This window comes from Haliotis asinina, chromosome 14, assembly GCF_037392515.1.
Source record: "Haliotis asinina isolate JCU_RB_2024 chromosome 14, JCU_Hal_asi_v2, whole genome shotgun sequence".
Taxonomy (NCBI): Eukaryota; Metazoa; Mollusca; class Gastropoda; order Lepetellida; family Haliotidae; genus Haliotis; species Haliotis asinina.
The window spans coordinates 16674245-16746333 of NC_090293.1; the positions used below are offsets into that span (position 1 = coordinate 16674245).

The 72089-nt window shown below is 39.5% G+C and overlaps 3 protein-coding genes across 3 annotated transcripts in view; 1 reads left to right on the plus strand and 2 right to left on the minus strand.

Annotated features, from left to right (window-relative positions):
• Window positions 1–3557: 3557 nt before the first annotated feature.
• Window positions 3558–36871, minus strand: LOC137261303 (peroxisomal membrane protein 4-like). The gene is made up of 4 exons (XM_067799027.1): window positions 36679–36871; window positions 33351–33413; window positions 32074–32272; window positions 3558–8101 (listed from the first exon to the last, which is right to left on the minus strand). Exons 1-4 carry the CDS (start codon window positions 36771–36773, stop codon window positions 7841–7843), a joined length of 618 nt encoding a protein of 205 aa, XP_067655128.1. The 5' UTR covers window positions 36774–36871; the 3' UTR covers window positions 3558–7840.
• A 1270-nt stretch (window positions 36872–38141) lies between these two features.
• On the plus strand, window positions 38142–55718 carry LOC137261444 (trans-1,2-dihydrobenzene-1,2-diol dehydrogenase-like). Its single transcript, XM_067799192.1, has 8 exons — window positions 38142–38283; window positions 40460–40573; window positions 42372–42483; window positions 46314–46477; window positions 47365–47614; window positions 48470–48597; window positions 53294–53444; window positions 54722–55718. The coding sequence occupies exons 2-8, from the start codon at window positions 40484–40486 to the stop codon at window positions 54820–54822; spliced, it is 996 nt and encodes a 331-aa protein (XP_067655293.1). The 5' UTR covers window positions 38142–38283; window positions 40460–40483; the 3' UTR covers window positions 54823–55718.
• Window positions 55719–60174: 4456 nt separating this feature from the next.
• The window catches only part of LOC137261607 (uncharacterized), a 15944-nt gene continuing 4029 nt past the window's right edge, over window positions 60175–72089 (minus strand). The window contains exons 4-7 of the mRNA XM_067799384.1: window positions 64706–64774; window positions 63525–63593; window positions 62344–62412; window positions 60175–60679 (exon numbers count right to left, since the gene is read on the minus strand). Of these exons, the coding sequence (XP_067655485.1) occupies window positions 60543–60679; window positions 62344–62412; window positions 63525–63593; window positions 64706–64774 (344 nt within the window). The 3' untranslated portion in view covers window positions 60175–60542. The remainder of the gene's footprint in view (window positions 60680–62343; window positions 62413–63524; window positions 63594–64705; window positions 64775–72089) is intronic.

The following is a 72089-nucleotide window of genomic DNA, read 5'->3' on the forward strand; positions in this document are numbered from 1 at the left end:
ACCAAACAGTAAGGTGATCGTAGGTCACTAAGGTAACGTTAGTGCAGTGCTAAGGTATGGGAGTTGCGGACACATCAGCCCTAGGATCGCTCTGTACAACGACGCCCTGGGCCTCCTTTCACCAAACACTAAGGTGGTCGTAGGTCACTAAGGTAACCTTAGTGCAGTGCTAAGGTATGGGAGTTAAGGTTAACCTTAGTAAAGGCTGCTTCGAGAAAGGAGTCCCTTGTTCACGATTGGTAGAAGAACTGACGCGAGTAGTTGTTCTGAAACAATCATCCTACATACCAAACAGGAACTTTGTAAATCATATCTAAAATATTGATACAGCAGCTGCCAAAATGTCATACCTAAGTCATGCGTAACCCATAAATCTTCTGGAAAATATGTAACACTCAATTGCTTCTTTCTGAAATCCACATTTAACTCGTTATCCAGCTGTTGAAAACACCTCAGTCGTTAGCATATATTGACAAAAGTACCTGTCAGTCAAAACTATACGTGCGACCAAAATGTCACGATTGCATCCAGGTCGCTCCCCTTTCAAATTAATCGCCAGCCCCGATCGAGTCTTCCTTTCCTGAAACTGGGATGGTGCTATAGCAGCGTGTAGGTCGACCTATTCACCTTTGCGTTGACACGTTGCCTTCGTGTCAAGCCCAGTGTAAATACTTGTAATAGGAGCTACACAATCTACGGCTTTCCCCCCATGTCCATTATTATCTAACGACTGTACACTAACAACCCCACCAGTTGAATACACACAGGCCTCTGTAACAATATTGCTATATATATTTGACTCATTATGTGGTGACAATTTGAATAATAATTGCTCAGAAGGATTACGGTTCTTTCAGTGGGTTCAGAGATGAATAGAAACATTAGACAGTAAAGATCGTTTTACTTTATTTACCAGCCTCGTTAAGCTTCACTCTATGTACATATCATGATTTCGTTTTAGAAACTGTTCTATAACATCTAAAGACAAACATTTCGAAGTGTTTAACAACTCCCGTGTGGGGTGTTCTTGAGACATTTCTTTCACTGATGGTCCATGCAAAGAAGCCTCTTGCCCATCTAGTGTAAAGTATAGCTAAACCACTTATATGCCCCTTTCAAACTAAATTCTATCACAATCTGGATCATTTCTGAACACCATTCTATTCAATGTGTACTTTTTAAGTATTTAAGTAGGCAGCATTTAAGTATTCACGGCGACCCAGACATAATTGTTTCCCACTTGTCTCCTCCAACTCGCACGCTACACAACCACTCATTGTTACAACTGTAAACGCATGTTTTTAATCTTAAGAAATTGGTGTTGACTGATATTTGGTGGGTTTCAAATGTGATATAATGACTGTTTAATGAAGGAAATGGACGTATATAAGCACATTTAGCTGCATCAACAGTCTTGCCAGGGATAAATTGTTACAGTGGGTTAGTCATGGGATAGTGAATTGCTTTGTTGCATGTGCGTCTCGATATGTCTTGCAATATATACGGGGTGAGCGCTTTTAATGAATTTTAACTATAAGTGAATTGAAGTCCTATCATCCACACTTATGCATTGTGAAATCATTTACAGTTACCCATTGTCCACTATTTACAGTTACCCATTGTCCACTATTTACAGTTACCCATTGTCCAATAATTCAGTTACCCATTGTCCACTATTTACAGTTACCCACTGTCCACTATTTACAGTTACCCATTGTCCAATAATTCAGTTACCCATTGTCCACTATTTACAGTTACCCATTGTCCACTATTTACAGTTACCCATTGTCCAATAATTCAGTTACCCATTGTCTATTATTTACAGTTACCCATTGTCCAATAATTCAGTTACCCATTGTCCACTATTTACAGTTACCCATTGTCCACTATTTACAGTTACCCATTGTCCACTATTTACAGTTACCAATTGTCCAATGATTCAGTTACCCATTGTCCACTATTTACAGTTACACATTGTCCAATAATTCAGTTACCCAGTTGGAAAATCATACACAATTTCCCACTAACCATTTATACATGGTGACCTGTTGTCCTATCATCCACAGTTACCCTTTGGGAAATCATACACAATTTCCCACTAACCATTTATACATGGTGACCTGTTGTCCTATCATCCACAGTTACCCTTTGGGAAATCATACACAATTTCCCACTAACCATTTATACATGGTGACCTGTTGTCCCATCATCCACAGTTACCCTTTGGGAAATCATACACAATTTCCCACTAACCATTTATACATGGTGACCTGTTGTCCTATCATCCACAGTTACCCTTTGGGAAATCATACACAATTTCCCACTAACCATTTATACATGGTGACCTGTTGTCCTATCATCCACAGTTACCCTTTGGGAAATCATACACAATTTCCCACTAACCATTTATACATGGTGACCTGTTGTCCTATCATCCACAGTTACCCTTTGGGAAATCATACACAATTTCCCACTAACCATTTATACATGGTGACCTGTTGTCCTATCATTCACAGTTTCCCACTGTTCAATTATCCACAGTTTCTCATTGTCCAGTCATCCAAAGTTACCCTTTGAGAAATCATACACAGTTCCCCATTGTCCAGTTATACATGGTGATCTGTTGTCCTATCATCCACAGTTACCCATTTTTCAATTATCCATAGTTTCTCATTGTCCCATCATCCACATTTATTCACTGCCAAATAATCCAGTTATCCACTGTACGATCATCCTCAGCTACACACTCTTTCATCATCCACAGTTACCCATTGTCCTATCATTCAGTTACCCACTGACCCACTATCAGTTACCCATTGTTCAACAATCCACAGCTGCCCATTGTTCACAGTTACCCATTGTCCAACAATCTAGTTACCCAATGTCCTACGATCCATATTTTCCAATTGTCTCCTCCACGGTTACTCATTGTCACTTCACAGTTCCCCATAGTCCCATCATTCACAGTAGCCATTGTCTAACACTTCAGAGCTGCCCATTGTCCTGTCATCCATATTTACCTACAGTCCAATCATCCAGATTTACACATTTTCCAATCATAAACAGGGTCCATCCATTCATTCACCTTCAACCATGGTCCAGTCAACCGGTTTCCTGGGTTATAAAGGTGATTGATTAGATCATTTGAAACCTCTAACTATACTATTGTGCCATGAAATTGTGCTGGACAAATCTTGGATTTGAACCCTCAAAACTGGATCTGGCTAGATGATATGATGTAGTGCTGCACTGGTTTCACCATTCCAAATTCCACCTGTCCTAGAAAATGGTGAGAAGGCTAATGTACAAAGTACTGCTTATTATATACTTTTCAGAACCTAACTGCTTGGTGTTCTATATTAAATGGCCAAAGAAACTCCGGTTTCGAAAAAATGAAATCTCATAAAAGTAAGCGCTCAATGTTTATATCTCCTATTTAAAAACTTGACCAAAAAAAAAAGAAAAAAAGTTGCATTTCTTTTGCTGTTCAGCATATTTTCTGCTTCAGGTTTCAGGTGCATCTTCTGCAAAAAACATAACACTATTCCCATACTTACTTGTACAAAAATATTTTAATCCAACATTCACATACAATGAATATATACACTGACCAAAAACCCTGGTGATATTGTAGATGTTGTTTGTGTTCCAGTACCAGTAATAATTCCTTGATCAATTATGAAGATAAACACACTTCAGAGAATAAATCTAACTACATGAAAATATTTTGATCATGTAAGTGACATGCAGTCTATCACACAAAAAGGAACTAATCAGGCTTTCCTTCAGTCTAGAATTGCAGACTTAATACCAGAAAGTATGTCAGTCCATTTCACTGGGAATCAAACCCAGATCCTTTATGCTGACAAGCAAATACATTAACCACTGTGCTGTATCACCTCCTCTTATAACGATTACAATGATTTTAATTTCTGAACAATGTGTTGTTAATCCCCTTCAGGATCCAACCTGGTGGGACCCATGAAGGTCCAGGTTTGAACTGGCCTAAAGTAACCCATGCTAGCCATAAGAAGCTACTAATGGGATCGGGTAGTCAGGCTTGCTAGTTTGGTTGACACGTCATCGGTTACCAATTGCGCAAATAGATTCTAAAGCTGTTGATCACAAAACAAGGTCCAGACTTGATTATTTACAGACCGCCGCCATATAGCTGGAATATTGCCTAGTATGGCATATAACTAAACTCATTCACCCCAAACTAGTGTGCATCAAGGGCCAACTTTCACAATACCATGTTAGCACAACCACTATCTTAAGCCTATGTTAGAGAATGGGAGTTGCAATGATTGTAGCGCTAAGATCACTTTGTGCAAGTGGGCCTTGGGTACAAAAAAGGTGCTTTTTACACATAACCACCTTTGATTTACAATAAGAATGGGCATGTTTACTGCCTAACTAGTGGCTGATGGCATGAGCACTGACCTAGTTGGTCATGTCAACACACAGACAGGTCACACATAATAACCACATATTGTGTGTCACCTTACGGTGTACCCATACACCCTGATGAATCAATATTTTGTCTGGGTACAACCTCAGTTCTTACAAGCTGTAACTCACTCTGGATCTGACCGAGAAATATTTTAAGGATTAAGAGTACAGTATCAATGCATCATGGAATACAAATTATCTGACATTTCATTCTCAATGATATAGTATCCAAGCTCCATATAACAAACCTCCCCACTCACTCATCCATTCATAGTGTTGTGTTTAAGTGAGGATTGCATGATGCAGAGCATCTTCAACAAATGATACATTTCCCCTGTCAAAGCATATTATTAGCAACCACATTTCCATGGCAACATTGTTGTGGAGATAATGGTCAGATCCAGTGTTGACCTGCTTGTCCTTTATTCTACATGGGCATCTGTCAGCAGCTGTGAAGGTTATTCCTATGCCATGTACAGGTTCAGACTGAGAGGGCAGGTTAAATGAACCTTTGTTTCAGACCACAGAATCTAGCCAAAATGTCGCTGAAAATGTCGTCTGCGAATAATCAAGTCCGGAAAAGACAATCTAGTGATCAACAGCATGAGCTTGATTTACACAATTTTGATACGATCACAGGTGTCTACAGCCCTGTTAGTTGTCTCGTGTGACAAGCATTGATTGCTGAAGACCAATGCTGTCGCGGAAAAAATCAGGATCAGAAAATAGGATATCACCTAAAATATATTTTTATTTGCTTGAGTGCTCCTTTCAAGATGTGTTAGGAGAATACAATAAAATTACAGAAATAAATTATTTTGGAAAGCAACTGATTCTCAGATGGCATTACATGTAGTAAAAGCATATAAACCATGTGATATGAACAAGTGGCCAGCTATTCATTTTCTTAACTACTTGTAATCTCTGATCCATAATTATGAAGGCAAAAAGTATATGTTAAACCTGAGGGTGAATTCTCAATGTGAGACATGGTTTCAATGGCAAAACTTGCACATCAGAGTGGATAATCTACATGTAGTCAACACAATATATCATATAGGCTGTGTGGTACCAACAGATTTAAGTGATTAGAATGGCTGAGTGGTACCAACAAAAATAACCAATCAGAATGTTTGTTTTTACCAACCTAAGTAACCAACCAGAAAGTTTGTGGTCCCAACAGAAATACCCAGTTAAAACAACTGAAATACATAGAAATACATTATCAGAACTGCTTGTGGTGCCAGGATAAAAAAACCTATCAGAATGTCTGTCAAGCCAACAGAAACAACCAATCAGGGTCCTGTTCCTCAAAGCAATCGTAGCACTACGACAGTCATAGCCCCATACTTTATCATAGACTTTTGACAGTCATAGTGCCATGATTCCCTTGAGGAGCGGGACCCAGACTGTCTGTTGTACCAACAAAAATACATTATCAAAACTGCTACATTGTGTCAAGATAAAATAACCAATTAGAATGCCAAGCCAACAGAAATAACCAATCAGAACATCAGCCTTGCCAATGACAGTACAGACCTATATAATTACTTTATCGCAAGAACGGCAAATGATGCAAGCTTTGATATAAAATTGTAAAACTGGTATATATACACAAAGAACTTAATTAAGCACCCCATGACTTTGACTGATCTTAACCATGATCTTTAACTTGATCTTGACCAATCTTAACCATTTGGAGATTATCTGGAACATGACCGGTCATCATGTGCAACAAAGGAGATCCTCCTGTACAGAACCTGGCCCCACTGGAAGCTGCTTTACATGAGGATCAGGAGGCTGACAGTTGGTATGAGGAGGAGAGTGTTGTCTATCATACAGTTACATGGTGGGTACACTTGGTACTGACCTTGTATTGCAAAATGACATTTTGAATGTTCATATTCACCAATAAATTCAACATTAAACACTCCAGGGCCAGATTTGGACAGAAATGGTTTTGTATGAAAATCAGTGTTTTCATAAAATGAGCAAGCGTCACCATAAAATCAACATGGATTCCAACCATTTTGTCATTTTTAATAGTCAAAGGATCATGGCGGTCAGAAAAACTGTTTTTCCATTGTGGACACAACAAGAACTTTAATGAACATGTTGCAAACCTATGATTGCAAAAATACAGGGGTTATTAAATAAGTTCTTTGTGCATATATAATATCTCTGAAACCATTTCTCTTTCAAGCTTTTATTAGTAAACATCTTTCATATATTAAAATGTAGTGGTAGCGGATATTTTAGAACACAACAGGCACTAAGGATACTGATTAGAATTTGCTCTCAGAAGTACTAAGTGAGGTTGAGAGTAAAATGCCAGTTTTAGTGGCATTTCAGTTGCATGTTGGCAGTTGTATATGGAGGAATGCCCTTGGGTCGCAAACATTCGTGTTACCATTCAGGCAAAATCTACAACTGACTTAGCTGATTTTGTTTGTAACACTGGGCAATATTCCAGTTGTATGATAACAGGATGTAAACCAAGAACTTTAGGACAGATTTTCTAAACGAGTGATTGTTTCTTTTGTTTGTATGTTGCTTAATAACACATTCAGCATTATGCAAGCTATATGGCAATAGTCTGTAAATCATTGAGTCTGGTCCAAACAATCCAGTGATGAACACTGACTTACGCAACTGGAATACAATGATATGTGTCAACCACCCGATCCACTTAGTCACCTCTCATTACAAGCATGGGTTACTGATAACCCATTCTGACCCGAATCTTCACAGGTACATCCAGTGATTGATAGTAGATTGACACTACCACAGAGGTAAGATGACATCAAACAAGTCACATTGGCTGTTGAACCAATTTTTTAAGTCACCTCTCACAGCAAGAATGGCTGCTGGGGGAACTAAATCAAACTGAACTGATAATCGGAGAGGCCAGCATCATCACTGGTATATGAAAATAGACAGAGAGGTAGTCTAGTGGTTGAGGCATCCTCTCATCACATTGAGGACCCAGGTTCAATTCCGCAGAATCCTGGTGTTCCCTGTGGTCGGTTATATTGCTGGAAGTGACATAAAATCATTTTCACTCACTCCAACATATAAATCAATCACAGATTTCAAAATAGGCCAGATCAATATTATTTCTTGTTTTACGGATCCACCTTTCAAGAGTAAGAAAAAATATTATCTATTCTTCCTTCCAAAAAATACTTTTAGTATTTAAAGGGACTATTACTCTTCACTTTATTGTTATTTTTTTTCCCCTCCTGCCTGTAGGTTTTCTGAGGACAAGAATAAAAAAAGACATGAAATAAAATCGGTCTGGCCTACACAATTTTAAAAAAGCACACAAATTTTTTCTAGCCAATATTCCTAGCATGTATAGTGCAGCATATTACCTTGTGACAAAACACTACCATGCTTTATCATTATTATATAGAAGGAAGTCTCTGAAGTCCCGCCACTTGTTGCTGTCATCATACAGATATGTCATTGACGACTTTAAAGAAGGCTGGAGAGTGTCTCTCTCATATTCAAACAACCAGAGTACTATTCCCCACACAACTGCCGCAAAAATGGGGAAGGGATCCTTCTTAGGCTTGGGGATATAGCCTCGCTTCACTGCTAGCTTCAACAGGCCATAAAGAATTCTCGACAATAGGTAGAGGTTGATCTGCAAGAAAAAATAACATTGCATGAGGCACATAGGGCATAAAAAAACCTTTGAGAAGGTATGGTTTGACAGAGCATGACATTTGTTTGCTGTTAAACTCTTCACTCAGCAATATTCCAGGTATGTGGCCATAGTTTGCAACCAATTGAGTCCGATTTAGTATCTTATGGATCGATCTATGGATCTTTGATTCGATGACATACATCAGCCTTTTCAGAGAGTCTGACAATCTGATCCAGCTAGTTGCTGAGGAACCCGGATTTTCATAGAGAACAGCTTAAAGAAACATTTTACAGGGACAATATACTGGGAGAAAACTGGATTTGGTTTCATTTAATCCACCTGGCAAACCAAACAAGGACATATGTTTGGTCATCGTACAATCCAAAACCCATATATCAGTAATATCACAGTGTGTCACTTCTGCGAGGAGAGCCCTAAATGACACCCAAGGTTACACCACTGGATCCTGGCACATGTAAAGGATGCAACTCTGCAAGGAAAATACAAGAGCCTTTGTACAGTGGGCCATACCTGCCTGCACAAGGAGAAAATTGATTGGTTTGTGGTTTAATGCTGCACTCAGCAATATTCCAGCAATATAGTGTTAGTCTGCAAATAATTGAGTCTGGACCAGACATACAACATATTTCATATTTGGGATTAAACTTTCTTAGAAAAGTATAGATTCTATTACTTTAGTTAGACTGAGTCCCATCCAGACTAGACAATCCATTGATCAACAGCAAGAGCATTGATCTATGCAGTTGGGATACCATAACGTGTCAACAAAGTCAGCAAGCTTGACCACCCGATCCCGTTAGTCACCTCCTATGACAACCATGGGTTGTAAGACCAATTCAAACTCAGATCTTCACTAGACACAAGAAGAAAACGTAGTGACAGTGTGACTGAGGGGTCATTATCAGCCTTATAATGTCCTGCTATGTCATGGTTTATTATCCTAATGTGAAGGAGAAAGGCCGTGATTTCACTCCTTTCACTCCTCATGCTAACAAACCTTTTTTAATTACAAGAAAAGATGTTGGCTTTAACCTATAAATACAGTTCTGGGTGGGCAATACACAGAACAGACAAATATTGTTTTGTTTGACAAACATTATTCTTTATTTACAAAGAAAATGTTTGTCTTTAATGGGAAAGAACATCGTACATAAACACTCCTGTTTCATAAGGCTAACGAACCCTTGCATATCCACTGACATACCATCTGTGACAAGTTACAGGAGTATACACTGCTAAAGGCTCTATTCATGCTCATCGGCCAAACCAGGAATTGATAACACGTCACTGAGGGGAAGCAAAGAAATCCATTACGTCAACAGTTTAGACACTGGAACAAACATCTACTGCTAAGACGGAAGTTCCAATAGAAATCAAGAAGGCATTCTGGCAAGCTTAGCAAGAGTGTAAATTTCAAGTGAAGCATTATCCCAAAGCAAGGTCTTCAAGTCTCAACAGCCTTGCCAGTTATGACGCAAACATGGTCCATTCAATTTTTCCATCTTTCATCTTCTGTAAACAGTTTATGTTTGAGCTGCAGGTTGGCTCTCAGTGTGCCCTGTAGCACCTTGTCTCTTGGGTAGTTTCATCTTTGTGTTATTGAGATAAATAGGCTGGTTTTGGATACATGATTGAAATTTGAATTACACTAAACTGGTGCGATACATTTAATTCAGTCACTTCAAAATAACTTGACAGCCACCCAAAAGAAAGGAAGTGCTTCCTGGTTGCAAGAAAATGCTCCATCAGTGCAGGAGGTTCAGTTTCAAAGTTGTAAAATGTCAGACTCGGTTGCTTCAATCGCAAGCATACCTCTTGAACTAATTAATTTACACCACCCTAAAGCAGCAAATGAAAAATTCAGCTTTTACCGGGGGAAGAGATGTTTTATGGTAGGGGAAATGTATTTTGAGAGAATTTAAGGACAGCTGATCCATATCCCTATCCATAGCTCATATTGACAAATTACACTCAAATCACTATATAAATATATATCCTCCTTATTCAAAACATTGACAGTTGGGATTCAAGTTGAGATTAAAGATCTGTTGCAAATGCCAGTCTCTGGAGATTGCATATCATTGTATCCCAATTGCTGGGATAAGTTTTTGTGATGTAAATCACATGATTGCCTAGTCAAGACTATCATTTGCAGAGTGTTATCACAATTTTACTGGAATATTGCTGAGTGCAGTGCTAAACAACCAAAAACAAAAAAAAAAAAATTGTTTCAAAAGGGATATTTCCTATATGTCATGTTTGAGTGTCTTCTACCTTCTGAAGGGGTGGTGGGGTTACTAAGCCTAGTGGTTAAAGCACTTGCTTGTCACACTAAAGAACCAGGTTTGATTCCCCACATGCGTAAAATGTGTGCAGCACATTTCTGGTGTCTCTGCCATGATATTACTGGAATGTTGGCAAAAGCGGCCTAAAACCATACTCACGCACTCTATCCTCTGTAGGATTTGAGATCAGTTCCTGAATGCATAAAACTGTTCCATAAGGCATTGGAAAAACAACACAAAAAGGCAAAATTAAATCCATGTTCTCTACCTGAAGTACTTATAAACTATCCCATCTTGCATCCATACTAAACATTTAGACAGCTTGCAAGGGACAAACAAATTACAAAGAAAGATAACAATTTTAATTACCATTTGAACAACTTCTTCTAACCAGATAGAAAATCACCTTACATCCAACTTGGCAAATAATAGCGCCTCTTGCCTTTGTTCTGTTGGTTCAGTTTAGTCTACTGTGCAAATTAAATTTAGACTTCGTCTCAATTGGCCCCTGTTTGTAGAAAGGGGCTAATGGTGGGTATTTCTGCAGCTAAACAAGTACCTCCAGGCATACCCCAACTGTTGGCATGAAGACACTTCTGTTATCTTTGAACTCAGCAACGTTTACATAAGGTGAAAGCGGAGAACAATAAAAAGTCGCCACTCATTGCAGTTGTGGGCTTCTTGGAGTGCATCTGTAATGACTTTCCAGTGGTTTCTCCAGCTTGCTAACAATCATTTCACACTTGTGGCTGACACACTGCTGCCAAAACCCATGCTTGTATTCCATAAACCTGGATACTGTGAAGTCAGGATTATATGACAAGTAGCTACACTGATGATTCATCCTAAAGGTCAATGGTTTTCAACCATTGTTCATCCTAAAGATGAACAGTTTTCATTCTTCGTTCATCCTAAAGTTCCTCATCATGATATTGCTGGAATATTGCTAGAAGTGGTGTAAAACCTTACTCACTCACACCTAAAGTCCTGTGGATTTCAATCATTGTTCATCCTAAAGATCATTGGTTTGTAATCATTGTTCATCCTAAAGATAAATGGTATGTAATCATTGTTCATCCTGAATGTCATTGTTTCCAAATCACTATTCATCTTGAAGGTCAGTGGGTATTATTTATTGTTCATCCTAAAGGACAATAGTTCTTGATAATTGTTCATCAATGAAGTTTTTGAAATGCATGCGTGGTCAATAAACTTTGCTTATCCTAAAAGTCAAAGTTTGTTAATTGTTGTTCATCAAGATCAATGCCCTTTCACTCATTGTTCATCCTAAAGGTCACTGCTTTTCATTCACTGTTCATCCTAAAGTTCCCCGCTCCTAATCATTGTTTATCTTGGTTATAAATCATTGTTCATCCTAAAAGTCAATGTTTCTAAATCACTATTCAGACTGAAGGGCAATGGGTATGCGACCCATTGCATTGTTGCGTTGAGCCTCAACAAGTCTAGGCATGACTTTAACACCAAATTTAAGATTGTCAACTATTGCACAAGCACTAAAACCACTACCACTAACCCCCAATCATATCTGAATGCTCATCTTATTCATACCTCTAAAAGATATTTGGTCGGCACCAAAATTTAAGGATTGGTTGGGTAAACGGAGCAACAATATTTTCTTTTTTTGATGTAATTATCTCTTCACATCAAGGGGGATGGTGGAGGGGGTGATAGTAGTGTTTCAGTCATGTCCACACTTCCTTGGAAACATACTTATCATGTTGATGCATAAAAAGCATCATCACCAATGACATGTTTCCACAAAAATAACACATAGCTGACTCATATCTATCTTACAAGTGTAAATCGTTTCCTGAAATATGTGCTAGCTTGTATGTATTGCACTCCCAAGTCCTTCATTTCCTGAGAAATGTAAGCATGCACTTCACCGAATTTCTCTTTAATACAGAATGCAAAGCCAAAATTCTCATTCATGTACTACTCTTATACTCAGTGCAAATGATACAAAAACACGCAGAACAAAATGTCAGCATACCAAGCACCAGTTTGGAAGTTTCTAAAAACATCCCGGCTCGCTCCAAGTTATCTAAGACAAGGCTCCATCCAACAGAGGATCCCAGTTCTGGATAACATCGGCACCACACAGACACATGTCGGTGTATGGTGATAAAATATGGATGGTAAAGACAAGGATTTATCCTTTTTTCTATTCCTAAGAGGGGTACCTTTCATCATGAAAAAATATCTTCTCACAATCAGGAATTCTAATCAGCTGGTAACACCCAATCAATCATTCTGCGACTCTGCTTTGGGAAAGCATTTTAAGGAGTATAACCAACTTATGGCATGGAGAAAATGGATTTTTAAATATTTTCAAGCCATGGAGAGAGTTAAAGGGGATTCATTTTCAATGATATAAGAGCGAAAAATATGGTTGGCTGTAAACTAATTGAATCAGGGCCAAACCAACATTCTTTGTACTACATCTTACAGAGCAGCCACCCGTGAAGGTCCCGGGGTGGAATAGGCCTTCAGCAACCCATGCTTCCCATAAAAGGCTGCTGTGCTTGTTGTAAGAGGCGACTAACGGGATCGGGTGGTCAGGCTTGCTGACTTAGATGACACATGTCATTGGTTCCCAATTGCGCAGATCAATGCTTTTGTTGTTGATCACTGGATTGTCTGGTCCAGACTCGATTATTTACAGACCGCCGCCATATAACTGGAATATTGCTGAGTGCGGTGTAAAACTAAACTCACTCACTCACTCACAGAGCAGCCACTGTGATGATCAACATTTGTTGTTACATGACAGACACCAACAACGTTACTAGGAAACAGTGAGTATAGCTTTATAATATTATAGCAACATTGCAGTGGAGCAAACCAGAAATGGACTTCAAAACAGTGTTAGAGGGCTGAGACACGGGTTTTACACTACTTCAACTTCAAGCAATATTCAAGCAATATGACTACAAGGGACACCAGCCACAGGATTCTCATACTGTACCTCAGTGAGGAATTGAACCTGGGTTTTTATGAATATGAGCTGATGCTTTCACCACTGGGCTCCCCATTGCCCTTCTTAAGAACCGGATGAAGCACCACTGTTAGGGGCAGTTAGGGACAATCTTGAGGTGATTGTGTGTGTCATGGATTCTTGTTTGGCCACAACAGCTTCTGAAGTCAAGACCACCTCTATGGTTTAGTAGTCAGAGTGTCCCCCGGAGAGCAGAAGGTTGTGGGTTTGATCCATGGTCATGTCATACCAGAGACGTTAAAATATGGTTCTTGCTGGTCCCTGCCTTGCGATCAGCATTAATGTGTCCAACAAGAACTGGTCAGCTTGGAGGCATTATAATGTGTCTGTGTGGGGTATTCATGCTTAACTGCGGCATGTTCTCAGTGTGCCAGCAACTTATGATAAAACCAACTTAAGTCGGGGTTAGTACAAGCAGTTACACATACATGTACATGCATGTCATCATATGAGCAAAATTTAAAAGTATAATGCTAAAGTTTAAACACCTCTTATCATAATTAAATTTACGTGTTATGAAAATTACGCATTTTCGCTCTTAGAAAAATATAATCCTAATGTTAAGATATAAGACTTTGACCATGCAAGGACATGAAAGAAATGTATCTCTTTTCAGCAACTTTAAACTGAATTATCTAACAATATTTGCTCCCAACACCTCTGCAAATGTGAACTTTGAAAAATGCATGTGGGTTTTGCTTTAACTGGTGATTTTTGTTATTTTATTTCTTATCCATTGCAATGCCTGTAGGTTTTCTGAAGGCAAAATTCCATAAAAACAAGACATAAAATTGACTTAATATTCAAAAACCAATGCTGCTCAAGACTCCTCTCCATCATAAGGTGCCCTTCTTCAAATACTTTAAAGAAAAGCATCCTAAAAATATTTTAAAACTCTGTAAACCATCTGTGACAAAATAGTGCCACTTTAAAAGACATGAAGGAAATTTGCATTAATATGACTTGACAAACCCTCTAAATCTGTTGGCAGAGGTGCTATCTTGGCATGTGATATGCACAAGTCTTTCAAGATGCTAAGCAGATATGTCTGAATCTGTGGACAGACAACACAAAGCTATGAACATCACACACCTCTGAAGACAGCATCCCCATTGAGAAGTGAGCTTTATCTAACAGTTTGGCAACGTTTTCAGGGTAAGTAGCAGAGTATATCCTGTACTGAGATAGTGTGTCATCTTGTCAGGACCAAACAGAATGCTTCACAATGAAGTAAAGCATTCATATCTTCCTGCTTGCAACTACTATCTCTTAGAATTGAGTTGTGTATTCTTGGCTGAGGCTTATTTCCTGAGATAAAGCTGTCACAATTATTGCCAAGTTAAGCACAGGGATAAAAGGGAGATAAGCGATGATATATCTTGTACACTGGGTATACTATCAATAAACTGGGCTGAACCAGCCAGAATTATATCATTTTATTATCAGAGTTAAGAAACAAACTGCCACCCACACAATGGCCACATGGTGATTATATTGCATCCATGAATGCAATATCTTTGTACAAATTCAGCAAAAAGAATGTCAAATTTGTGGTAATTTTGATACTGTAGCACCTTGAACGTGTAAGTTCAGCCATCTTTGAGTTGCAGCCAATTTGCCACTTTTGAGATATGTACAAAATGAGGTAACACTGAGGTGAAGGTGCAAAATGATATTTGCAAGTTGTTTACACCTCTATATGAAGATATGGGCAAAGAAATCATCAAACATTTCCTTCTGTTAGTAAGATCATCAGGTGTAGAATGAAAATGCCATGGCAACAAACCCTGGGCAGATTCATCAGATACCAAAAACACATGACATATGAATTTGTCACCAAAGTCTGTCTATTCTCTTTGCACAATAAATGAATAAACATTGTTCAAAACTTAGTATTGAACATAACATAGCCTTCATGACTGATTTAAAGGGATCTTTTCTTCAAAATTTAAGAATACCTTCTTCTTTCAGTCTTTGTATTTCAAGTTAAAAGACCTACATTCAGGATACAGGGGTTAGTCAACTTTAGGATTTAACAACACCTTCTTCTTTGAGATTTAAGGAGTCTTTTTATTTCAAGCTACAACACGTTCATTAGGATACAGGGGTTTGTCTACTTATGATTTAAGGTTTCCTTCCTCAAGGATTTTAGAGGTCATTACACTTTTGGGATTTAGGGATATGTTTCCTTCAGAATTTAGGAGATGCTTTTACAATGTAAATTAAAGGGTCCTTCTTCCTTGTCATTAAAAAGATCTTAAAGTTTAACAATTAAGGAGCCCTTCTCTTCTGGGACTGAAGGGTCCTATTAATTCAGAATTCTTGAAGTCTAAATTAACCATTCCTGGCAGGTGGACGTCTTGCCATGGCAGGTGTACGTCTTGCCACGACATCCGTGGGTATGTAACAAGAGGGAGAACAGTATTCCAGTGAAATCATGCCAAGGTTGCGTTTCACAATGTGATTGCTACGACTATCGTAACTCCTGTACTTTAAGTGTAGGAGAAACTACGACTACAAGGGTTTACAAAAGATTGTAAACCCTGTCAGGATGACTCTTAGAGTTCACTATCTCTTGAAAACCCAAGTAGGAGTGGTTTCTCCAACTTATCAACCGTTTTTGTGTAAAATAATTTTTAAAATAATATAAAACCATTGATATTAGTATGCTCTGGTGCTTCATAATAGATCTCCACGGGGTACACGGAACAGTGAGTGCGTTGACATCACATGGCCGTAACCCGTCCGATTTTCAAGACAAGCTTGTGCTTTCCATGTATTGCATGTGCGCTGCCCACAGTGCCTGTCTTCTTCACAGCGATCCAGGGCTAATACACATTCCAGGGACTTACAATACACACCTCTGATTATATAGTGTAACCATGTGTTATAACCATGAAAAGACTATCTGAGACGACAGTTGGATTCGAGCCAGGTTGATAACATAGAATTTCGACAGTCATTGCACTAAGATCACTTTGTGAAACAGGGTTCAGGCCAGCTTGATTTGGAGATTAAAGCTGAAAGGGATATCCCCACAAATTGGTCTTCAGTAACTCATGCTGATAGGGTGTTCAGGCTTGATGACTTTGGCACACGTCATCGGTTCCCAACTGCGAAGACTGATGCTCACACTTTTGATAACTGGGTTGTCTGGTCCAGACTTGATTATTTACTGACCACTGTCATATGGCTAGAATATTGCTGAGTGCAGCGTTAGTCAAGAAATCAACCAAAACTCAAGGGGATGCTGGAATTCCTTAGTGTTTTACCACTTTTGATAAACTTGTTGCCATGGAAACGTCGAAAATATTTTATTCAGAATTCCAAAATTATCAAACAACACCACTACACCACTAGACCAATCTGCTCCGGAAAAAATAAATGTGTGCATGGACGGACGGATGCATGGATGGACAAGGTGCGTTTTAATACCCCCTGCAAAATGCGTTGCCGGGAATAAGAATAGCTTTGATATATGTAGATATCATCTGATACTATATTAACATCAAGAGGAGAAAAAAATATTCATGGAACTAATTTCAGTATATACTATATCCGTCATAATACCTTGGAACAATACTGCTGGTAGAATTTGGAAATGAATACACTAAACGTGCATGTGTAATTTGGAGACCACATCATCGTCAAGAGTATGTTTCATTACTAAACAGATTCTGTGTGGTAGCCGAGTGGTTAAACTTAAAATGTTTGCTCCTAACTCAGATGACCTGGGTTCGATTCCCCAGTTGGGTACAATGTGTGAAGCCCATTTCTGGTATCCCCAGCAGTGACATTGCTGGACAATTTCTAAAAGTGGCATAAAACTAAACCACACCACTCCACTGTCCTTGTTTGTGCTATGAGCCTATGGGGATTGTGGCACATGACTGCAGGTATTGCCATTCTTTCCTTTCTGTTTAATGGCACAAGCAGCTACAAGACGACTGTCTGTAAACATCCTAGTCTGGACCAGACAGCCATGTGATTGACATAATGGTGTTTGAGTTACGCTTTCTGGATACAATGTCCAAGTCACATGATGACCACCCAGTCACACTGGTTGCCTCTTCAGACAAGCATGGGCTACTGAAGATGAATTCTAACCTTGATCTTCACAGGTAAATCAAGTGATTGATAGTGTGAAAGAAGATCCACACCACTGAGGTACGAGTCTGACTACCCAATCACATTGGTTGCCACTTAAGACAAGCATTACTGAAGAACAATTCTGACCTGGATCATCACAGGTAAATCCAGTGACTGATAGTGTGAATGAAGATCCATACCACTGTGGTAAGATAACAAGCCATCAAGTCACACAGGTTGTCCAACCATCTATTAAGTTGCACTTAAGGAATGATCTAATTAACAGCATGAAATTGCAAGACTAAAACACTTCCACAGAATATACTGCAAGAATATACTGTTGTCATGCTCAACATCATCTATGACATTTCCTTGTAAAGTTTCAGCATCACATCACAGTTCAGAGAAGACTTTGAAAGACACACAGTCAAAGCAAAGGTGAGAGACAGGTCAGGCCCAGTCCCTTTAAGAACAAACAAAATGCCTCAAGCAAGCAACATTTGGCTGCATCACTGTATCAATGTACCTTTAATACAAAACGAAACAGCTCTTCAATACTGGTGTTCCCCTGCCTTTGGAAAGGAAATGACACCAACTTACTACTAAGCCTAAAATCCAAGTGATTACTTTAAATAGTCTTGAAAATGGCATCATTAACTGTATCAGAGTATGACAAAATCCCCGTAATCCTGCAAGGCTGGAGCCAGTTCCTGGCCCCTCAGAGTCCCGTGGCTCCCCGTGGAGCAATTAGAAGCAACTGTGGAGCTCCAACTCACTTGGCTGTTGATGAGCATGAGTAATTCCATTTGCTAGGCTCTTGGTGATGTCAATGAGTTCAAGTTTTGTAATCAACCTAACCATTTACCAATCAAATATAGTTGAGCATCTGTAATGACAGGGTGCACAATATATTTTCCATTAACTTCACATCTAAATGTCAGAAGTGAGACTGAGCATGTGTAAGAGTGACTGAGTGATGGCTGAAATAGGTGATAGATGGCTGAAGTAGGTGATAAAATGAGGATAGATGGATGACGTGGGTGATAGAGTAAGTGATAGTTGGCTGAAGTGAGTGATAGAGTGAGTGATTGATGGCTGAAGTGGGTGATAGAGTGAGTGGTCGATGGCTGAAGTGAATGGTAGATGGCTGAAGTGGGTGATAGAGTGAGTGGTCGATGGCTGAAGTGAGTGATAGATGGCTGAAGTGAGTGATAGATGGCTAAAGTGGGTGATGAAATGAGGATAGATGGCTGAAGTGGGTGATAGAGTAAGTGATAGTTGGCTGAAGTGAATGATAGATAGCTGAAGTGGGTGATAGAGTGAGGATAGATGGCTGAAGTGAATGATGGAGTGAGTGATAGTTGGCTGAAGTGAGTGATAGATGGCTGAAGTGGGTGATAAAATGAGGATAGAGGGCTGAAGTGGGTGATAGAGTAAGTGATAGTTGGCTGAAGTGAGTGATAGAGTGAGTGATCGATGGCTAAAGTGAGTGATAGAGTGAGTGATCACTGGCTGAAGTGAATGATAGATGGCTGAAGTGGGTGATAGAGTGAGGATAGATGGCTGAAGTGGGTGATAAAATGAGGATAGATGGCTGAAGTGGGTGACAGAGTAAGTGATTGTTGGATGAAGTGAGTGATCGATGGCTGAAGTGAGTGATAGAGTGAGTGATAGATGGCTGAAGTGGGTGATAGAGTGATTGATGGCTGAAGTGAATGATAGATGGCTGAAATGGGTGATAAAATGAGGATAGATGGCTGAAGTCAGTGATAGATGGCTGAAGTGGGTGATAGATGGCTGAAGTGGGTGATAAAAAGAGGATAGATGGCTGAAGTGGGTGATAGTATAAGTGATAGTTGGCTGAAGTGATTGATAGATGGCTGAAGTGGATGATAGATGGCTGAAGTAGGTGATAGAGTGGATGATGGCTGAAGTGAATGATAGATGGCTGAAGTGGGTGATAGATGGCTAAAATGGGTGATAAAATGAGGATAGATGGCTGAAGTGGGTGATAGAGTGAGTGACAGATGGCTGAAGTGGGTGATAGAGCGAGTGAGTTGCTGGGTGAGTACCTGAGTGAGTGAGTGATAGAGTGAGTTGGTGGGTGAGTAACAGTGAGTGAGTGAGTGAGTGAGTGAGTTGGTTGAAGGGAGAGTTAGTGCTAAGGTGGACGTTGGATTGAAGAGAGTCATTGTGAGAGAGATATTTAGAAGTGACTACTAGAGAGTGTTAATGGTGGAAAGAGTGACTTATTGTCCAAGTGAATAAGTGACGTCTCCAGTTAGAGAATGGGTAAGGGAGTGAGTGATTTTTTTAGATGGATGATAATTTTCAGATGGATATATATGATACAAATTGATCTAGCAGACAAAGCCATTCCTCAATCTCTTTCATGTTCTATGCTAAATGAGTACTTTTAAGTAGTCCAATCACAATCACCATGATGGACAGCTTGCACCCCACTTATCAGTGTATCGTTGTTTTGTCAGTACGAGTAATTGCTACATGTGCATGATGAACACCTGAAAATCTGTAAGCCAAACTGTTTACTCAATATAGGTCAAAACTGCTTTCGTCTGTCAAGATTTTTATCAGAGACTAAAATATCCACGAAATAAAAATTGTAAGCAACACAAAAGGGTTCCAGCTTTAGAGTTTGTATAAAAGAAATAAATCTATAAATATAATGTTCTTGAAAGTGACACCCTTGAGCCAAATGACGTCAGATGCGAAATCGGCAACTTGTATCATGAAACAATAAAAGGAAAGCACTGACGGATACCGCCACGAACATGTCCGTAAACATAACACAACTATTCAGAAATGACATCATCAAATTACACCCCATGTTTTTCCCAGCCACAATGGTATAGAAATAGTCAGAAAGTTACACAAAAAAGCCAATAGTGTAGAATCTCCCAGCGGAGAAGACAACATGAGGTTTAAGCTGCAGCTGTTAGGAGAATTCTCTGCTGGTCTTTCTAACTTAGAGAATGTGAGGAGCTGATCTACCCACAAGCCGGAATGCTAATTATACTTTTCAGTTGTAATAGATAGTGTGGGAGACATTCCCTGTGGAATCGGTAACTGTACAGTCGGAATCCTGCAATTCAATTTCACAAGCGCTTCATGCTGAAGGGTTGTTCTAACTGCATTCCGAATACCACATTGTTCATCTAATTAGTATGAATTCCTCCAAGTTGAATGTCATAATTGTAATTCCAGCTTCTGTTGCACAAGTTGAAGGTTAATGAGGTATTTCGTTGTGAGTGATGAGGCAAATCTCGCATACACGCTACCATTACTCATGAAATCAAGAATTTAGATGGATGTGACAAGGCACATCATTTTACGGCCATGCTTTGAACTTTTTAGATTCATAAACTTATAACATCAGCAAAGTTGTTTTTCCAGAAATGAGTCACTTATTATTAGAAAGAATGGATTTTGGTAAAATCAGAGTTCGATAAATGTTTGATGCATTTTCAAAGATTGGAATTTACTTAAAATGGTAAGACAGAGATAAATGGATAACTAAGGCCTTCAGAACCTTCCAAGGTTGAATGAGTGAGTGAGTTTAGTTTTACGTCGCACTCAGCAATATTCCGGCTATATGGTGGTGGTCTGTAAATATTCAAGTCAGGAGCAGACAATCACGAGCAACTATCTGGGCAACTACCAACACAACTGGGAACCTATGACATTTTTCAAACAAGTCAGCAAGCCTGCCCACAGTCGATGGAACTCTATACAATATAACATACAGTCATAGCGATCTATTGGCCCATTTTCTCTAGTACTGTTTTTTATTTAAAATGACATTTTTCAGAGTTTAACCTGGAATGGTGGTCGCCAGTTTGAAACTAGTTCCCTAAACCTGTGGAAAACTGATTTCAGAATGGCTGATGAGCATGTTGCTTGAAATTACAAAAAAACATTTTGATGTGACAGGTCATGGACGTCCTGAGAGTGAAGTACTCCAGTAGGTTTTACAAATACATATTACACTTTGAGCATGTATGTTACGCTTGGGTGTGATTCCTTTCAGCATATATTACACACTTGGAAAGAGTGCAGTTTAAGTAATACTTGGGTCAGATTTTCTAAAATATATTTTAAACTAGATGAGATCTTCTATGGGTAGGTTAAACTTGGGTGAGATTTGTACAGGGTAGGTTACACTCAGGTGAGGTTCTCTACATTTGTAAAACTAGATGAGATCTTCTACAGGGCAGATTACACCTGGTGAGATTTTCTGCAGGGTAGGTTACACTGGGGTGAAATTGTCTCTACAGTTTCAAAACTACAAAGGTTCCCACAGTCTTGCTGCAAATGCGTAAATGAAAATGTACATATGAAAGTATTTTAATGAAAACAATCTATGTTAAACAAGGTGAGGTCTTCTATAGTTAAGGTCATACTTTGTGAGATTTCCTGCAGGGTATGTTACATTTGGATGAGATTTCCTGCAGGGTATGTTACATTTGGATGAGATTTCCTGCAGGGTATGTTACATTTGGATGAGATTTCCTGCAGGATATGTTACATTTGGATGAGATTTCCTGCAGGGTATGTTACATTTGGGTGAGATTTCCTGCAGGGTATATTACATTTGGATGAGATTTCCTGCAGGGTATATTACATTTGGATGAGATTTCCTGCAGGGTATAAATATGTTACATTTGGATGAGATTTCCTGCAGGGTATATTACATTTGGATGAGATTTCCTGCAGGGTATGTTACATTTGGATGAGATTTCCTGCAGGGTATGTTACATTTGGATGAGATTTCCTGCAGGGTATGTTACATTTGGATGAGATTTCCTGCAGGGTATGTTACATTTGGATGAGATTTCCTGCAGGGTATGTTACATTTGGATGAGATTTCCTGCAGGGTATGTTACATTTGGATGAGATTTCCTGCAGGGTATGTTACATTTGGGTGAGATTTCCTGCAGGGTATGTTACATTTGGATGAGATTTCCTGCAGGGTATATTACATTTGGATGAGATTTCCTGCAGGGTATATTACATTTGGATGAGATTTCCTGCAGGGTATATTACATTTGGATGAGATTTCCTGCAGGGTATGTTACATTTGGGTGAGATTTTCTGTGAAGTTTCAAAAGTAAAACGTTCCAGACACTCTTGCTGAAGATTCTGATGAAAATATTCATCTGAAATTACTTTAATGAAACCTGAATGATAGATAAGCTGATTTTTCTAAAGGCAACATGTTAAAAAATACCAAGGATGTCATACTGGAAAGAGGCCCTTATCAATCATGCTGTTCTTTTCAAATGGCACACAAATAATACCACATTCACAAAGTCATGTTAAAATTTGCATTTCACTATAACCAAAACCTTAGCTACAAAATCAGAATTTCAATTAATTAACTACTTTTGAACAATGCTAAAAAATACAGAGCAATCAGAAAAAGATCATTTCATCTGTCAGTCCTACTCATCTTAACATAGTAAAAATGTATCAGTTATAATAATAATGTCGTTTCACGCACACCAAATCCATTTTGCCCATTTCCTCCCTAGAATATTTGGCAAGATAATCAGCCAACATAGCCTGCAATGAAATATGTATTTATAACATGCTTCATTCACTGCTAGCGAGATAATGAAGAGCAATGGCAGCAGTATAGGGAGAACTCATCACATTCTCCATGCACTCACTAACTGGGTTCATGGTGTTACAAGGACAGATATGCTGAAAGCTAAAATCAATCCAATCTTATGTTGGATCAGTTCTCTAAAAAAGTAAGCAATAATCTCTTACTCTATCGAGTCATAAAATAAATACTTGCTTGAGGAGACTGGTAGTATTATTACTGAAACACTGCCAGTTCTACATAAAATTCTAATTTGCACATTCACGTGAAATAAACATTTGACATACAGAAGATTTCCATCTCCCACACAAAGAAATGCCATCTATCAGACATTTCAGGATTTCCTATTCTCCAAATTTTTAAATCATGAAAAGAGAATTTAGTTCCAAGCAATTTTTGAAGCTAGTGCCATTAAGTTTGCAGAATAGTGTTTTTTGATCAGCTAATGTCAACTTCCTGTTAGTCTATACACTGGTCAGCCAAAACCTTGATAGGTCATTCTGACCTGACATGAAAAAGCATGCACTCAGATATGTAGGCAGTGCTACAGGGCATTAACACTAAGAGTGAGTGAGTGAGTGAGTCTAGTTTTACGCCGCACTCGGCAATATTCCAGCTATATGGCGGCGGTCTGTAAATAATCGAGTCTGGACCAGACAATCCAGTGATCAACAACATGAGCATCGATCTGCGCAATTGGGAACCGAAGACATGTGCCAACCAAGTCAGCAAGCCTGACCACCCGATCCCGTTAGTCGCCTCTTACGACAAGCATAGTCACCTTTTATGGCCAGCATGGGTTGCTGAAGGCCTATTCTACCCCATGACCTTCACGGGTCACAGTTCTAAAGATATTGATCTGTTGCAGTACTTTAGCAATAAGGAATATCACTGTTTGAAAATCTTGAATTGTTTACCTATCTTACAGAAACTTGATTTGTATCAATTTAACAGTCTTTATGCTGTCAAATGAGTGAGTTTGGTATTGCACCATACTCAGCAATATTCCAGCTATATGGCGGCGGTCTGTAAACAATCAAATCTGGACCAGGGCCCCGTTTCACAAAACTCTCGTAAGCCTAAGGTATCGTAACTTTTCTCGTAGCATTTGTACCTGGCATACTGTAACATAGGAGGTGGAAATGCTACGAGAAAAGTTAAGAGACCTTAGGCTTACGAGAGTTTTGTGAAAGGGGGCCCAGACATATGTTATATTTGAAATTTTACTTTCTTAGTAAAGTATAGATTCTAGTACTCTTGGTGAGCTCCATCCAGTGATCAACATCATGAGCATTGACATGTCAACCAAGTCAGCGAGTCTGACCTGACAATCTCAGCAGTTGCTTTTTACCAGCATGAGTTACTGAAGATACATTCGAACCTGTACTTTTACAGGTCTCACGCTGTCAGTGTCAAATCTTTCACAACATATAAAGTGCATTATACAGCTGTCCATATAGAACAACTAACTCTACAGTTGTTTCAGATTGACCTTCACTGAATTATTTCCCGTTTCTCATGGTTGTAGACAAACAGCTATAAACTGTGCATTCAGAGTCTTTTTATAACTTTTTTATTTTCCAAATCCGCCTCTCTACCCAGTACTCCACCTCTCTTAACTACCATTCTGTTTTACATTGATTTATTGTCTGAAACTGCCCAAACAAATATGTATATGGATATATGTGTTCAATTCTCTCTTTAACTTAAAGAGATAAACATGGTGGCAGTGGGGTAGCCCAGTGGTTAAAACATCATGCTGATGACCCAAGGCATAATGGTGTCCTCTGACATGACATCGGTAGTCAAATGAAATGAATCAGATCCACATAGATATTTTGACAAGAAGATTAAAAAAAATGTTAGATGTTTATAAGAAATTAGAACAATCATTTCATTAGATATTGATACCTGTTTACTATATACTGCTCGATTATCAATAAAAAAAGTAACCTCCATCAACCTTGCAAAAAAGTATCTGAGCGAAATGAGTACCTTTCACGCCACAAGCGAGAGGAGACATATTTAAGCATTGATACACACCAAAACAGCACCTAGAATATAGTTTAGAAGCATCCTATGAACAAATACCAAACTTTATCGCAAAAGAGCAAATTAAAACCATTTTCTGTCACAAAAGTTGAAGTATCACATTATCTATAACACCATTTTGGATCAAGTCATGTGACTATAACCATCTAGTGCCTAACAGGCAGCTTGGGTTATCAGGAGTAATAATAATCAGTGTGTTATAGCTTTGAGCATGCTTTGGAGATAAGCAGATTATAGGACTTCTCAATATTATCATTACTAATTTACATGTTTCCCCTGTCGTTGATATTTCTGATTATCAATTATTCTAGTTAGCCATACATTTTATTGTATGACCCACTGTCCCTACCATCCAACATCCCTACATTGACATAAGGCTGAAGGAGTTGTCTCCCATACTCAATATGGTCTTGCTCATAGTGGATCGTTAATTTTCACATATGGTTAGTTCCTTTGAAAATAACATCAAACAGTCCAAGCAAATTATTTTCATTTTTCATGAACTTTTAGCATTTTACATTTTGGTGGTACAGCATGTGGTTAATTTCGACTGATTTGACAAACATTACACATCCATATCATGCTAGCCACTTGTGAAGTCACAGGTTAGAATTGGCCTTCAGAAACCATCCTTGTTAGGAGAGGTGACTGGCAGAATTGGGTGTTCAGGCTCAATGACTTAGTTAACACATGCCGTTCAGTTCCCATTTTTGCTGATCGATGGTCATGCTGTTGATCTGTGGACTGTCTGGTCCAGACTTGAATTGATTTACAGACCACTGCCATACGAGGGCTGGTCAAAAAGTTCTAGGCCTACATAACTTCTAGATTGGTGACACCAACTAATCTTAGGAGTGTTGTTGGACAGTGTTCTTCATCAGCATTTCCAGTTATTTTACTCAAATAAGATCAAAGAGTTCCAAAGCAACAGGTCCTTGAAGCATACAGGGGTATACATACCTTCACAATGGGAATTGGCTAAAATCTCACAATTGATGGTTCATTACAACTCACCAATCATAAAAAATAACCGGTTAGCATAATTTATCAAATTTTCCTGGTAATGTTTGTTAAGGCCAGACTAACTATATTTCCTGTTGTAAAAAATATATATTAATTTTCCCTGCTCAAAAACTAAAATTCTCATGTTTTTATTGGCTAAAAATGTAAACTCACAAGAATATACTTTTTAGGTTGTTTCTTTTTACCCGTATTCATTTCATAAACTGCAAAAAGTAAAATACTTTGAGCATAATAATTTGATTGGAAATTGTATTTTTTTTTTTTTTTTTTTCCAGCCTGAATTTAGGTTTTCAGAGGACAAAAGTCCGTAAAACAAGAAAAAAAACTGGTCTGACCTAATGTACAAACAAAAAAAAAGAAAAGAAAAAACCCATGTGGTTCCTTCCTGTATTTTGCAAATTGCACAAATACATTTGCAAATGTTACATCTTTAAAGGATGACTGGTAAGAGTGGCCCATAAATTTTGGAGACTGAGATTAATCCAAATCCAACAGACAATAGCAACCTTGTGATACATATTGCTGAAGCAAATGTGTGTTTCAAATTTTATTATTTTTTTTTTTTGTTCGATTATGAGAAAACATTATCAATTGCTTGGTCAATTTTTGATCACTTTAATTAATCTGACCACTACTAATAAGAACCAAATACTAAACTATATACCTTCACAACAGGACCCGTGAAGGTGCGGCGTAGAGTAGGCCTTCAGCAGCTCATGCTTAGCCATAAAAGGTGTAATAACAGTCGATAACATACACACTTAAAAAGATATGTGAAGTCAGGGAAAACTACATATTTTTCTTTTCACAGGTTATTCATAAACTGTTGCTTTTTTAAAAATATTTTTAGTTAACATGGCTTCATATGTTTTTTCAAATAATAAAACCAAAAATGTTTGACCTTTCTGGTCCAGACTTTCACTGAGATGGATTACACCTTTCCACCAAGAAAGCCAAGGAGTATTCTGTAAGTTCTGTATTCTATAACCCTTTCCAGCACATTCTACTACACTATGTTGGTTCCATTCACTTTTGTGCATGACACCATGGTGGCAACAAGCCACCTGTCACTGTCTTATGGCGTGCTACACACATGGAATCAAACCATCAAGATCAACCATTCACCCACACCTCAGTTTGATTCAACTTTTGATACTGGATCATCTATTCGATCATTTTAGATTTGATTCTTCATACAAGCAAAAACATCATCTTTCATTTAACTCTCAGAGTTTGCTTTTCTAGTATGATTGGATAATTAGCCTGGTGTCAGCCAAACATGTATTGCCTTATTTAAATGCTCAAAACTGCTCAAGTCAAAATTAGGTTTGGCTGTGTGGAAATAATTCACATAGGGATTCAAATATCGAATCAAAATTGTGACGATGGACCTATCATTATTGAAAATTGAAAGTAAGGTGACAGATTAGATTTTTGATGAGTTGAACTGAATCATTGTAGCCCTACTGAACATGTAGTAGGCCAAGGGTATGTTAAAAGGTTAAGGATGTGTGTGTCCCCATTGGGATCAAATGGTTATATTCGGTGATCCTCCATAGATTGTTCATAAGTGCAACTCTTAATTCACAACCAACAGAACAGAATATTCATTCATTTGAATTTGTTTATTATTTATGAATATATCAAAGCAAGATAATAGTAAACGCAAAAATATTTCCTTTCACAGTAACATGGCCAATGGTCATTCACGTGACAAAATAACACTGTCAGCAGGAGAAAAACATGACAGATTATTGTGTTAACGTTTGACTGAATATCACAAATAATGATATAGAGAACAGGCACAATCTGGGTGTCTTTTCTCAAAGGTGTCCTTGCTAGAAAGATGCTAACTTGATAGGGCAGGAGTTAGGACATGCTACTGTTTGGGTAAGAAGTACTCTTGAAACGATCATATCCCTGTCCTAACTTGAGCTACCGATCCTAGCTTGGATAGCAAGTTCTTTAGTAGGTGATGTAGAAAAAGACTTCATTAAGTTGGGGATTCATCTAAATATTACCCATAATTTATTGCATGAAAACCATACATATAAGATCAACTACAATCTCGTTTACACGATAAATGGACATACTAGAAATGATACTAAAAAGTTTTAAAGCGTTGAAATTCAGCTTTTCATGGACTTACTTGAGCAAGAAGAAATTATAATCAGTTATAGTAATAATCAAAATTCATATCTTGCATAAGAAAAATACAGTGAAACTCGTACTCAAATAGACTTAAAATATTTAACAAGATTTACATATTGTCATATGTTAATATGGCAGACAAAGAATAGGTAAGAACTGAATAAATCTTCTTTGTAGATCTAAAGACTATGAGTGTTGCATCAAGTATGTCTATTCATCACTGATGCGCAGTGGAATTGAAAAGTTGTGTGTACTATTTGGGGAACAAAACGTGATTCTCTTGGCTATAACTGTATGAAATACAGACAAACATGGGGAACTAAACGTGAATCTCTTATAATGGGGAAAGAAACTTAATATGAAACTTTAAATTCTATTATCTATACTATCTATCAGAATTCCAAGATTGCTGCACTGTTACAGCTACATATGGGCTACTTCTAATTTCATGAACTGTCTGTTCAAAATTCTATTTAACTATATAACTGCATCCTACCTGGACAAGCTAATACAATCGTGACGAACAGTCACCTTACTCAAACAATCCTGTACAACACACTGATCGATTCGTCAGTGTCCCACGTGGTCACGATCATGTGGTCTGCTCGCACGTGAAAAAGCATGCTTCTCTGTGACCAGCGAAACATGGTGCGTTTGTGCGATCCGTCCATATGTTTGGCCTCCAGACCAATCACAGATAAATTGACAATACATACCAGTACTCAAAAAACTCTTCTTAACTCATAAAAAACGTGTGATGGAGTAAATTCAAATGTAATTTAGACGGGTAATTTGTGAACCACACTATGTTGATTTCCACTAAGATGGACTTAGAACAAGTCAAAACCTATCCTAGCATTTGTCCTTAGGATATCCTAGTGCTAGGATACTTTTTGAGAATAAGGTAGGACACCTATCGTAGACCCAAGGATCAAGGTTAGGATATCCTCAGGCTAGTATTTTTCGAGAATAGGGGCCCAGGTTCTTGAACAATTTCTGTTATTATTCATATGATTTTACATCAATAAAACTTGTAACGTAATGAAGTGAAAGTACTGCAATACATGAGAGGTAAATCAGTGTATTGCACTGTGAGCCTTGCATCACTTTCAACTACAGTGTTATCATATTGCAACACAATCTGCCTCTTGGTATTACAGAAGTGGTGGGACAGCCTTATTCCAGCATCATCATGGCAAGGGACACCCAAAATGGGTCGTGTGGGGGAATGAACCCGGATCTGAATCATGACGGGCGAACGCTTTCCCACTGTCCCACTGCCACTAGACAGAGCACATGGGTAGTCTCTTAAAGGGTAAAAGATCAGTGCCAATGTAGTGGCCACAAAATTTCCACGTCCCATGCTGGGATTCGAACCATGGACCTGATGATCCGAAGCCGGACGCCTTGTCCACATGACCAAAAGAGGTTAACCCCGTCAGCAAGCCGACAACGTAAGGATGTCATCTGTGGGATGACTCCACACCCTGCTACAATCATGGCAAGGGACACCAAAAATGGGGTGTGTGGGGAACTGAAACCAGATCTGAGGCATGGCGAGCAAACGCTTTTCCCACTAGGCTGTCACACCGCCACTATACAGAGTAGATGGGCAGTCTCCTAAAGGTTAAAAAAAACAACTCCCATCTTCATTATATTCATGACAAAAAAATGTACAAGTGAGGACCGCTCACATACACCCGCTTTCTACTTTGGAACAAAGAAATGAAATTCTGATAAGCTTTAAAACAACAATAGGCACTTCTGTGGTTATTATCAACTTGTGTGCTACATTTGGTGAACCTAGCATGCATAGTTTCTGTGATATGCTCGAGACAATATAACCATCAAACACATTGCACTAAGTTGAGTTTCCATAGAAACAACAAAAAATATAATTCTGATATGATGTAGAATAGCAAAATGCACCTCTGATGGCCATGATTAACATGTGTGTTAAATTGGGTGAACCTAGCATATAAACTTTTAGAGATGTGCACTGGACAAAAACGGAAGTACAGAATGAATGCTGTATATACCCCAGCTGGGATATAAATATGCATGAATAACACTGAATGTTAATTGTTCATACCGAATACTACAAAACTATCATATTCTCATGTTTCAAGAGCAATGAATGTTTCATTAGTGAATAGGTTATAAACAGAAGGTCGCATGCTTTTCGTCCACATGGTCTTGTATATTACACCATTTGGAAACAAAGGACAACAGAACAGAGACACTGCCTGAAGTTAAGGGTGACTATAACATACTAGTAGCAGTTTGTAATATAGCATAGATAAGGTAGTGGTGGTTGGATCATCAAAAATAATCGAAAATCAATTGAAAGAAGGTTTAAGAATAATTCTTGATTGTTAAACACATATTTTCCATTAATCAGAATTTGGTTGTTTTAGTGTAACACACACCGAAGTAAACTAATCAATAAATTTGATGAACATTCACAAACACACGTATGCTCAACAGAGTAAAGTTATGCACACTGTAAAATTTAACCACCTTCTTTTTATTCCAATTCCAGTGCCTTTCTTACATGTGTGGATTTCACTACACAACAGTATCAGTAATAAAAAAAAATTGATTAGAAAAAAAAGGGAAAACCCTTAAAATTGGTGATTACATTAAAAATGTATATATTTCGATTATAATCAATGATCATTCACCATATGTCCTCTGGTAATAGATAAAGGATTTGGTTTCCGATTACCTACACTATTTAGAGGTAGAAATGGCAGAAACATCAGTTTGATATGATTGGCTAGAACAGTTGACAGACTGATGGACTGACTGACTGATTGCTCAGGTTTCAGGTTGACCACACAGTGCACTCTGTCTAAATTGGACCGGCTTGGGGCTGACTAAAAAGTCTCAATTAGACAGCAGTCCGAGTTACGCAGAATTTTCCTATATTGATGCCTGATCATCTCAATAATATGCCCATCTCAGTTACAGTTTGCAAATTATTGTTAATTGCATCAAAGATTAATGAGCATTCACCACCAGACAAAATACACAAACCAATCAACGGGGTGTTTATTCAAGGTTTATTGGCCAAGCGGACTTACTGCTCAGTTAAAATAGACAAAGTACCCAAACCATTCAAAGGATTGTTCATTCGAGGTTTATTGGTCAAGCAGACTTCCTGCTCAGTCCCGATTATAAGCAATAGTGAGTGAGTGAGTGAGTGAGTTTAGTTTTACGCCGCACTCAGCAATATTACAGCTATATGGTGGCGGTCTGTAAATAATCGAGTCTGGACCAGACTATCCAGTGATCAACAACATGAGCATCGATCTGCGCAATTGGGAACCGATGACATGTGTCCACCAAGTCAGCGAGCCTGACCACCCGATCCCGTTAGTCGCCTCTTACGACAAGCTGAGTCGCCTTTTATGGCAAGCATGGGTTGCTGAAGGCCTATTTTACCCTGGGACCTTCACGGGTTGATTATAAGCAATAGTTTTACATGCAACTACTTTATCAGGCCTACACTTTGGTCTGAAATCCGAAATAATGAGAGTCCGAGATATATAGCTTTTTCACTATGACAAGAAAGAAGGATTATGTTAGGACCGTAAGTTTAGTCCTGTTTATACACCAATACGAGAAAGAAGAGTCCGAGTTGGACAGAGTGAATTGTATATATCTGTCAGGGAATTATACAACTGTATCACCATCTTACTTGTTCGTTGACTTTGTTGTATCTGCCGAACACCAGGTATCCAATGATAAAAGCTGATATAAAGGAGTGGTGCTGTGACTTCTGTGTCTCCACCCACTTCATGCCTGTGGTCAGCGTCTTGTAGCCCAGCACAAATAGACCCAGGTTCCTTGAATGTGTGTACGTTGCCTCTAGTATAGACCGGAACTGATCATACAGCCTGTCAACATGATGGAGGGCTTGAAATTAATTATAAAACAATCATTGAGTCTGTCCGACTAGTATTCAATGTTTTGGTACCAATGGGCAATCAGTGAATGAATATTGTCTAAGGCTCTGTTCCAGCTACATCACACCTGGGGTGAGTGAGTGAGTGAGTGAGTTATAGGTACCTACAAACACAACTAATGTGAACTAGGCTTTGAACGCCAATGTCCCCTGAATCTGGACCAGACCAACCATTCACTAAGAGTTCAAGCAAATGACCCACACCAATGACTCAGTCTATCTCCAGTGATCCAAGTCACTGACTCCAATGATCAATATCATGGCAAAGGCCTTCCATATAGTACCATGGAGAATATAACTCAGGACTTCAGTGTGACAAGGGAAAATTAATTTTTAATAATATTTCCTTATTTGTGAAAAATTATGGCAGGCAAATCCAAAAAGCAAGAAAGAAAATTGGTTTGGCCTCATATATATTAACAGCAGCTGCTGCAGACATCAGCTTTTGAGCAAGCCTACATAAATCCCTGACTCAGTGTGTTCTAAAGTGTAAATTATAGAAGAGTTGATAACTTATTAACAATTATTAACCACAAGCCATACCGTTAACAAGATCATATGTTCAATTACTGTAATAGACATGAAATATTTAACCTTAGTCCAGGGGCCCAGGGGTAGCACAGTGGCTAAAGTGTTTTCTTGTCACACTGAACACATGGGTTCTATTCCCCATGTGAAGACAATGTGTGTGGCCCATTTCTGGTCATTCTCAATATCTCCTGAGTATATGTTCCGATAAATCTCCACTATACCCTGGATGCATCTACAGCTTCAGTTGTAACAGCAGCTTAGCTGATTGGCTACTGTAAGAATGTGGAGCCAGCAAAGGTAGGTAATAAAATTATCGTGCAGAGCCATAGATGCATCCAGGGTATAGAGGAGATTTATCAGAATGTATACCCTGTAGATACTGAGAGTGATTTCAGGTGTTCGCTGCTGTGATATTGCAGGAATGTTGCTAAAAGCAGCATAAAACCATACTCACTTACTAATCTTTATTCACATCTTACCTTCCTCCCTTGAAAAGAAACGTCATGACCAGGGCATGTGGAAATCTGACTTTGGCGCCATATCTGAAAATATAAAGTAGTATGAAATACATGCCTTCAGTCTGCATACAACAGCCTTGTATGGCCAGAAGAAATAACTTTTTTGTTTACCATTAAGGGTTTTTAGTTTGAATTGAAACTTTTTTGCTGAATCGTTATAAGTTAAAATTATTTATAAACAATACTGAGCATGATTGAGTGAATCTGATCTGTTTCATATTCTGTTGGTTTTGTTTATATATTGTTCAGCACAACATTTATCCAAATTTCAGCATTATCAAAAGGGTCTGTACATAATCAGGATGGGACCAGACAATCCAATGATAATATCATGAACAATGTGCCACATTACAAGGGTACAATGACATACTATTACTAGTATCAGGTTGGAAATAACTTTAAAATTGCTAGTGTATTCCTGTACAGTGGCACACGTAAATCCATTTGCTCTGATAATTTTTTTCACTAAACCAACTGATTTTCTTGTTCATTTTTTAATAAACAGCATAACTGACACTGGAAAGCTAACAGGGCACTGGTAGAACATTATGTACCAATTTGCTTACCTGACAGAAAAAACAACACAGGACTGGGACATTGGGCAATGGGTTATTTCCACCCATGACTATAAACCGAATTTACTGAACCTGACAGATTGACTCACTGATACACTGTACCATTCAATACAATGGACATATGCTCATGGAGACTCATTCTGACCTGGCATACCCACGTTTTGACACCCTTTATGATCAGGACATCTTGCAGGGGACCTGTTTTACCCCCAGAATCCCCACACTTTGTGGCCTTTCACAATCTGAATATCTTCGTGGGGGTTCATTCCAAAGCGGAATCCCAACATTTGGCCACCTCAGGCAACTAGGAAAACTTGCTGCTGACCTTTTTCATACAAAAATCCCCATATCCAGCTGCCCTTCATGACAACGTTTATGAATAACGTCTGACCCTCGGACAAATCTGGCAGATTCGGAGACAGTCCAGTGGAAGTGTACAATCCCCATACTTAGCGGCTCTTTACATTACAGCATTCAAGAATAATGTCTGACCCTTGGACAAATTTGGCAGATTTGCCAATGGTCCAGTAGAAGTGTACGATCTACCGGACACATATTTCACAATGATTTTAACTGAGGTTGTTGTATGCGACATGTGACACCTGTAAATTTCATGTGTATTTAGTCGACATCAATTCAGTAAAGCATGTCTCTGACTTTCGCACCGTAGGTTTATCTCCACTCTACCATGACCCATCAATATCCTGTTGTCATGCGTAAGTCCACAAACTTTCAGGGTGAAATTTAAACTTACCAGTATCTTAAACGTAGTATTTTTGTCATTTTAAATTTCGGCTACATTTTCCTACAATCACCAGCAGCTGAGGGGATGGTGTAAATCCAGCTAGGGGCCATGCAGGTTGCTAAAGTAACGCAAATCCCCTTGGTTCCTAGTATGGTGATCTACCTTCAGTTGTTGGTGATCTATAGCCTACTTTTATATTATGTATTGTCCAAATTGTGCTGTAGTTTTAACTTCATATGCTAGTTTTAGACTCGAATTGTGAGACTCTAGTTATTTTACCGTACTTTGATGACTGGTTTTATAATATCTACATGTTCTGTATAATCATGTTTATTCTCATCACAAAATATGGCTGAAATATTGCCGACATGACGTTAAATTATAACTCACTCACTCACCCTGTTGTCATGATCCACCATCATTGTAGTCAAACGGAAGTAGTTCTCATGATAAGATTTGTTAATGCATTGTGAAGTAGCCCTAAAGTCATATGAGCGTCAATCCAGAATTGTTGGCTGGTTCTTCTGAACAACCAACCTTAATCTAGTATTTCCTTGATTCATGAAATTGTACTTGTTATCAGAACAATGTCTAGGGCTGAACAGAGAATAATTATCTGTCATCAACACTGTCTTAATTTGTTGCACAATTACAAAAAAGACATGATAGAGATAAAGAAATTGACGAGTGTAACTGGCAACCATGCTGGAAAATGATTGTCACTGTCTAATCTGGCATGCTGTCCAAACTAGCATTTTACTCCAGTCCTGTGGGTGCCAGTTTAGACAAGTTTCCCTGTACAGTAGGGTAGTGGTTAGCACGCTGGCTTCTCATGCCAAAAGCAAGGTTTGAATCCTAGTGGGGACACCAAAAATGTAATTGTGACCTGGATCTCATACTGTATTGTGTCCCTGGGAAAGGCACTTTGTCCACATTGCACTCAGTCCAATCAACTCTTTAACCTGGGTACCTGAGAAGCGGACGTACCTTCACCTGCTTAGCTCATTTTAGGCTAATTTTAGTGACACAACCGTTTAAATATATGTTAGAACTGATCCCCAGCAAACTCATGTTAGGTGTATGAGGCAACAAACAGGATGTAGTCAGCTGACTTACTCACTTGGTTGATACATGCCATGTGATGTCTGTCTGGTCTAGATACCATTAATTCCAGCTTGTTGTCATTTTACCCCAATATTTGAGTTTGCACATTAAACCACAACTAAATAAAGTCCCCAGAGAAACACTGCTCCAGCAAATAATGAATTTATAACAATCTTATGGTTTCTTTATTTACATTAAGGGCTTGGTAAGATAAGGTTCAGATCAGAATGCACATGTATATCTTTGCTAACTTTTATGGTGAAGAGTCACCTTGATAGGTTTTTTGTCCCCAGCTCAGAGAGATATGTTGTACTGTGTTTATAATAAAGAGATTATGCTTGGGATATTACTTCCAATATGAAGCTATGATGGCAAATTATTCCTGGGTATCGTTTCAAAATAGAATGGCTCGAGATTGATGTATTGTATATCCTGTTGTAAGACTGAAACAATGTTCACAATTGTTCCGTATTGGAAATATTTTAATATCTCTATCGATAACAACAATGTCAACTTTATTACATAAAATGTAACTAACCACACCTTTGTCGTTCAAAAATTGATATGCATGTGATATATAATTTATGTCATATCTTCAAGGGACTTATATATATTGTTTATGAAGATATTGCAACAAGCCGGCAACTGAGCATAGTTGCATTGAAATGGTTTGGACTTTGGACTCAGTCGATTTTATCCAAACAAGCCGTTACCAGAACTGACAGTGACAAGATATACCATTATCAGCATCATCTGCTTACGTCTCAAATGGTCGCAACAAACCTTCGTCCAATGGCGTTCGAAATACAATTTCCTTGATAAATACTAAAAGCGTTTAAATACTAAAGGCGTGTAAATTACTCACACAACTCCATTTCTGAACCCTTTGAGTAAAGCCAACAAAGGTTTATACTGCCCTGACGCTAGCAGACGATTAATGCTTTCCATGGAGGCAGCCATTTTGAAATATCATTCGATGTAAACTCCAAACAGCTACCCTACCGACGTCAAGCTTCTTACAGCGACATGCTTTTAACGAGATCTCTCGTCTCTTCAATGCCAATGAAACTCCTACGCAGTGCCTAGCTATGAGTTCGCGTGACCGACTTATATCACAGAACTCTGCACAGTGTCGGTCACTTCCTGAATGTTGCGGTGCCCATAAAAACCGGTATCTCTTGAACGAAATACAAATATGAACGGAATGTGATATATATAAATTCATTTCGTTCAGTATAACTGTCAACATCTTTCCCATAATGCAAGTGCTGTGATTTCGAGGCACGTTTTTAATGACTAATGCCTACCTTCAGAATGTAAATAGTAGGAAACAAACCCATTTTAATTGAAAAGCAGCCCCAGGGAGACTAGACTGTTACATAGGGATTTAGACTATTACAACTAGAGGGAATCTAAACTTGCTTCATTTAAGGCTTTAGCATTGCAGAGAAGGCATGGCAGCAGAGACCATATAATATCTATTATATGGTCTCTGATGGCAGTAGGAAAAGTAACGTGACTGTGGGGCAGACTAGTTTTCAGCAAGAAAATGTCGGTACATGAATGCCCTACTGCTCAAAGAAATTCAAGAAACTCGCATTGTTACAATTTATGCTGAGCAAGTAGCTGAAATATTGTATCTTGTATTCCCTCGAAGTCTTATATATCCGTTTTAAACTGATGTTAACGCTGTATAATAAACTGTCTTAATTAGAAGTAACGTAATTATTTAAGAAAGTTGTGGATCATAGAATTATCTGAATAAAAACAATTTAAATTGCATGAGATTGGCATAATTGAATTGACCGCTTCATCATTAGTTCATATGAATAAACTCTTATTCTAGCCAAGGCCTACATCGAGTTAATACGGCGCACCTTGGTATAGTGCGAACTCGTCTAGTTATATGCAGGACTACGATATCATATCTGTCCACGAAAAAGATTGCCGTCTGCGGCAAACAAGCACTCATAAGTAACAAGCACTCATTCATGACCGCCCACGCATACTGCTGCTGTGAAGAAATAACATGGATTTTTTATGGTCTGTGACTCTGTGTGTTCTATTCATAGTAACAAATCTCATTAAGTTCCATAAACTTTTTGAGCGCTGCAAGAAAGTTTGACGGTATATTTTTTCACTCATGAAATTGATATTGACTTTGGGGGAGAGACTGAAGACAACAGTGATTAGCACATTGAATGGAAAAATAAATAAAGTGTTCATAATTTGAACGTGTGTCCAGAAAAAACTTAAATATTGCTATTTCGTTCAGTTGTCACTGCATGACTGCGAGTGATCATGCAGAAAGTTCATAGATGAAGGGAGGTAACTCCTACATAACAAACGTATCGAGTGACTGATGCCGCATTTCTGGACTCGACACGAAAGAGGTTTTCTGAAAGATAGACGACAGACTGCCAACGCAGTGCAACTGATATAACATCATCACCACTACAAACATTTATTGGTAACATACTGGTTAGAACTTTCACGCATCGTCTAGTAGATATACACCATTTTATAAGATGAAATCTGAAACACAGTGGATGCAACATCCGAATGGTGAATATCTACGAGATGACGACGGTCGTAAACGCACAGTGAATTGTACCTAAAAATTATGTACCTAGTGTGTGTCAACGATTTTGTGCAAATTAGATTTTATGTTTACAATTTTATGGAGTCACAGTGTGTAGGAAGACGATTTGTGTCACTAATTTTGTACATGACAGGGGGTGGGTGGGGAGTTTGTCACTTGCCTTGAACTTGAAATTTTTGGGGATGTAGTGGGGTCATTGAAGATGTTCAAAGAGGAAAAAAGAACGAAAAAAAAGAGCAAAAAATGATCGTCCTCCTTCTCCTCCTCCTTCTCATCATCATCATCATCATCATCATCATCATCATCATGATGGGCGGATCCTGCCATTTGAAAAAGGGGGGCATTGCACTTTTGTTCAGATCTTCAGTGGGGGTGGGTGGGTATTGATTGAGAATCAGAACTTGACCTTGGAAAAAAAGAGGGGATTACAAACCGCACAAATCGCACTGATCATCATTTCTGTAAATATGTTCATTTGAGAGACAAGCTGTTAACCTTCTCACCCCATTGATTGTCATTCATGGCTAAGGACAACAATTGCTTGTACTTGGTGGTGCATTAATTACTATTAACAGTACACTGATGTACGCTAAACTGCTACTTAGTCTGAATGTACATAATGTATATAGTAACCATGCAGGGTTGAAGGTTGCTGGGGGTGGGGTGGGGGGGCGCAGCTGATATTACACCCTTTCATCGTGGATAGTGCCTCGCTACGAAATTAACTTCGGCCCTGGTAACAAATCAACATATTTTAATTGAAAAGGATCCTCAGTCAGATTGGAAATCTGATGTAATCTAGACTGGCTTCATTTAGGGATTTTGCTCTGTAGGGAGGGCTAGGCAGTAGAGAAAATAATGTGGTTCAGGGATTGTGAGACAGACTGATGCCTGCATACATGAACTCTGAGATATATTAGGAATAGTTGCTTTCTTTGTGGTTGAATAATGTTTAATATTAGTACTATCACAGATCGGAACAACAGAAATTGACATGACACACTGTAACTATGCTGGGAATCGAACCTGGGTCTTCAGCACGATGATCAAATTGTCTAACCACTAGGATATCCCATCTTCCTCAGCAATGGTGAAATTTATTAGAGTGTCCTCAGGGACACAGAAAAGATCCAAATACTTTTCGTAAAAATTTCAGTCAAGTAACAATTGATTATCTACTAGCTTGGTTATGGCATTATTTGCAATTTAAATACTGTTTTAAATAATGTGATGATCATGATACACAATGCGATAATAGTAACTGAATGACAGCTATTTTACAGCATAGTATTAACAATGTTGCAGCCTGGGATTTACCCTCTACAATACTGGGAACAAAAGGCTGCTAGTGTGAGGTGAACTCGTTTATTCTCCAGTTGGTAGATATATGTTGATATCAGTGGACACTCCTGTGGGTGACACGGGAGTGTTGTAACAGGCAATCCACCTGTTGCATACCACTGGATTGTGATAACTTGTGTGTTCAGTATCTGGTTTTGCTGTGCATAACAGGGAGGGGTGACAAGTGATGAGCACTGGGGTGAGGGTGACAAGTGCTGTATAAGTGAAAATGGCTCATGACCTAATATTTGAAATGAGCCAGTCCCAATCAACCATGTGATCGTTACAAATCATGTAACTGACAGAAAGATAGAATAACCTGTTTGCCCTATGACCTTGTAATGGAATGATCCAAAACAATCAGAGACCTGCATTAAACACCTAAAATACTACTTGCTGACAACTACTCATTGTGAACACAATGAATGTTGACCCAAAACAATGCAGATGCATATACATTGTGACAAAAGTAACTCATGAATATAACTGCTTATTACAATAATGATGTTTAAGCTTCTGGGTCCCACATTCTGTAGTCTTGGAACCTAAAAATTACGAGTGTGAGTCCAGGGGACCCTCAAATACAGGACTCAAGGAAAATCCCTGCTTAAACTTAAATTAGTGGAATGTGGGGAATGTGGTTGAATGTAACTGAAATTAGCCAGGTAATATTATTTTTCTCATACTTCTTTTAAACTTGAAGTTTGCAGGTAAAAGACACATCACCATGGCAACCAGATGGGGAATCTTGAGTGCTGGGGTGATATCCCATGACTTCACTTCAGCTCTTGTCAGTCAAAGCCCAGAGGAGCATCAGGTATATAGTCAAGCATGTATACCTGAATACTGTACTGCTGAATTCATAACAGTATAGCCATATTAGGGGGATAAAGAAAGCATTTGATATGATGGAATTTTTTTTGGTTGGTTTGTTTGTTGTTTCACACTGCACTCAGCAATATTCCAGCTATATCACAGCGGTGTGTAAATAATCAAGTCTAGGCCAGACAGTTCAGTGATCAACAGCATGAGCATTGATCTGAGAAGTTGGGATATAATAGCATGTAACTAACCACATTAGCGAGCATCATCTGGTAAGTTGTGTTTTACAATGTTGTCAGTTACTGAACTAGGTCAAACATTTTTGTATTTTTTATTTGATGAAACATATTAAGCCATAATAAACAAAAATGTAAAAACAGCCTGTGAAAAGAAAAACATCTAGTTTTCCCTGACTTTAGTTTGTATGTTATCAGCTGTTATTTTCCTGACCAAAGGTAGCATTCTGTTGTTACACCATATCCACGTGATTACTAAGTGTGACATTAAACTCCATTTCACCTCACTGCATGATGTCATATGACAATGGAATTGCACATTTCTGCAACAAAGATAACAGTACATTCTACACTTTTTTTAAAAAAAATGTAAATGTTGGTCATGTTGTGATTCCCTGTTTATTCCAGACCAATTTTATTTCTTGTTTTACTGATGTTTGCCATCAAAAAACGTAAAGGCAGTACAGAAAATAAACTTTAAAAAATAAAATCACCTGTCAATGTAATATTCCTTCTGAGTAATAGAGTATTTTTACTTTGGGCAAATTATGAAGCATATAATAAGGGGCAAAAAGGAATCTGAATCATACTTTGGTGTAAATTCACATTTTTAGCCAGTAAAAACATTAGGGAGTAGGGAACACATTTTGAAGATGAAAAAAAATCAACAGTCAAAGTAACGTTTCTTTTACATAATAATGTATAATTGGTCTGGCCTTCAGGTAGGTGAAAATAACTTCCATTGCAGGGAAAGTACCTTTCAAAATTTCCCACTAGATCACAGGACTATGATAAATGGTCCTGTTGGTGCCTCAGTGTTCCAAATAAGATTTGTACGTTTACATCAATACAAAACTCACTGGCCACCAGGACCACTGCAAACATATCATTTAATGGTTCAGATGAATTTGTACTAGTCAGGGACCACAGGGCCAGTGTAAATTTCACATACTGCATCGGTTGTAGAGGCAACTGTATAGGTTAGATGGTGAGGTTTAATTTATGCCCAACAGTTGCCCTAGAAGGTGACTATGCTTGTCGTAAGAGGCGACTAACGGGATCGGGTGGTCAGGCTCGCTGACTTGGTTGACACATGTCATTGGTTCCCAATTGTGCAGACCGATGCTCATATTGTTGATCACTGGATTGTCTGGTCCAGACTCAATTATTTACAGACCGCTGCCACATAGCTGGAATATTGCTGAGTGAGGCGTAAAACTAAACCCACTCACTATGCCCAACAGGTTGAATTGATGCTCAGGATGTTGATCACTGGTTGTTCTGTAGCCATTCTTGTCTGCTTGTAGGGTTTTGGTGTGTTATAACCAAGAAAAGTAAACAGTCTCAGTTGATGGTTGTTTCAACTGAATTTGATAATTAATAGGTCACATCAAAATAGCTTGATAAATGCCAAGTGCATGTATCAGCAAACGATTCAACTGTGTGTCTGCTCACTTAAGCACAGCTTTGACAACAAACATACATGCAAATTATGTACGTGCCTAAGTGCATTGTTCGGCTACAAGCCTGAAACATCGTGAATGTGCTCTCTAACAGGTTGTAGCAGTAGCTGCCCGATCAGCTGACAGAGCCAAGGAATTTGCAGACAAGTTTGGGATAAAGTCATCATATGGAAGCTATGAAGACCTGGTGAAAGACCCTGATGTTGGTGAGTGAGTGAGTCGCTGAGTGAGTGAGTCAGTAAGACAGGCAGTCAGTTAGTAAGTCAGTTGGCAAATCTGTCAGTCAGTCAGTCAGTAAAACAGTCAGTCAGCAAGACAGTCAGTAGGCAAGTCAGACAGTCAGTCAGTCAGTCAGTAGGACAGTCGGCATGTCTGTCCATCAGTCAGTAAGACAGTCTGTCAGTAAGTCTGTTGGCAAGTCTGTCAGTCAGTCAGTCAGTCAGTAAGACAGTCTGTCAGTCAGTCAGTCAGTACGTCAGCTAGCAAGTCTGTCAGTCAGTTAGACAGTCAGTCAGCAAGACAGTTAGTTGGCAAGACAGCCAGTCGGACAGTCAGTCAGTCAGTCAGTTGGTAAGGCAGTCAGTTAGTAAGACAGGGAGTTGGCAAGTCATTCAGTCAGTCAGCAAGACAGTTGGCAAGTCAGTCAGTCAGTAAGACAGTCTGTCTGTCAGTGAGATAGTCAGTCAGCAAGACAGTTTGTTGGCAAGACAGACAGCATGACAGCCAGTCAGTCAGTCAGTCAGTTGGCAGGTCAGTCAGTCAGTCAGTGAGACAGTCAGTCAGTTCGTAAGACAGTCTGTCAGTAAGTCAATCAGTAAGGCAGTCAGTCAGCAAGACAGTCAGTTGGCAAGACAGTCAGTCAGTCATTCAGTCAGTCAGTAAGTAAGAGAAAGAATGATCACTGATCTGTCAAGACTCGATTATTCACAGACCACTGCCATATACATGTAGCTGGAATATTGCTGATTGCGGCATAAAACTAAACTAACTCACTGACTCAATCAGACCACAAGATGAAGTTCTGTCAGGTACCTCTCTTCTTGCAATTTGTTGTTTCAAAATGTATCCAAATTGCTTTGTTAACTCACTCACTCCTAATTCATTGTCTGTGTCATCACTGTCTACGTTCAAATCAATAAGGACAGGCTTGACTGTCGTTCACTGAAGGATGTTTTTCTGTCAGTACTATTGTCTTAACATGGTTGGTAAAAATCTGCCACAAATCATGGTGACAACTCCAACAATTTCCTCATCATTTGAACTTTAGATAGTTGTCAAGTTTTGAGATATCTTTTTGAGATAGTGTAAACAATGCTACAAAAATGGTCATTGCCTTGTATTTTCTCATCTCAACTCTCATCAAAAGGCTGATATAAAACATCAACTAAGGTAACAACTAGTTGAGATTTCAAGCTTTAAAGATATAACCGATCCAGTAGCATCATATACAGAGGGGAAAGTCGGAAAAACTACCGCTTTCTTATTTTGTCAAAGTCCAAACAACGCTAATAAGAAGCAGACTAATTATGCAATTGGCCTCACACCTAGATCAGAATTGAACAGTAGGATAGGTTATTATTTCAAATCATAACCTGAACTCAGTCTGCATTATTGAGGCCTCGGAAATGTGTAGTATGTCAGTTATTTTGTGCATGAGAATGTGCAGGCTCTATATAACACAATAATCCCATGCACCTGGTATACGGGTGTATGCACTTCGCAATCACATGCTGCAATCGCTGTATCTGCAACACGGAATGCAACACAGAGAAGTAGCTTTATAACATCATTAAATACTTTCGTCTTGAAAAAGACAGAGGGAGACCATTTGTTATCTATGATAGGTTGTACTATAGGGCCAGCTGTGCTATGGGCTTGTCATATAAGCAGGTATATGGGGTTGCAAAGAAATGTACAGTGGTGGTTGTCTCAAAACCAATAACCAATAATAAGCCAGGTAGGACACACAAACTGGACAGTTTTGATAAAAGTGTTATTCGACAAGCTGTCCTGAAGTTGTATAAACAGAAAATACCACCAACCTGTGCCAAAATACAAGAGGAAATATGAGACACCATAAACATGTTATGTCCAACATTAGCCGTTGCACTAGTCGAAATGGGGTATACAAAACACAGGGATGATAGACATGTCTTCAGAGAACAATATTCCATTGTGTCCATGCGGGCATTGTATCTAGGGTCCATCGAGGAATATCAAAACCAAAGTTTTCGTATGTGGCTACCATCAGATAACATTGCCGTAAGGAAAGGGCAAGCGTCTGGTCATCCTTCATGCAAGCACTTCTGACAAGGGATTGATAGAGGGGTGTGATCTTGTATTCGAGGCAAAGCGCACAGATGGGGATTATCACAATGAAATGTATGGTGAGGTATTCTTGGTTTTAACACCAACTGTTGCCCTGCCTACACAAACCCAGCCATCATTATTATGGAGTTACTATAATACACAGGTTCCTGGTACCATTACTCCCACCATGAGTAGCCTTAAAGCACAGGAATATCTTACTTCCTGTAATGTGCCTTACAAACAATCGGAAACCAAGGTGCAGTTGTTACAGAAGAAAGCAAAACAAAAAACCAGTCCAGTACGTCACCGATGACCTGGCTCTTTGACATGGTCACTTTGTCCTCCGTTCATCAGTCAGGCACTGTGAGCTCCTCTGGGCTAACTGCAAAGGGTTCATATCCAGAAACAACACGGCATTCAAACTATCTGATGTCAAGGATCTCATCTATGCCTCCTTTGTTAGAATTACCCCAGATGTGTGGCAAAAGGCTGAAGGTCATGTGCTGAAAATCGACGGGGACTATAGCTGATCAGACAGTGTTACAACAAAACTGCCCTCGTCATCATCCATCTGGATGATTCAAGTACCGATGATGACACCTAGCATTCCAAGTCGACACTACATCTGAAGTCGTCACCATAATGTAGTTTGACCAGCACACTATGATACGTGAACACATCAGTTCTTTTCCTGTCATTAATCTTTAAGTAAATGTAATATATACCAGCACAACAAAAAACAATGGAAATACATGTAATTCAAAACTAAACAAAGCATTACATTTTGACACTGCTACACTTATCTATAACATGTCAGCAGTATAACGCTGTTTTACAGTTCACCATGCACTCATACTGTCATCTCCTGAAATGTTTATGTGCCCATGGTGTTTGGTATTCTCGGACAATGATCAACTGCCTTATGAGATGACCCCTTCCCATGCAATGCATGAAAACCTCTGTGACTCGGCTCATGTTATGGTCTGTTTCATACAAGCATGTACATTGCTGATTTTTTTCTAAGTTTTCCAATTTTTTAAGGAAAAAAATGAAACACTTTCCTATATATATTATTTTAGAATGAGCTCCCCAGACCAGTTTTGTAGCATTGTTTACATTATTAAGACACTGGTATCTAGCATTGCATAATCTCCAGATCCTGCTGTTTCAAAGTGTCAAATCTGATATGTTTAACACTTTGACTGCTTCATGAATATACTCGTACTATCGTACTAACAACTACTTTCAGTAATGTCACCATATGGTACATAAACCTCTTCAACTGTAATACCTTTCATCCATTGATTCTTCTTGTCCATAATGTGTATATTTAACTTACTTGATTACGTTCTTACCATTTTACATCTAAATGTCACATTTACTGCACTAAACAAGTTGTCTTCGTCCTTAAGTCCAATGATGTTATGATATATTTTAATGGGGATGGGGAGTGAGTAAATGAGAGGGTCAGTCAACATTTTTTCACTCATTCACTTGAGGGGAGAGAAAGGGTGTGTCAGTGTTTGTGTGTAAGAAATATGCTTAAGATAATGGGAAGATGGGTAGGGATGATTTTGTACATGACATTCAAGGTGTATATACATTTTAGGAGGGTAGTCATTCACATTGTGCATGCTTCTCCACAAAAATCATCACCCCCCTAACCATTAATTATGTAGTGTCTTTAAGTTAAAGTGGTGAATTTCATATGTTCTGCTTCTTTCAGACATTGTTTACATTGGCTCCATCCATCCAGAGCACTATAAGATGTGTCTGCTGTGTCTTGGTGCTGGCAAAAATGTCTTGTGTGAGAAACCGTTGACCTTGACCTCTGTACAGACCCAGGAAGTGTTAAGGACAGCTAAAGAAAAGAAGCTCTTTTTTATGGAAGTAAGTTTTCTCTCACAGTCTCTGAACTGCATTATTATCCCCTGCTGCGTGCTTAGCATGAAGCGGGGAAATATAGTATTAGGCTCAGTCCATTTGTCCATATGTGCGTTCGGATTGGAATATCTTAAGAACCGTTGTCTAGATTCTTTACATATTTGGTATTGGGGTTTATTGCAGTAAAAGAAAGGTCTCAGCCAGGATTGGTGACCTTGACCTTGACCTCAAAGTCACAAGAGAAATATTTCAAGAACCGTTCACTGGATTTTCTTCATATTCAACACTAAGCTTTATCTAGGGATGATACAGAGTTCAGTCCACTTTGGTGACCTTCAGTTAATTTTCAAGGTCGCCCGTCTATACGTGTGTACGGATTGGAATATCTTAAGAACCATTGACTAGATGCTTTTCATATTTGGTATCTAGGTTTATCCAGAGACCATATAATATTATATGGTCTCTGGTTTATCACAGTGAAAGAAAGGTCTCAGTCATGTTTGGAGACCTTGACCTTCATCTCAAGGTCACAAGGGGACTTTGGCATTTGTCAGCAAGATATCTTAAGAATTGTTCATTTCAAGTTTGATTTGATAAAGTGCTGGGGGGAATTATTTCACCTTAGTGACAATGCTTGTTTTCCCTACTGCCAAGCTCTTTGTGCAGTGAAAATGCCCTAAATGAAACGAGTCTAGAATTCTTGTCAGTCACTGAACTACATTATTTTGACTGCTGACTTGATCTACTTGCAGTGCCAAAGCCATTATTTAAAAAGTCTAAATTTTGATGCACCCATTTTCAGTTTTAATGGGATTATTTGTTACTATGAAGTTTATGTGTTGTCAGTGACTAAGCATTGATTAGTGACATGACCATGCTTATGTTCGAAACAGGGCTTTTGGAGTCGATTCTTTCCAGTTTATGAGAAAGTACGAGAAGAACTGTCTTCCAACTCCATTGGTGATGTAATACTGATGCAGAGTTCCTTCTGCATCAACATCTACAACAAAGCCCGCATCAACGAGAAGAAGCTGGGTGGTGGCGGACTGATGGATATCGGCTGTTACTGTGTCATGATGGCGGACATGATCTTCAAGGAAAGACCTGAGAAGGTCATCGCGGAAGGAGAGGTCACTGAGGATGGTGAGTGATAACACCTTTCTGTTATCTGGTGTTATTCAGTTTCTTTCAGAGGTAATGTTTGCTAGTAGGTGAGAATAACAAGAAAAGTCATCAGGTAGTCCAGAGTTTAGGGTTAGTGAGTTTAGTTTTACACTGATAATATTCCAGCAGTATCATGTCAGGGACATTAGAAATGGGCTTCAAACATTGTACCCATGTGGGGAATTGAACTGTGGTCTTTGGCATGATGAGTGAATGTTTAACCATGAGACTGCCCCAGAGTTCAGAAACTGATAATACAGATCCGTCCTTAATCATATTTTTGTCTTCTTGCTAATGTGTTTATGATCAGGAAGGGGCCAGTCCACCTCCAGTGTTTAGAAACAATAATATGGGCAAGGGCTGTTACAGGTACCTGGGTACTAGAATCCGATTCGAGTACTGCTGGAATCGAGTCCTATTTCTAGGAATCAAATACTCGGAAAGGGAGTGAACTCTGTCATTATGAGGGCAGATAATACTTTGTCTTTATCATAATTAACGTAGCACACATTTACATTATTGGTATTGTCAGATTCATGGAGCTTATTGTTAACAACTGTAATTTATCTGCGCATATGCAGTGAGTAGTCAAGTTACGGTAACAGTGGGAATGAAAATTGTTTAGTTTTAATTGTGAATGTAAGTAATGGTGTTATGCTTTGTATCTGTTAAGAGACGTAAATTCAATGTCATGAGATATTCACAAAGTTGACAGATGTGCTGTATTCCTTACATTTCAGGGTACTCAATTCCTATTTGGGTAAGTACATGAGGGTACATAGACTTTAGAAACTAATAATACTGGCCTGTCCCCTTTCGCTTCTGTTGTTTCAGGAGTAGACGCAGGAGGCGCCATCACTCTGAGGTTCAGCAGGAGCCGTATCGCCAGTATTGTGTATCACACAAAGACCCAGAGCAGCTCCAACTCACTGCTAATATGTGGAACCAAAGGCTGTATCAAAGTGGGTGTTGTGTCTACATCATTATTAGGGATGTTCATCGAACTATCGTTTGATTGCAGTTGTTGAGTAGTCGATAGCAATATTCAGCGGTAGAATTTAACACTAATGATGCGTCGATAGTATGTGTGAATATCGATGTTAATTATTGAAGTAGTACATGTATACCATACCGTATGGTTGACAATCATGGATAAACAAACCGACCAATACATGGGGAGCAGCTGGTCACAACCTACTTACTGACATAAAAATGGGCTGTTTATTATCTGAGTATGGGACTCTCATGAAGAATACAAAACTAGATTGTCAGCGACCTCCGGGAATCTGATTGGTTAATAATGCAAACTACAACTTCACGTGGGTGAGTGTTTTTTGTACACAATGGTGTTAGCCAGTCAGATCCCTGGACCTATTTTTGATGACCTAGTTTTGTATACTTCCGGCACAGCAACTCGGTCTTTGGCGATTTAATAAAAAACAACAAGTGCATCCCCTCGAAAGGCCTGTGTACATGCCTCCCACACACATCAGAAATGTGGACAGAAGCTTCTGATACTCATGGGACTTTTAAAATACGATATATTCAATGATGACTGCGTAATTGTTCTGTTTTTGATCACGTCACCGTGATTTGGTGATGCACCTTTATAGGTTATATAGTAAGGGGGTTGGATAGTAAACCGGGACTTAGTTTATCGATTTTTCGGACCCATGGTGGGCGTCTGTGTCTCACCTATTATTGGCATTTATTACCCTTATGGTGAAACATAACCAGTGTCATATCCCTCATAAGTGCACATGTTCATGTATCACTTTTGCTGAGCAGCCATTGTTTCTGTGTTTCATCGTCTGTGATGTCATTAAACAGTTGAACAAGGCATCGATGAGCGGGATCATCACACGTGTTTACTATGTTTTACAGCACAAATGTACTTAAATAAAGTGCAACATATGTCATATTTGGGATTTCACTTTCTTAGTAGAAAAAAGTGGCTGATAAAGAAATTACGACACTCAAGCAAGTGGGTGATGCAGACCTTCCTACATGGTGTATTTTGGCTATTTTGTATGATTTTTCTATTTTTAAGTATGTTTATGTGCCCACAAAGCATATTGTAAGTCAGTTGAGTTAAATTGTTAAAAAATAATTTCATTCCACAGTGAGGTTCGACTTTTAGTATTAACCATCATTGAGAATGCCCTTGTCTGTTCTTCCCATATTGTTTATCAGTGCCATCAACATGCATACCTCAGTCCTACAGATATATTCCGATTGCTTACGAATGGCAGCAGCTTGGCTGACCAAGCCATTGATGAAACCACGGATTTGAAAGTGCTTCTATCAAAAGTTTATCGACAAATACACTTCCATCCCCGGAATAAGCAGGTCAACTAAAGGAGCCAAGTATGCGTATTTTACATATTGTCGTGTAGACGTTAATATTGTGAATTTGAGAGGAGCCAGATTATATTCCTAAGGAGATTGTACACTTTTGCACCTCAAAATACACTTTTTATCCATCATGAATAGACTTTGAAGGCAAGACTGGCATAGGCAAGTTTGGAATTATATAGTATAAGTTGTATGGCACACTTGCTCATGTAATAATCTCTGTTTATATATACCTGTGTCACATGAAATGTTCAGACTCTGTGGTCCCATATTTGAATAAAAGATGACGTTGAAATAACCTTGCAAGTGTATATTCTGTACCTGATTCTTCATTCTGTTTAATGCAGTTATATTTTACCATTAGAATTCATGTATACTTTGGGGACATATTATTGGCAGGAATTATTAAGACAGAATGAGAGAAAGAGAGATTCATTGATTATGTTTATAACATAGTTGGAGAGAGGTGTTAATGAATTGACTTACTGTATTATTATCCCCCTGGAATGTACAGGTCCGTCCGTCCATCCGTCCATAATCATTTTGTTTCCGGAGCATAAATCAGAAACCGTTCAATATTTTTAGACCAAACTTGATAGATATAGTAATCTCAGCCTGTGGTTGTGCCTTTTGCTATTTACAGATTTTTTGCATTTATATTTTTTTTGTTTTTCCATGGAACATTTTGGTGTTAGTCTTATGGTGGGGTGGGCTTCGTTTCCGGAGCAGACCTCAAAAACCGTTCGATATTTTTCTGCAAAACGTGGTAGATATATCAATCAGAACCTAAAATGGTGCCTTTTGCTATTTACAGGTTTTTGTGATTTATTATTTTCTTGGTTTCCATGGAAATGTTTCAGACATAGTCTCAAAAGTCAGAGGTGTGTTTCATTTACGGAGCAGAACTCAAAAACCGTTCAATATTTTTCCGCAAAACTTGGTAGATTTATCAGTCAGAACCTGAAGTGGTGCCTTTTGCCATGTACAGGATCTTGTGATGTATTTTTTTCTCTGTTTCCATGGAAGCGTTTCGTAATTAGTCTCAAAAGTGAGAGGCGGGTTTTGTTTCCGGAGCAGAACTCAAAAACTTCTTAATATCTGTCAGTGTTACTTGGTAGATATGTGTGGCAGACCCCAAACTGGTGCCTTTTGCTATTTACATGTTTTTCTGATTTATTATTTTCTTCGTTTCTATGGAAACATTTTGGACTTAGTTTCAAAATGGAGTGATGGGCTTCATTTCTGGAGCAGAACTCAAAAACCGTTGAATATTTTTCTGCAAAACTTGGTAAATATATCAGTCGGAACCTAAAGTGGTGCCTTTTGCTACTTACAGGTTTTTGCGATTTATTATTTTATCGGTTTCCATGGAAACGTTTCGGACGAAGTGAGAGGTGTGTTCCGTTTCCGGAGCAGAACTCAAAAACTTCCTAGTATATGTCAGTAAAACTTGGTAGATATGTGTGGCAGACCCCAAAGTGGTGCCTTTTGCTATTTACAGGTTTTTAGGATGTATTATTTTCTCGGTTCCATGAACACGTTGCAGACTTCGTTTCCGGAGCCTAACTCGAAAACCATTTCATATCTTTCAAAAGAATGTTTCAGATATACAAGACAGATCTTGAAATGGTGACTTTTTCTGATTACAGATATATGGCATTTATATACTGAACATCATTGAAAACGCACCACCCCTAAAATTGTGGATTTCTAAGAGCAGAAGTGAGCAATCTATGTAAATTTTACATATTTGTGTAGACCAATGTTTGATAAAGAAAAGAAGCAAAAAACAATCAAGCAAAACAGTGAAGATTTAATGCAGCTGACAATGAAATAAAGATGGGGTCAAAATGGAAAGTCAGTAGCGTGTATGACCCCCGTTAGCAGCAACACAAGCTGTGCAACGTCTCCTCATTGAACGGATAAGTCTCTGAATAAAGTCCTGAGGCACTGCATTCCACTCTTGCTGCAAGGCATTGTCGAGTTCCCCAAGGTTGTTGATCTGCGGACGACGTGCGAGGCGTTGGCCGATGTAATCCCACAAGTGTTCGATGGGTGACAAATCTGGTGACAATGCAGGCCAATGAAGTAGAGGAATGTTGTTGTTAGCCAGATACTGTATCGAAACACGTGCAGTGTGGGCTCGTGCATTGTCATGTTGAAATGTGTGCAGATCTTGATGCTGGTGAAAGAAGGGAACGACGTTGTTCTGAAGAATGTTGTCACGGTAGTAAACGGCATTCACTCTGCCACGACAAACAATCAGAGCGGTTCTGTGGTGATAACTTATCCCTCCCCACACCATAATGCTGCCAGCACCCCACCGATCGGTTTGCACAACACAATCCTGATGATAACGTTCACCCCGTCGACGCCATACCCGTAGACGCCCGTCAGCATTTCGCAAGTGAAAACGCGACTCGTCGGAGAACACCACACCATGCCAACGTCGTAACAACCACACACGATGCTGTTCAGCCCATTGTCGGCGTTCACGGCGATGCCTGTCAGTCAGGATGGGTCCAACGTAAGGGCGTCGACAGCGTAACCCTGCCGCACGGAGACGGCGTCGGGCGGTGGAAGCGCTGATCAAACCACGTCGACCCTGGACAGCATTGGCGGTTCTGGCAGCGGGCAAGGTTTGATCCCGAATATGGCGCCGTACAATGTCTCGATCTTGATGAGGGGTGGTAACACGTGCCTGACCTGGGCGTTGCCGGTCCCTGCTGGTTCCTGTTTGTTGGTATCTGTTAGCAAGCCTCAGAATGGTCGAATGATGACACCCAAATCGTCGTGCAATGTTTCTGCTTGAAGCGCCGACCTGCAACATACCCAAGGCCTGTTCTCGTTCCTCTGGTGACAATCTTGGCATGGTGAAAAAACTTTACTTACGAAAGTACTGCGAAAATGAGAACAGTTTTGTGCCGAAGGTCATTTATACCCCTGAACAGCATGCTTTCTGCATGCAATTTGTGCCCTTCGTGTGTTATGTGCATGAATTTTGTTGTTTTCATGTGATGTGTTCGATGATGTGTTCGAACGATCCGTTTTTTACTGTAGAGCGTTATTTACGATCTAGTGTGTTATTATCAAAATTCCCACCATTAATTTTCCATTTCCAAAAGATTCTATTGCCTTATTTCAAAATTTACAGGTGGTGCGTTTTCAATGATGTTCAGTATATTTTTAATGAATTCTGACTTGGTCTAAAAACACAATAAGTAACTGTCAGATGATTTGTCCTTTCAAATATGTAGAGGCCAGAGGGATATGTCATCTTCTGATGACTCTTGTTATCTATAGGTGGAGGATCCGTTCTGGTGCCCTACAAAGATGACAACACCGTCAGGGGTGTTTGAGTTCCCAGTTCCTGAATGTAAAGAAAAGATGAACTTCTCTAACAGTGAGGGCTTTCAGTACGAGCAGAGATGTGTTAGAGAATGTCTCAAGAAAGGTTTGTTTGTTTGTTTGTTTTGCACAACTGCAGCTGGAGTTATTTCTTGAGTCATTTAATTCCATGCTCATTTCGGCCATTTTAGGCTAGACCAGTTATATTTCTTGTTTTGTGGATTTTTGTCCCCAGAAAACCTAAGACAGGAGGGAAAATGAAATTGAAAATAGAAAATCACCTGTCAAAGTAATATTCCTGTAAATTGTGTGGGAGCAAGACTTTATGAGACAAAGCCATAATGGTTTTTTGTGCCCAGTGCAAGGGTGAACCATGTGCGTGGTTGTAATCAAGATTTATCAATTCATTTTGAATAATAGAGTATTTTTTACTTTTGGCAATTTATAAAGTGTATATTATGGGGCAAACATCAATGTGAAACAAATTTTGGTGTATGTTCACATTTTTAGCCAATTTAAACATTAGGATTTTATTTTTTGAGCAGGGAAATGAATTTATTATTTTTTATCTTATTCTTGAAACAATGTGACCCGGCAGATCTATAAAACAAGACATAAAATTGATCTGACCTAATGATTTTTTGTGAATAATGGAATCGGGATTAGACAATCAAGTGGTTGATGTAATGAGACTCTGTCCACCCATTTGAAATACAATGACATTGACATTGACCAGTCCTTTAAGTCGCCTCTGACGACAAGCAAAGTCAACTCATGTGTTTGTCCTTTTGTAGATTAACACGGCGTAGAAAATTAACATTGAGACCCGAAGATGACTGAAAACCACTTGGACCCTCAATTGACAATTTGACATCAGGTGTATCACTCAGTTGGGAAACGATGGTTTGAATGAAATATGTAGCAGAGTCTAACCCCCTGATACTGTTAGTCGCCTCCTACTATAAATATTCGCTTAATCGGGTTAATTCTAAACCTCAATCTGAACTTAAAATAACATGACATGTCACCCAAATCAGTTGAGGGCTACTGAAGACTGATTCTAACTTGTAGAAGATAGGGCTGGTGGGTTATCCTAGTGGTTGAAGATTACGGGTTTGCTGAAGACCCAGGTTCAGTTCCCAACTTGTGTAAAAAGTGTGATGCCCATTTCTGATGTCCTCCACAATGATGTTGCTGGAATATTGCTGAATGTGGCGTAAAACTCACTTGTACAAGGTATGTGACATAACATGATGGTGTGGCCTGTCCCTATTCCAGTGCTGATGCCAGCAGTATGTCATACACAAAATAGGCTGAATGTAAATAATAAACTGCGCTCTTAGAGAAAAACAACAAGAATGATAATCCATGCTTGTGTTTCAGGTGAACTTGAGTGTCCCCTGATGAACCATGCAAGCTCTGAGAACATCATCTACATCATGGAGACAGCACTTCAGCAGATGAGTGTACAGTACAATGCTTAAGCAGATGAGAGGACTGCTGTATGGTGCTTAAGCAGATGAGAGTACTGTAGTATTGTGCTTAAGCAGATGAAAAACCTGCTGTATGGTGCTTAAGCAGATGAGAGTACTGTAGTATTGTGCTTAAGCAGATAAGAGGACTGCAGTATGGTGCTTAAACAGATGAGAGTACCATAGTATTGTGCTTAAGCAGCTGGGCGTACAGTATAGTAGTGTGACGATTCATTGATAAAAGTGCATGAAATAAGCCAGAATGGGAGCAAGGCATTGTGGCTGGAAACTTCAAAATTCTACCAGCCCATAAAGGATTTAACCAGACCTGACAGCAAGATATGTTGTCGTGCCGGTCTTGGGCGTTCCGATGGACCTTATTGCATACACTCTTGATACGTGTCAGTGCATCAATCCACAGACTGCTGATACAGTGAATCGATACAGAATTTTGCATTATTTGTATATCCCGATATGGTTCTTTAAATGGGCCATGATACCTGGATGCTTTACTTTGAATATTGCCAAATAGCAATATCTGTCAAGAAATTCTTTTGTTAAGAACTGTGTCGAACATAGTGCTTGCATTTTATGAACACTCACAAAGTCTGTGTATGAATTTAACTTTCTCATTTCTGAACGAACATTGAAAAAGGCGGGCAGAATTTGATGAAATACTTTGTTTTGATCTAAAGTATTTTGATCTAAGCTGTTTTATAGCTGGTGTTGGAATTAAAGATTTTAGTATCGTATTGCCAGCGTTGTATTGGAATTCGTATTGCAGCTTCAGTGCTTAAAGAAGGTGTTACTCCCTGTGTGTAAAAGTATGTTATATACACACTCTCTTGTATATGGACAGGAGGCCTTTTGTACAATAAACCTTTTTTACCTTTGATCTTGATAAAAAATTTAGTATCTTTGTTAGTATCGTGATGTGTTGTATCACAGGTTGTATGGCAATACCACATCTACTATATAGTGCTTAAGCAGATGGTGTACAGAATGGTTCTTAAGCACATGGGACTAAAGCATGGTGCTGGAACAGAAGAAGCAGAGAATAGTGTTAGAGCATAACAGGATAATCTATATCAGTGCAACTAATAGGGGATTGCAGAAAAAAAGTCCTCATGAAAATAAGTCCTCGGTTTTACCAGGAAAAAAGCACTCCTGAAAAAGCCCTGTTATTTTAAAATAATAAAAACCTATTTTTCATCAAATTTGAGGTAAATTCTTTTAGAAAACATCGATAACTCACATACATGGACTATCAACTAGATAAATTGATCTTTTGTTTTTTTAATGACATGTATAAAACATGAAGTTCTGACGTGAGTATCAATCTACACAAATGGGAACCGATGACGTGTCAACCAAGTCAGCGATCCTAACCACCCGATCTCATTCATTTGTCTCTTAATGAGCAAAGTAACTGGATCGCCGTTGCAGTATACCCTGTGACTTCAACGAATTTAATCTACGGGTGTAGTCATGTACCCTTGTGTGTTGCAGTGTACCCAGAAGCTGCAGTGAATTTAACCTACCGTTGTAGTCATATGACCAAGGGAATACGCTCTGATGTACACTCTTGTGTTACAGGTTACCCAGAAGCTATGTACAAGGGATGTATCTGACCATCATGGTCTACCCTTGTGCGTTTTTGAAACGTGGGTGATATGTATAAGCACCATGTATGCCTCTTCCAGGGTAATACGTAAGGCTAGGAGTAAAACTGCTACGAGGAGCGTACATCAGACCCTAATACCCGACGGAGAACTCTGAACCATACAATGTATTTATCTTACCGTCATGTTAAATGGACAAAAATCATTTTAATGTTTTTGAAGATCTCTACTCACTATATACATGTAAACAAAATGGCATCTGCCTCTCGACTGGCTTTTTAAAATCGGTGAAAAACATTCTGACATGCACAAAACTGCTAGAAAAATGGTTAATTGTGTTTAAGTTGGGCGTGCAAACTAGTCATTGTATAAATAGTTTAAATAAGACGTCTTTAGTGAAATAAATGAGTACACAGTGAACACAAAAACACCCGGGACTAAATTTCTGAAGCTCTTTTAGCGCTGAGATCGACGTAAATGCGATATATGAACATTCACTTACGATTATCTTAGCGCTAAGAGGACATCGAAAATCTAGGCCCTCATCGAAAGGTTTTCGAAATCCGGACACTGCATGCGTCATATTATGACGTCATACGCTTGTAAGCGATGCAGCTTCTAGGCGGAGTGTTTGGCAGTTACCATGGCAGCGGGTAATATGTTTTCCAGTTGTCACCTTCCTGGGAAGGGTGACACGGAAACTTGTTAACACGTAATTGACCAATGAAATTATAATATTTTACATTTTGATTCTCTCACAACAATAACTCGTTGAAACAACGTCACCATAACCGTGACACGAGGCAATAGTAAACTTGAAAGGTTCCCAGAAAAAGAAAAACATACATGAAACGCTCGCAAAAGTTTGTACCACGTGACCTATGAAACAGCTGATAAAACAAAGGAACGTGTCTAACTCATGTCACAGGGAGAAGTCGTTTTCTGACGATATCTTTGACGTTCTGAATGTTGCATTTTTCAATAATAAAAATAATACTTTATTCGCCCGATATGGAATACAACATCAGCCGCTGTGACATGTAGAACAGTAAATAGTACATATAATATTATGAGAATCACAACAACAACACAGTATTTACATAAGGGGACTATGATATGACATACATAACATATATTATATACAGCAGCATCGGCATTGATAACTGGTATAACAAATGTACAGTTGGGTACATGTCATGATGTAGATTCTATAATTTAAGCATTAAAAAAATAGCACAGGTTTTGAAAGAAAACTTGATAAATATAACATTGAGATAAAAACCCGATGCCGAAGCTACCTTTAAAATGCAGAAGGTAGTAAAAGAACGGGACGTAAAATGCGTACCTAAGAGTTAGAGTTTCCAAAGAGACTCCTTATAATTTGCTGACTTGATTAATCATTTTGGACTATTTGGTTTTTTTTTATTTTGTAGTGAAAGGAAACCAAACCTTTTATAATATAAAAGGGATTGACATAAAAGGAGTTGAGTATCCGTAAAAAGTACAACCTCTGGCATTTGTTTTGTAGATTCTGTCAGTGACCGCAGTAAAACTGAGCTTTTCATCAATGGTGGTATATTTGTATTCTGGGACAACGTCGATGCTGCAATTATCAACCAAAACAGGTATAAACCTGGCTTTCTACATTCGAAAGTCTATGACCATTTCCCTTGTTTTCTTCGTGTTAAGAACTAGGAAGTTGTCATGAAGTTACAAAACTTATTAGGTACTAATCCACCTAAGGCAGCATCATCGGCAAATTTTACCTTTAGCGTTTGCTTCAGATCACTTCTGCAGCCATTAGTATACATTGTAAACCAAAAGTCACTGTGTTCTGTAATCTGATTGGTTGAAAAACATGATCAAATGGTATTAGATTCCCGGAAACTGCAAGACTATTCACTGCGTATTGACCTCGCAAACAATTGTTTTGTTGTGTCATGAACAGTGGTGACGTCATTCAAATCATATTGTGACGTAAAGTTAGAATGACGTCACAAATGAGCAACTCCAGATGCTACCATGGGAACCAGCTGAAACGGCCAGCTGATGACATTTCACTGCTGTACCCCTGCTCGATGTAAAAGAGTGCAGACAGTAAAACCCCTTCGGTTTACTTTTTTGTTTACAAAAAATTTCCGGGTGTTATTGAGTATTTGAAGCACGGGAATGCATTTGGAACCGAATGTAAATTGGATTGGGAAAAGTACTCATCCTTGCGGAGCACCTGCATTTAAGACACGTATTTTAAAGTACGTCGAAATGACTCGCACATGTTGTAGACGGTTGGTTAATAAGGCCTTTATCCAAAGGGAAATATGAGGATAAACATTCACATTACATAGTTTCTGTAGCTTCAGATGAGGTTGTTTAGTATTAAAAGTCGGGCTAAAATTCACAAGTAAAACACGGTCAAACGTTTTCAGAGAATCAAGATGTTTCGTGATAGCATGTAGTAGGGTCAGTGTGACATCCTCAACACCTCTCCTAGCCTTGTATGTAAATTTTAGTGGATCGATGTTATGATTGACTTACACTGAAGACGTCGGAGAAAGAGTGTAATTCGTTCAAAGACTCGGTTGACCGTTCAAGATCGACAAAACACTAAACACGTCATCAAGGCCAAGTTCGCTCAGTTCTGAAGGCTCGTTCCCTTCAACATGCAAAACTCTTGTATCCCCCGGCGTTGACCCATACTCATTTTTGCGGACGGTGCTGTGGATAGACTTGTTAGGGGTGGAGGTGGTGTTAGGTGACTGACGAGGATGCATAGCGTGGACTCGCGAGGCAAACAGCATGCGTCCTATATGCATATATGCATATATATATATATATATATATAATGACAACAGCTGTACATCCAAATTACATTACAAGTTAAGCCCTCGGTTGAAATTCCAGTTCAGAGTTCAGCGGGTTGGCTTTAGCACACAGGGAATGTATTCACATTTCTGCGAGTTAGTTTTAACCCACTTTGAGCTGAGTCAGTTTTAACCCACTTTGAGCTGAGTCAGTTTTAACCCACTTTGAGCTGAGTCAGTTTTAACCGACTTTGAGCTGAGTCAGTTTTAACCCACTTTGAGGTGTGTTGGTTTTAATCTACTTTAGGCTTAGTTGGTTGTAACCCACTTTGAGCTGACTTGGCTTTTACCCACTTTGAGCTGAGTGTTGATTTTAACCCACTTTAGGCTTAGTTGGTTGTAACACAATTTGAGCTGATTTGGATTTTACCCACTTTGAGCTGAATTGCTTTAACCTACTTAAAGCTGAGTTAGTTTACCAAGAGGTTTACAACTTACACACCATGAACCGAAGCGAGATCGTTTCAATGTATTTTGATCTATTGGTTTTTACCCACTATGAACTATACATCTAGTGATGAATCAGTGGGTACGTGTTCACCGAGGTTACTATATGTCAGTCATATTTGACTCCCTGCACATGCTGCACCCAATCTAACGCTATATCCAGGGCCGATGGTTTGCACTCATATACGATGCAAAATGTTTCCTGTATACAGGACAATGTTCCGAACAACACTAATAGTTAACTAATAAATGAAAAAGCACCAAAGAACGTCACAGCCAAACATAACAATAAATACGTGGGTCATGCAGCCTTTTTCTACAAATAAAAATCATATAAGCTGAAGTGTTCATTCTCTACAGTCATTGGAGTAAATAAACGTCAGTTCCGGTTGATATGTTTCATATGTTTGACAAGGATCAAATACACACGGGCATTTAACATATGTAAAAACGATTTATTAACATCAACAGTATTAAACTTACGTTACAGTAGCGGATATTAACGAATAGTCATATATATTCTGCACACAATACATTTTGATTTTCCAAGCTGATCGGAAAGATCTTGTCAAACAATAAAATGCACAGTTAAACGAGGCATAAATTTACATACATGGAAGAACACAGAATAACTTTTTCGACCACCGACGTTTACAGAGATACAAAGGTTGTGAATGCGTTTAGATTTAGGGCACTTTCAGCAATATTACAGCTTCCTTCCTACAATCAGTGAGGGAGGCAGTTTCCAAATTATCAAATGGTAGAATATACTAATAATGTTAAATCAGAGTGACTCGTTCCTTTAAATAAACATCCGTGGAGCGTGGGTGTTCATTCTGCTCATCTGCAGCAATGCGCACTGGGATACGATGAGTCCAAGATATGTGACACAAATACCAGGTGCAGACTGGGTGAAGCCACTTGCAGGTGGCTCTGAAACTGAGTGCGTGAGGAATGTCACATCGAGATCTTGTCAAACTATAAAATGCACAGTTATACGAGGCATAAATTAACATACATGGAAGAACAAAGAATAACTTCTTCGACTACCGACGTTTACAGAGATACAAAGGTAGTGAATGCGTTTAGATTTAGGGCAGTTTTAGCAATATTTCAGCAATTTTTCAAATATGGGATACACACATTGTACGAATGTGAGGAATCGAACAAGGGTCTTCTGTGTCATGAACGAACGCTTTAACAACTTAGTCATCCTACGCCCCTGCTTTAGAAAGGGATCGGATGTAACATATGCTATAACTGGCGTCACAGGTTCTCTTTAGAGTGTGTGACTTTAGTTTGTTGCCGCTTGAAGCAATATTCCAGCAATATCACAGCGGGGGACACTGGAAATGGGCTTCACACACTGTACCCATGTGAGGAATGGAACCCGGATCTTATGTGTCATGAGCGAACGCTTTAACCACTAGGCTACCCTCTCCTTAAATTACCCATTCAATTTTTGAGGGTTGAGACCAATAAGGAATTCGAACCCATATTTTCAGAACATGATTCTGATATAACTAGCGACAGGATAATTCACGATTGCAATTAGGTTATTCCGTTAGGGACGCCACTGCTAAGAAGATCCTGACGTTAAACCCTATCACAAAATAATAACAAATGGCCGCGTTATGTAATATTATAAGTATCATGGTCGCATATACTAACAACATTTTTTATTCCAACCTTTGAAGGTATCAAACCAGCAATAAGGTTATGATCACACAAACGTAAAATTTACGAATTTTAAGAACTGCTGCAAAATCCAATTTTTTTCCTTTGATTACCGGTCATTAAATAATTTTGTAGGAAATAAACAATTATTTATGTAGTATTCCTTTGAAGCCATCCTTCAGTGCGCTACCATGCTATTCCAGATTTGAACGTGTTTTAGACAGATGTTTCTCTGACAAAGAATGCATGATTTGCAACATTATTGCAAACAAATGTATTGAAAGAAGTGAACTTAAGTGGTTACAGTTTTGGGTTATCCGCAGCATTTATCAACAAAATCTTTCCTCCGTAAAATAAAATAGAATCACCACTTTGCTCCTTTTGCCAAAATGGTGCAGAAAAAAATGACAACCTCGTGGTATTGTAAAGAAACTATGGCTTCATACTGTTCAACTATCAGTGAACTTTACGTTTGAAATGGTTTTGTTTGTTCAACTATTAGTGAACTTTACGTTTGAAATGGTTTTGTTTGGAATGAAATGTAAAAATAACAATCCTATACAGGTACTATTAATTCTAGTCCAACAAAATATATTCAAATGTGCTACTGAAAACTATTTGCCTGATATCAGTTTTATTAAAAAGCAAGTTTTTGAGTATTATCACGCTACCAAATATCTCCATTTATCAAATGGTACTGAACAATTTTTAAAAATTCCAGTCAGCGTTAGATATGTTGTTAGGTTAGATATATATTTACTTATAATACTGTGAACATATTATGTACCTCAGATGAATCACAATGTACTGTTTTGAGCCTGCTTGTGTGATCTTATAATCTCCGACTGTAAGAAGTGTTAAAAAAAATTACACCGACTTAACATTCATCTGGAACGTAAATAACTTGTATTCGTTAATCCCCTCACCATGATGTGTCGTCGGTGGCGGTTCTTGCCCGTCTACAGTGCAGGGACTGAGGACGGGCGTCGTCGTGTCTGAAAATAATACAAAGTTACTTCGGTTGATACAGGTGTCTTGTTCATTTGGTGATTGCCGTTGTGTGAAGATGAAGTCCCGTCACATCTAAACAACTGTTCATCATTTGTAAAGTTTTAATGCTATGATTTGCGTCTTCTATATTTGTGTTCGAAATGAAACAAAAGCTGAACGTATTTTTGTTTGTAGCACAGGACATGCTTTGTAACAGTATCGTAATTACTAACATGGGTTCGCTCGCTCGCTCGCTCGCACGCACGCACTCAGGCACACATAGAGATAATATAGCTATATAGAGACACCATAATGGATAACATTAAAAATAGTTATTGTACTTAACTGCAGTACAAGTCAAAACATTGATTACACAACTGTCTCGTTTTCTGCTGACTTGGTGCCGTCTTATTGCGCAACTTAGTACAACAACCAGACAGCCAGACATGTTTGGCTGTCTTTTACGGCAGTCGGTGACGTCTTAGTTAACGACATGTTGCCTAAACCTCGACATAAAATATACAGAAACGATTTTATCCAAATTTAAAATTATGATTAATTTGTACATACCATTTTCTTATGAAGCAGGAAATTCGAATTCAGTGTAACCATAGGTGTGTGTAATGTGTCTTCGGAGGGAAAAGATGGCCTAAATCCGGCCGGGCACTTACGTTTCTGGAAAAAGGGGCTGCCATAGCCGCCGGGCCGGTGTGTAACATCCATGTCATGTAACATGGTGGAAAAAAATGGAAAGAGTTACTTCCGTTCCCCCATATTCTTTCTTCCGTACATTAACAGAGGTAACACCAAGTAGTTCAGCCCTATATTTTGTACTTAAAATTAGGGCTTTTAGATATTTTTGTGAGCCCTCTAGTAATTCATGTGCTAGGTTTTGTTAATAATTCTGGTATATGTCAATATATGAATATAATTTGGGATGGGGGAACGAGAGGAACTCTTACCAAAAATTTGAAATAGCGTCAAAGAGAGATTAGATTTTTGTGCCTGCTTGTGTGATCTTATAATGTCTGTCTGTAAGAAGTTAAAAAAAACCCCAATTATACAGATTTAACATTCATCTGGAAAGTTAATAGCTGGTATTCATTAATCTCCTCACCATGATGTGTCGTCGGTGGCGTTTCTTGCCCGTCTACAGTGCAGGGGCTGAGGACGGGCGTCGTCGTGTCTGAAAATAATACAAAGTTACTTCGGTTGATACAGGTGTCTTGTTCATTTGGTGATTGCCGTTGTGTGAAGATGAAGTCCCGTCACATCTAAACAACTGTTCATCATTTGTAAAGTTTTAATGCTATGATTTGCGTCTTCTATATTTGTGTTCGAAATGAAACAAAAGCTGAACGTATTTTTGTTTGTAGCACAGGACATGCTTTGTAACAGTATCGTAATTACTAACATGGGTTCGCTCGCTCGCTCGCTCGCTCGCACGCACTCAGGCACACATAGAGATAATATAGCTATATAGAGACACCATAATGGATAACATTAAAAATAGTTATTGTACTTAACTGCAGTACAAGTCAAAACATTGATTACACAACTGTCTCGTTTTCTGCTGACTTGGTGCCGTCTTATTGCGCAACTTAGTACATCAACCAGACAGCCAGACATGTTTGGCTGTCTTTTACGGCAGTCGGTGACGTCTTAGTTAACGACATGTTGCCTAAACCTCGACATAAAATATACAGAAACGATTTTATCCAAATTTAAAATTATGATTAATTTGTACATACCATTTTCTTATGAAGCAGGAAATTCGAATTCAGTGTAACCATAGGTGTGTGTAATGTGTCTTCGGAGGGAAAAGATGGCCTAAATCCGGCCGGGCACTTACGTTTCTGGAAAAAGGGGCTGCCATAGCCGCCGGGCCGGTGTGTAACATCCATGTCATGTAACATGGTGGAAAAAAATGGAAAGAGTTACTTCCGTTCCCCCATATTCTTTCTTCCGTACATTAACAGAGGTAACACCAAGTAGTTCAGCCCTATATTTTGTACTTAAAATTAGGGCTTTTAGATATTTTTGTGAGCCCTCTAGTAATTCATGTGCTAGGTTTTGTTAATAATTCTGGTATGTGTCAATATATGAATATAATTTGGGATGGGGGAACGAGAGGAACTCTTACCAAAAATTTGAAAAAGCGTCAAAGAGAGATTAGATTTTTGTGCCTGCTTGTGTGATCTTATAATGTCTGTCTGTAAGAAGTTAAAAAAAACCCCAATTATACAGATTTAACATTCATCTGGAAAGTTAATAGCTGGTATTCATTAATCTCCTCACCATGTTGTGTCGTCGGTGGCGTTTCTTGCCCGTCTGCAGTGCAGGGACTGAGGACGGGCGTCGTCGTGTCTGAAAATAATACAAAGTTACTTCGATTGATACAGGTGTCTTGTTCATTTGGTGATTGTCGTTGTGTGAAGATGAAGTCCCGTCACATCTAAACAACATATTTTGTACAGTTTTATGCTATGATTTGCGTCGTCTGTATTATTATTTGAAATGAAAAAATAAAACCGAGCATATTTTTTTTTGTGACACAGGGCACAGTGCTTCATAACAGTGTCTATAGTTTGGCATGAAAAATGCATGTGGACCCGTTTTTTGTAAATAACTCTTCCACCAATGATCCAATCGATCCCAAACTTTGCAAGTGGGTGTTTTGTCAGACAACCTAATCACATTGTAAATCACCGATTTTATGCATTTGTGAGAAAGAATCTGTCCATATAACTGTCAACAAAACAGACAGCTGAACGCTGACAGCTAGCAGAGGGAGGGAGCCAATGACCTGTTCACTGCACAGTGATAGGTCGTTTGGATCATTCACACTGACTACTTCTAGCAGTCATGACGAAAGCTAAACGTTTAATTAGGAAGGTGTTTAATGTTTGTGAAAGAGAGAGCAAACGTAGCAAATCGATTTACAAGGTGTCGGATTACATGAAACGTACAACTTTTGCTCTTGGCATGGAAAAGAACATCGTGCTAAAATTGTGAGAATTAACAAACAACCAATAAACTAAACCTTGTACAAAAAGTGGTCATCCAGAGTTAGGTTCTTTTGACATCAGGGCCATCAGAGATGCCATTCACCGGCTATTTGCTAGAAATGAACGAAGCCATGACACCTTTGCATACGTGTCACGTGCAGAGCTGACATACATTGACAAACGTTGACCTTTCTGACCCAACACTGCCGCTAAAGCATTTCTGCACTAGTCTGTCCTCAGTAAAGCCGCTTTTTTAACGTTTCCTATCTCCCACCACTGGAACTGTAATTATGCCGATCGTATTTTACGATCCAACTTTGGATGTAATCTACAGGTCGGTGCGGTGTTCAAGCGAGAAAGCCTTCACGAACACATCCATGTTAGTATGGCAAGCGATTTACACATTTCTCAAGAAATTACAGATATCTTCGATTGTTTTGAATATATCTATCTTATCTTTAAAAATATAAATAAAGTTTTAAAGATATCTGAAAATAATTGAAGATATTTTCAATAATTCAATTCAAGATCTGTCTATTTCAATTCAAGATGTCAACATTTCTTTCAAGATGTCATTAATATTATTTAGCATCTCCTTTATTCAATTCGCAATATCATCAATGTTATCACGAATTTTATAGGATATATCTACAATAATCTCAATTCGAGATTTCTTCAATTCAGTTCAAGACATCTTCAATTCTACTCAAGATATCTTTAAAATAATTCATATCTTAAATTTCTTAATTTAAACGGAAAACGATTTGCCATACGGTAGCGCTGCCATCTAAAAACCTTGACACGTCTTTACTCTATCCTAACTTTTCATAGCAATCCGACCAACTACAGCAACATACCTTGTCAACCAACTAAACCAACCAACCAACTATATCCTTAATACAATACGATTTACGTACATGTTGCAACATCAAATTAAACTATCTCAACGTACGCCAAACGCGGGTCAACTCTAACAATGAATAATGTAGGAAATGTGACCCAGACCAGGTTAATGCTACACTGTGGTTATCAGGTCACCCAAACCAGGTTAATGCTACACTACGGCTATCAGGTCACCCAGACCAGGTTAATGCTACACTGTCGTTATCAGGTCACCCAGACCAGGTTAATGCTGCACTGTGGCTATCAGGTCACCCAGACCAGGTTAATGCTACACTGTGGTTATCAGGTCACCCAAACCAGGTTAATCCTACACTATGGCTATCAGGTCACCCAGACCAGGTTAATGCTACACTGTCGTTATCAGGTCACCCAGACCAGGTTAATGCTGCACTGTGGCTATCAGGTCACCAAGACCAGGTTAATGCCACACTCTCGTTATCAGATCACCCAAACCAGGTTAATGCTACACTGTCGTCATCAGGTCACCCAGACCAGGTTAACGCTACACTGTGGTTATCAGGTCACCCACACCAGGTCAACGCTACACTGTGGTTATTAGGTCACCCAGACGAGGTTAACGCTACACTGTGGTTATCAGGTCAGACAGACCAGGTTAACGCTACAGTGTGGTTATCAGATCACCCAGACCAGGATAAAGCTACACTGTGGTTATTAGATCACCCACACCAGGTTAATGCTGCACTGTGACTATCAGGTCACCCACACCAGGTTACTGCTACACTATGGCTATCAGGTCACCCACACCAGGTTAATGCTATACTATGGCTCTCTTGTCACCAACACCAGGTTAATGATGCACTGTGTTTATCAGGTCACCCAGAACAGGTTAATGCTACACTGTGGTCATCAGGTTAACCAGAACAGGTTAATGCTACACTGTGGTTATCAGGTCACCCACACCAGGTTAACGCTACACTATGGCTATCTTGTCACCAACACCAGGTTAATGTTGCACTGTGGCCATCACGTCACCCAGACCAGGTTAATGATACACTGTCATTATCAGGTCACCCACACCAGGTTAACGCTGCACTGTCGTTATCAGGTCACCTAGACCAGGTTAACGCTGCAGTGTCGTTATCAGGTCACCCAGACCAGGTTAACGCTGCACTGTCGTTATCAGGTCACCCAAACCAGGTTAACGCTACACTGTGGCTATCTTGTCACCAACACCAGGTTAATGTTGCACTGTGGCCATCACGTCACCCAGACCAGGTTAATGATACACTGTCATTATCAGGTCACCCACACCAGGTTAACGCTGCACTGTCGTTATCAGGTCACCTAGACCAGGTTAACGCTGCAGTGTCGTTATCAGGTCACCCAGACCAGGTTAACGCTGCACTGTCGTTATCAGGTCACCCAAACCAGGTTAACGCTACACTGTGGTTATCAGATCACCCAGACCAGGATAACGCTACACTGTGGTTATTAGATCACCCACACCAGGTTAACGCTGCACTGTGACTATCAGGTCACCCACACCAGGTTAATGCTATACTATGGCTCTCTTGTCACCAACACCAGGTTAATGATACACTGTGTTTATCAGGTTACCCAGACCAGGTTAATGCTACACTGTGGTCATCAGGTTAACCTGAACAGTTAAATGCTACACTGTGGTTATCATGTCAGCCAGAACAGATTAACGCTACACTATGACTATCCTGTCACCAACACCAGGTTAATGTTGCACTGTGGCCATCAGGTCACCCAGACCAGGTTAATGATACATTGTCGTTATCAGGTCACCCAAACCAGGTTAACGCTGCACTGTCGTTATCAGGTCACCCACACCAGGTTAACGCTACACTCTGGCTATCAGGTCACCCAAACCAGGTTAATGCTGCACTGTCGTTATCAGATCACCCAGACCAGGTTAACGCTACACTGTCGGTATCAGGTCACCCAGACCACGTTAACGCTACACTATGGCTATCAGGTCACCCAGACCAGGTTAATGCTACACTGTCGTTATCAGGTCACCCACACCAGGTTAACGCTGCACTGTCGCTATCAGATCACCCAGACCAGATTAACGCTGCACTGTCGTTATCAGGTCACCCACACCAGGTTAATGCTGCACTATGGCTATCAGGTCACCTACACCAGGTTAATGCTGCACTGTGACTATCAGGTCACCCACACCAAGTTAATGCTATACTATGGCTCTCTTGTCACCAACACCAGGTTAATGTTGCACTGTGGCTATCAGGTCACCTAGACGAGGTTAATGTTACACTGTCGTTATCAGGTCACCCAGACCAGGTTAACGCTACACTCTGGCTATCACGTCACCCAGACCAGGTTAACTCTGCACTCTCTTTATCAGGTCACCTAGACCAGGGTAACGCTGGACTGTCGTTATCAGGTCACCCAGAACAGGTTAATGCTGCACTGTCGTTATCAGGTCACCCAAACCAGGATAACGCTATACTATGGCTATCAGGTCACCCACACCAGGTTAATGGTACACTGTCATTATCAGGTCACCCACACCAGGTTAACGCTGCACTGTGACTATCAGGTCACCCACACCAGGTTAATGCTATACTATGGCTCTCTTGTCACCAACACCAGGTTAATGATGCACTGTGTTTATCAGGTCACCCACACCAGGTTAACGCTACACTGTGGTTATTAGATCACCCACACCAGGTTAATGCTGCACTGTGACCATCAGGTCACCCACACCAGGTTAATGCTATACTATGGCTCTCTTGTCACCAACACCAGGTTAATGATGCACTGTGTTTATCAGGTCAGCCAGACCAGGTTAATGGTACACTGTCGTTATCAGATCACCAAGACCAGGTTAATGCTGCACTGTCGTTATCAGGTGACCCAGACCAGGTTAATGCTACACTGTCGTTATCAGGTCACCCACACCAGGTTAACGCTATGATATGGCTCTCTTGTCACCAACACCAGGTTAATTATGCACTGTGTTTACCAGGTCACCCACACCAGGTTAACGCTACACTGTGGTCATCAGGTCACCCAGACCAGGTTAACGCTACACTACGGCTCTCTTGTCACCCACACCAGGTTAATGCTGCACTGTGGCTATCAGGCCACCCACACCAGGTTAATGCTACACTGTGGTTATCGGGTCACCAACACCAGGTTAATGCTGTACTGTGGGTATCAGGTCACCTAGACCAGGTTAATGCTACACTATGGCTATGAGGTCACCCACAACAGGTTAATGCTGCACTATGGCTATCAGGTCATCCAGAACAGGTTAATGCTACACTATGGCTCTCTTGTCACCAACACCGGGTTAATGCTACACTGTGGTTATCAGGTCACCCACACCAGGTTAACGCTACACTGTCGTTATCAGGTGACCCATACCAGGTTAACGCTACACTATGGCTCTCTCGTCACCCACACCAGGTTAATTATGCACTGTGGCTACCAGGTCACCCAGAACAGGTTAACGCTACACTGTGGTTATCAGGTCACCCAGACCAGGTTAACACTACACGATGGCTCTCTTGTCACCAACACCAGGTTAATGCTGCACTGTGGCTATCAGGCCACCCACACCAGGCTAATGCTACACTGTGGTTATCCGGTCACCCAGACCAGGTTAATGCTGCACTGTGGGTATCAGGTCACCCAGACCAGGTTAATGCTACACTGTGGCTATGAGGTCACCCACAACAGGTTAATGCTGCACTATGGCTATCAGGTCATCCAGAACAGGTTAATGCTACACTATGGCTCTCTTGTCACCAACACCAGGTTAATGCTACACTGTGGTTATCAGGTCACCCAGAACAGGTTAATGCTACACTGTCGTTATCAGGTGACCCATACCAGGTTAACGCTACACTATGGCTCTCTTGTCACCCACACCAGGTTAATGCTACACTGTCGTTATCAGGTCATCCACACCAGGTTAATGCTACACTATGGCTATGAGGTCACCCACACCAGGTTAATTATGCACTATGGCTATCAGGTCAGCCAGAACAGGTTAATGCTACACTATGGCTCTCTTGTCACCAACACCAGGTTAATGGTACACTGTGGTTATCAGGTCAGCCAGAACAGGTTAATGCTACACCGTGGTTATCAGGTCACCCACACCAGGTTAATGCTACACTATGGCTATGAGGTCACCCACAACAGGTTAATGCTGCACTGTGACTATCAGGTCAGCCAGACAAGGTTAATGCTACACTATGGCTCTCTTGTCACCAACACCAGGTTAACGTTACGCTGTGGTTATCAGGTCACCCAGAACAGGTTAATGCTACACTGTCGTTATCAAGTCACCCATACCAGGTTAACGCTACACTATGGCTCTCTTGTCACCAACACCAGGTTAATGCTACACTGTCGTTATCAGGTCACCCACACCAGGTTAATGCTACACTATGGGTATCAGGTCACCCAGAACAGGTTAATGCTACACTGTGGTTATCTGGTCACCCACACCAGGTTAATGCTGCACTGTGGCTATCAGGTCAGCCAGACCAGGTTAATGCTACACTATGGCTATCAGGTCACCCACACCAGGTTAATGCTGCACTGTGACTATCAAGTCACTCACACCAGGTTAATGCTACACTATGGCTATCAAGTCACTCACACCAGGTTAATGCTGCACTATGGCTTTCAGGTCAGCCAGACCAGGTTAATGCTACACTATGGCTATCAGGTCACCCACACCAGGTTAATGCTGCACTATGGCTATCAAGTCACCCACACCAGGTGAATGCTACACTATGGCTATCAAGTCACCCACAGCAGGTTAATGCCACACTATGGCTATCAAGTCACCCACACCAGGTTAATGCTACACTATGGCTATCAGGTTACCCACACCAGGTTAATGCTACACTATGGTTATCAGGTCACCCACACCAGGTTAATGCTGCACTGTGGCTATCAAGTCACTCACACCAGGTTAGTGCTACACTATGGCTATCAAGTCACTCACACCAGGTTAATGCTACACTATGGCTATCAGGTCACCCACACCAGGTTAATGCAACACTATGGCTATCAAGTCACCTACACCAGGTTAATGCTGCACTGTGGCTATCAGGTCACCCACACCAGGTTAATGCTACACTATGGCTATCAGGTCACCCACACCAGGTTAGTGCTGCACTGTGGCTATCAAGTCACTCACACCAGGTTAATGCTACACTATGGCTATCAAGTCACTCATACCAGGTTAATGGTACACTATGGCTATCAAGTCACCCACACCAGGTTAATGCTACACTATGGCTATCAAGTCACTCACACCAGGTTAATGCTACACTATGGCTATGAAGTCACCCACACCAGGTTAATGCTGCACTATGGCTATCAAGTCACTCACACCAGGTTAATGCTACACTATGGCTATGAAGTCACCCACACCAGGTTAATGCTGCACTATGGCTATCAAGTCACCCACACCAGGTTAATGCTACACTATGGCTATCAAGTCACCCACACCAGGTTAATGCTGCACTATGGCTGTCAAGTCACTCACACCAGGTTAATGCTACACTATGGCTATCAAGTCACTCACACCAGGTTAATGCTACACTATGGCTATCAAGTCACTCACACCAGGTTAATGCTACACTATGGCTATCAAGTCACTCACACCAGGTTAATGCTACACTATGGCTATCAAGTCACCCACACCAGGTTAATGCTGCACTGTGGCTATCAAGTCACTCACACCAGGTTAATGCTACACTTTGGCTATCAAGTCGCCTACACCAGGTTAATGCTAC

Excerpts from the sequence above, each read along its gene's own strand:
- LOC137261303 (XM_067799027.1), bottom strand. The coding sequence starts at position 36,773 with ATGGCTGCCTCCATGGAAAGCATTAATCGTCTGCTAGCGTCAGGGCAG. Across the intron at positions 33,414-36,678 it reads GGGTTCAGAAATGGAGTTGT|ATATGGCGCCAAAGTCAGAT; the intron begins GTGAGTAATTTA and ends TTATATTTTCAG. Across the intron at positions 32,273-33,350 it reads TTTCTTTTCAAGGGAGGAAG|GCTGTATGATCAGTTCCGGT; the intron begins GTAAGATGTGAA and ends TCATGTTGACAG.
- LOC137261444 (XM_067799192.1), top strand. The coding sequence starts at position 40,484 with ATGGCAACCAGATGGGGAATCTTGAGTGCTGGGGTGATATCCCATGAC. Across the intron at positions 42,484-46,313 it reads GGTGAAAGACCCTGATGTTG|ACATTGTTTACATTGGCTCC; the intron begins GTGAGTGAGTGA and ends TGCTTCTTTCAG. Across the intron at positions 53,445-54,721 it reads TAGAGAATGTCTCAAGAAAG|GTGAACTTGAGTGTCCCCTG; the intron begins GTTTGTTTGTTT and ends CTTGTGTTTCAG.